General features: G+C 39.5%; 1 non-coding gene and 2 pseudogenes across 1 annotated transcript; all 3 read right to left on the bottom strand.

Annotated features, from left to right (window-relative positions):
• Nucleotides 1-38,679: 38,679 nt before the first annotated feature.
• LOC142450793 (glucose-6-phosphate isomerase pseudogene) lies at nucleotides 38,680-40,330 on the bottom strand (annotated as a pseudogene).
• Nucleotides 40,331-56,951: 16,621 nt separating this feature from the next.
• Nucleotides 56,952-57,190, bottom strand: LOC142451390 (reactive oxygen species modulator 1 pseudogene; annotated as a pseudogene).
• Nucleotides 57,191-68,593: 11,403 nt separating this feature from the next.
• LOC142452043 (U6 spliceosomal RNA) lies at nucleotides 68,594-68,700 on the bottom strand. Its single transcript, XR_012785108.1, has one exon. It is a non-coding gene; the product is annotated as a U6 spliceosomal RNA (small nuclear RNA).
• Nucleotides 68,701-72,089: the final 3,389 nt, after the last annotated feature.

The raw sequence follows: 72,089 nt of genomic DNA, 5'->3' as shown, positions 1-72,089 counted from the left end.
TTTGTGAATCTTCTGTTCAGGTGTTTTGCAGACCTCCTCAGTGGGCTATTCTTTTATTGTATTGTTGCAGGGTTCTGTAGATTTTAGAAATAAAACCTTTGTCTGATATATCATTAGTAAACACTTTTTCCCAGTGTATTAGCTCCTTCATTAATCTCTTGATGATGTCTTTTGATAGACACAGTGTTTTATCTTTAGTACATCCCACACATCTATATTCTCTTCCTTTGGATGAGCCTCCTTCATTATTGCCAATATTGATCGCCCATATATTCCCTGTGTTATGGTTCCTAGCTTTGTCCCTATGTTTTTGGTTGATAAGCCTGGTAGTTTGGGGGTTTTCCCTTGAGGTCTGTGATCCACCTTGAGTTTGTCCTTGTATATGGGGTGAGGTAAAGTTCTTGGCTCTTTCTTCTTCAGGTTGACATACAGTTTTCCAGCACCACTTGTTAAAAAGGGTATTTGCTTCCCATTTTATTTTGGAGGGCCCTTATCAAAGATTAGTTGTCTGTATTCTGCTGTCTTAATGTTTGATTTTCTTATCCATTGTTCTGAGAATTTATCATTATACAAGTACCATGCTGTTTTTACAACTGTGGCTTTTTAATAAGTTTTAAAGTCAGGGAATGCAAACCCTCATCCCCAACTTTTTTCCTGAGTTCTTTGCCAATGCTGAGTTTCTTCCCTTTACAGATGAAGTTGGTAGTCAGTTTCCCCAGTTCTTTGAAAAATGATACTGGCATTTGTATCAGGATTGCATTGAACCTACATAGTACCTGAGGTAGGGTGGACATCTTTACAATATGGAGTGCACCAATGTATGAGCATGGGATATTTTTTTCCATATGTGAAGTTAACTTTTGGTTCCTTGTACTAATGTTTTAGTTTTCCTCATACAGATATTTTGGATTTTGTTTAGGTATATCCTTAGATATTTTAATTTATGCTTAGCAATTGTGATGGCTACTACCATCTTGATCTCATTTCCTGTAATACCATCAGTTGTATATCGCAATCCAGTTGATTTCTGCTTGCTGATCTTGTATCCCGCCACTCTGCCATATTCCTCAATTGCTTCAAGCGCTCCTATTGTGGAGCCTTTGGGGTTCCCAATATATGAAATAATATCATCTACAAATAATGATAATTTTACTTCTTTCCCCCGACATATACCTTTTACATCCTTCCATTGCTTAATATTATTAGCTAGGGCCTCCAAGACTATGTTGAATAAGGTTAGGGACAAATTGCATCCTTGTCTCATTCTCCTTTTCAGTGGAATGTTTTCAACTTTTCTCCATTGTTTGTAATGATGGTGGTTGGATTTCCAGATATAGCATTAATTATATTGAGGTATTTCCTTCCAGTCCTATTTTCTTGAGTGTCTTAACTAGGGATGGGTGGTGAATGTTGTCAGATACGTTTTCTGCATCTGTTTATATTATCATGTGGCCCTTGTCCTTTTTCTTCTCAATGTGCTTGATAATGTTGAGGGATTTTTGAATGTTGCACCAAACCTGCATCCCTGGTATGAATCCCACTTGGTCATGATGAATTATTCTTAAGGATTTTTGCATCTATGTTCATTAGAGATATCGGTCTGTAGTTTTCTATTCTGGAGGACTCCTTGCCTGGTTTTGGTATCAGTGTTATACTAGCTTCATAGAAAGCGTGTGGAAGTTTACCGTCCTTTTTTTATGTTCTGGAAGAACTTGTGCAGCATTGATGCCAGATCTTCCCTGAATGCCTGGTAGAATTCTCCTCTGAAGCTATCTGGGTCAGGGCTGTTATCTATTTCTTCTTTTGCTAAGGGTCTTCTCAAGTCTTGCCATCTATGTGGAATAATCTGGGGATGGTTTGTTTTTCCAGGAATGTTCCCATGTCTTCTAAGTTGCTGTATTCCTTGGAGTACAGCCATTTGTAGTACTGTGAAATTAGTATTTTAGTTTCATTGCGTTCATTGTAATTTCCCATTTCATCCTTTAACATGGATATTGATGTAATACTTTTCAAAGAACCAACTTTTTATGGAGTTAATTTTCTCCATCGTTTTCCCAGGCTCCCCCCAACCCACCATTTGTCAGTCCTTTTTATGATTTATTTTGATTTGCTTTTAAGTTATTCTGTTGACTCTGTTCCAACTGCTGAAAGTTTTGTAAGAGGTTATCCCCTATAACTCTCTCTTCCCTCTTCATATGCACATTTATAACTATCAAGCATGCCTTTGCTATATTCCATAGATTTTAGTATGTTGTATTCTCATTCTCATTGGTTTCTAGAAACTTCCTGATTTCATCTCTTAATTGGTCCAATATCCACCCTTTTTTGCCAAGTAAGTTATTCATTCTCCACATATTTGCTCCTGTTTTTTTAAACTTTCTTTTGTTGACCTCCAGCTTTATGGCATAGTGGTTAGAGAAGCAAGTCTGAGTGACATCTATAGGTTTTCATTTGCTCAAACTTGACTTGTGTTCCAGCATGTGGTCTATTTTTGAATATGTCCCATATTAAATTGAAAAGAATGTGAATTTTTTTGCAGTTGGGTGGAGACCTCTGAATATGTATATTGGGTCGAGTTGACTAATGGTAGAGTTTAGTTCTGTAGTCTCCTCTTTCAGCTTCTTTCCTGATGATATATCCTTCTCAGAGAGCGGTCAATTGAAGTATTCTACTATGATTGTCAGTCTCATGATTTCATTTTTAATCTTTGGGGAGGATTTGATTGACTAATTTCATGGCTCTCTGATTGGGCACATATCTGCATATTATGCTCACTGGTTCTTGATCTTCTGATCCTTTAAGCATTATATAATATACATACTTTTGTCTTGTTATGCCCTGTACCTTGAAATCGATTTTGTCCAAAATCAGCATTGCAACTCCTGTATTTTTAGATTTCCATACACCAACCTTTGATCCTCTGCCTGTTTTCATCTGTCAGCTTGAGAAGTGTTTCTTAAAGACAACAGATTGTGGATTTTGTTTCCTAATCCAGTCTGCCAGTTTTTTTCTTTTCATGAGGGAATTCAAACCATTGATGTCCAGGGTTATTACATCCATCTGTGGATTGTTTATTGTCATCTTGTAGCTTTTGTAATAGACCCTTTCCTCCTTTTTTCCTTAGCAGTGTGTTATGTATGTGTAGTGGAATTATTTCTTGCCTTCTTTTTACCATTTGGTCAAATATGTCTTAAGCATTGCTTTCACTCTCTGATTTCTGGGTAGATTTACTCTATGTGGTGGTCCAAAGTTTGTGCTCTGTGGATCTTGGTCTTCTGACCAAAGTGAGTTGGAAAGTAATTTTTATAGCACTGAGTTTTGTTTGTTTTAATGTATGCTCTCGATTTTTCCTGAACTAGGAAAACCCTCACATCTCCATCAATTTTGATGGACAATTTGGTACGATATCGTATTCTTCGGTTAGTGTTAGTTTCCTTCAACTTGTGGAAGATTCTAATCCATTCTCTCCTTTTTGTCATACTTTCTACTGGCAACTCTGAGTATATGCTTCACTGATTACCTTCATATGTCACTGCTTTTTTTCTCTAGCTGCTCTTGTGATTTCCTCCTTTGCCTCAAACTCTCATAGTTTGACTACTATATGCCTTGGTGTGTTCTTCTTGGGGTTCAGTCTAACTGGTGTCCTCTCTTGTCTCCTGAATAATTGTCTTATTATCCTTCATTAATTTGGGGAAGTTTTCTTTCAGGAATTCCCTTGCTATAGGGCTGTTGATTTTTTTTTTTTTTGGTTATGTCTTCTCCGGCAACTGAATTGTTCTAACCCAATTATTCCTCTTCATGGCATCACTCGTTGTTCGCAATTTTTCTTCGGCTTCTTTGATTATCTAGTTTGATAATTTCACATTTAAAAAAAATTCTGCTTGACTATCTTCCTGGCTGCCTATATGATGCTTCAACTCGCACCATCTGGTGGTAAAGTCTTTGAGTTGCCTCCGCTTCTGCTGTGTTTTCCCATAGCTCTTGCATTTCCTTCAGTAACTGGATTCTATCCTCTCTATTTTTTCCTTTTTCTACATTGATTCCCTCATATCCTACATTACTCTTAGCAACATACTAAAGATTTCTTTCTGTTGTGGTGTAAAGTTTGCCTCTTTGATGCATGTTGCTAGGTCCAGGTCCTCCTCTGATATTGTACTTTGTTTCTATTGCTTTATTGTAGTGGATGTAGATATGAGTTGTCTACGTGGTGTTGTAGTGGAGCTTGGCATCATTTTCCTGGGAATCCAGGAGCACTATGAATTCTTTCCCTGAAGCTAGTAGGGATGATTCTAAGGTCTTCCTGGAGCCCACTGTACTGTGGGATCATGCTGTGCCTCCCTCTCACTGGGGTTTCGCTCTCTCCCTAGGCAGCCATGATGCTTTATTTGGCATGCAGTTACAGTTGCTCTGTCAGCAAACATGGGTGGGCTGGGCTTGGGCAGCGGAGGTGGCGCTGGGCAGGCTGTTTTCGCAGGTAGCATGAGTGCGGCACAGATGCCAGTGTGAGGAACACACAGAGTGCTATGGTGCAGGCAAGGGTAACCCATGTGGCACTAGGGTGCTAACCTCCAACAGTGAGGACAACTGGTGGTGGAGGAGCCATGAACTTCCAAATGGTGTTAGCAGGCAGGGGGATGCGACCACACATCTGCAGCAGTGGGTGGGGTCAGAGCCAAGGGCAGTGAAGAGGTGGTGGTGGACAGTTGGAAGGGATGAGCTGTGAGGCTGTGTCAGTATGGTAGGGACAGCGCTGTGAGGTGGCAGAGGAACATGGGGCCTGATCCACTGGCCAAGAAATGGTAAACAGGGGACAGGGGGTTGGGGTGGTGGGTAGGGCCATGTTTGGGGGCGAGACATCGAGACTGGAAGTGGTGCTGGTGGGTGGGTGGGGGGGTGAGTGAGATCTCAAATGGGTGCTGGGTGATAAGGGTAGCTAGCGTGGATCTGGGCAGGCAATGCAAGTGGATGGGGCCAGATGATTATGGGGTGGGAGTGGGAGTCAGATCAGGTCAGTTCCTCGGGGAAGTTCTGCCAAGGCGCTGGTACAAATCCCTGGGGTGTCTGAGGCCACACTGCTCTCTCTGGACACCCCCCCCCACCCCCCCCCCCGTGGAACTCCTGATGCAGTTACCTCTACCCTGCAGCCATCTTCTTGGTTTAAGATTGATTGGAAATATCCTTTTGGAGCATGAAGACAGTGCTATTCCTCTTGATCATGCCATTCCTGACATAATAAATGATAATATTTTCTGAGTCAGCATGGTCAATAGTTGTCCATTTCAGCTCACTAATGCCTACAGTATTGATCTTTATGCATTCCATTTTATTTGTGATAACTTCCAATTTTCTGAGATTCATACTGTTTACATTCTGAGTTTATATTATTAGGAGAATTTTGCAGCCGTTTGTTCTTACATAGAGCTGTGCCCCATCAGCTAATGAAGACCCATAAGCCCTACTCCATTCATGTCAACTCTACCTTGAGAGAGCAGCTCTTCCTCATTTACACTTTGCGTGCCTTCTGCCCCGAGAGGACCATTCTCCAGCACAAGCTCTGGCAGTGTCCTGCTTCTAGTCAGAAGGCCTTCCCTGTTTGACAAAGCTTTCAAGCTGTGCATTCGGTTTTCAGAGGCTCCTTCCTCTGAAGGGGCAGCAGATTCCTTCTTCTTTTTCTGTTCTTATTCTTGGAACTCCACTGAAACCGATTCAATTTGGGTGACTCTGCTGAAATTTGAAATACCAGTGATATAGCATCCAACAGCACAGCAACAAACAGATCGCAGTATGACAAACTGACAGAGGTATAAGTCCCCTCAATCACGAATAAAGTCTGTGGTGCCGTGTGGCCATTTCAAGGAATAATCGACACTCAATGGAGAGTGGCAATGGACAGTGGCATGATGGTTCTTGCTATTGTGAGATTCCTCCACCTCCTGCTTCTAGATAGATCATTTTGTAACCAGCAAATAGGGATCACAATGAGTCCGGTTAACAAGCACTCACAGGTAAGTCCTATCAGTGTCTTCCTCATCTTCTCTTTCCTAGACCTGTGAGGGAAAGGTTATTTAGTGGTAATTAGAGACCATGACTGGAACCACATAAAATAATTTACTGCCTTGAAGCCTCTCTGACTTCAAGAGCAAAAGCCAGATATTTTCCCTGATCTATTGTCTTAATTTTTCTTTCTTCATGTATGATGTATATGATGTCAATCTACAATTTACCTGGTCACTGGTGATTAGTGTTCAATGGGTTAAATCTATCACAGAAATAGTCCTTAAATTCAGGTATTATACGTTCAAGGTTGTAGTTGAGGTCTTGAGGACTTGTGTTAATTTTCTTTAGCTTTTATTTGAATTTGCATATGAACAATTGATGGTTCGTTATATGATTGCCCCTCAGGTCTTTAAATAAGTTAATTCTGTATGCTTATCCACATTCATAGATATATTCGTAGCAAAGGGAAATATGCATACACTGATATCATCTGTCAAACTGTGAGTATATTCCCGCCCACCCTCTTATACCTGTTCAGCCTGTCTGTCAATCCAAGTAACTACCCAGGGATCACTACTCTTGCAGGGTTGTGCATATTACAGTATTTCCCTCTTTTACCTTGTTTTTTTTCTGAGTGATATTGAGCTTCTTCATTATCTCTTTTCACTGATGTAGTCTATTTGATTCCCATGTATTCCATCCAGTACGGTTCATGCATCCATGCACATTTTCCAACTCCTGAGCCTTATCCCCCCAATTTTTATATTCCAACCATCAGTATTTATTAATGAATCTTGATTACATGCCTGATCAATTTCAGACTGTGGATATTGTGAAGTCTTTCATTTCTTTCTCATTAGTGGTTGGTACATAGATTTGAATAGTAGTCATATTAACATGTTGTTCATTGTTTGTAGTTGTTTCTTCTAAAATTTTGATGTGTCACGTCATCAAATGCAGGTCCCCAAAGCCTTTTCCAGCCACGTCATTAAGGTTGACTGTATGCAGAGAGGACACTCTTCCCCGTCATCTGCAATGTTTTCCAACCTGAGGGTCTTGTTTTTCGGCACAATATCAGAGAATTGACCTTGATCTTCATCAAGTTTTCAGTGCTATTTCCTCAAAAATGGGTCACTTCTTTCTACTCTGCCTTTGTCTGGAAGCTTTACTGAAACCTGTCCACCAATGTCAGTGGTGTGTTCTCTAGCATTACGGCAACATGTAAGTGATAGAAAAGTGGTCACCTAAAGGCATATATCTAATTTAAAATAATTATTTTTCTATATTTTAAGTGAAATGAGCTTTGTATATCTTAAATAGGATTGAAAGAGAAGAAAGCAGTTAGCATTTTATATATTAATGGCTTGATTGGTTGTTAGGTATTAATCCTACCGGGTCTGAAGCAAGAAGAGAACAGAGATACTTTTGAGCTAGTACTTGTGCGTGTCTTTGAATGCCATCTAAAATTATATAAATATTGCCCATTGAAGAATTCTGCAAAAGATGTAGAACTTTGGTACATGGAACCCAGGATAGAAGACCCTGGGAAACAATCGAGGAATTGAGGAAACAACAAGAATAAGAATTCCTGTCAGCTCGAGTAGGGGAGAGCTGGGGAGGGGAGCTGATAGCAAGGAGTTGAAGAAGGAAGAAAATGCTTTGAAAATGATTGTGGTAGCAATTGTACAGCACTGCTCAGTGTGATTGAACGTACTGCATGGAATGGTATGATGTCTGGATAATCGCCTGCTAAAATTGTTTGGGGGAAAATGATGTAGAACTTGATGTTTCAACTGATTATGTAGTATATGAGCATGGAAAATTATCCTTGAAAATCATGGCAAGGATTAAAATTTAATGATTATTATAACAAATATATATCTATATCAAAGTAATGAGGATCATTTATGAACACAAGTTTAATGTTTCAGAGTACAAAAACTGCCCTCACTCCCATCGCGTTTATTGCAGTGTAGAGCACCCCATCAACAACGCTGGGGAACAGAGAGGAGTGATGAGAAGAACTCAATCCAGCGACAGCGAAACAGCCTTGGTCAATAGTATCTAGTAGCTTTTCAAAATGATAGCTATCTTTCAGTGTTTGTTATCATAAGCCAACAGAAAACAGGAACTGAAGATAAAATAACTCACTTCCTTGAAATGTTTTCAATAAGTTCTTTGGTTATCTTTATCCAAGATATACTTGTGCAGTTTACATTCGGCAATGCAACCGGAATTATATATGCTTAAAATACCATCTTGTGTCACCAAAGACTTATTAGAAAGGCATATACAAACTGAAAAATTTCCTGGATGCAGAAAATCAAAGAAAACATTTCAGTGCATGAGTCATGTTGCCTGTGGGCCTAAGCTTGCCTGTCCTCCCTCTCTCTCTCCCACCCTGCTTACAGATGGCTCAGCTGCCTCCTTCTTCCGCAGCTCCTTTTGCTCCTAGGGGATCCTTAGTCATGTTTTTCTCCCTCCTTCTCTTCCTTCCTTCTGAACTCTTCCCTCCTCTCCCCCTGCCCTCGCCCTTCTTCCTCTCCTTTCACAATCCCTTCCTGCCGTTGTCAAATCAAGCAAGATCGGCAAATCTTGCTTTCCTTTTTGTCTTTATTCTAGTTTCTCAGCACAAATCCCGGGTCTTTCCCTCTTTGGTTGCTTCACGCTAATAAGCCAATCAGAGTTGACTGGTCTACGCACATTTCTCTGTTTAGGCAAACCTAAACAGAAGTTTCTTTTCTGTATTTTAGAGTCGTTGTAGGGTCAAGAGCCCAATTTAATAAATTGAGTTCCTCTCTGTACTTGTGTGATGTGCATATGTACATATATATACATCCACTAATTCATTACATACACAAACAAATGCGATTTTATTTGGTCTGTACTGGTCATGTCAGTAAAGCTTTCCCCTTCTTTTCTTTCTGCCGGACCTGATTGATTAAGTCAGTGAAAACACTGAAGTGGCTTACAAGGGGACGTCAAAAACTAGTGTTGCTTTGTTAGCAGTTTTAGTAATGTTAGTATTGTTCACAGTGATTATTTTAATTTAGTTTATGCATACACGGGTTTATAACAAACAAAACATTTAAAATACATTTCTGTGATAAGTGGATGTCTCCAGACAAATTCTCCTAGTATTACTTTAAGTAAGGTGCCTTCAAAAAATAGGTTCTGTCCAACAGTGGCTTCCTAAGGGAGCTACTGTGTGAATTGAATTCAAGGCAAAGAGAGTCACTCAGCAGGTTAGAATGGCGGTTCTTTGTGATTCCAAAGAAGTAATCTTGATAGATTTCCTCAGAGGACACCGAATAATCATGAGGGCTTTTTTAAAGTGAGTTTTAAGAAAACTGAAAGCAGCATCAATGGGGAAAAGTCATGAAATTGCACCAAGAGTTTTTTTTTGGCTTCTATCACAATGCACCTGCTTATTCTTTGAAGGTATCATGGTCTAGCCTACACAGATTTCCTTATCACACCCACCAGGTGGCTCTGATCTTGTCCCTTAAGATTTCTTTTTTTGGCTCCAAAAAAACGCAAAGAACAACGTTGGAATGTAATTTCAAGTGCCTGAAAAATGTTCAAAGTGCCCCCTGTCACATGGTGTAAATGGAAGATTAGAACCATCTTTGGGGAAAGGTTTTATAAAGATGAAAACACCTCTTTCAGAAGTGTAGAACCCCAGATAGAGGATATGGAGAGAAATAATAGCTATGTGTTGGTATTTTATTTAATAAACAAAAAACGTTTGAATGTTTTTGTAGTAACTTTTTGATTTATCCTCCAGCAGTTCAGTGAACCCTTGGTTAGGCTCTTTTTGCCCCATCCTTTACAATTCCCACCAAATGACTTTTTTCCTGATGGGTCGGAATGATAGAAGGTGGGAGACGATACTGATAGAATGTTGTGCTTCAGTTGTTACTAGAGTTAATTGTGATTATAAAAATTTGGAGCATTAACCCGGAGCTGGTTGATTTTGTCATCCTGCTGAGGATAAAATGAGCCTTCTTAGCAGCAGAAGCAGAATTTCTCTACTATCAAGGATGGAAATATCAGGACCCCTGTAGTACTGGCCGAGCTGCTTAAAAATGAAGGGACAGTAGAGTCTTTAGGCATGTCACTGACTGAGGAACATATTTTTCTGACTCATAAAGATAGAGCTGAGTGCCTTTGAGCTGAAGCTTATGGCAGGTGGCATCCTTCTAGGAATGTATGGCCACACTAAAAGAGCTCTGTAACCTGAGCAAGACAGAAGCCAGGAAAGCCTGTGGGTGAGAGGCCAAGGGCAAGAGGGAGGTGTACTTGTTAGCACAGCTGAGAAGCTGCCCTGACTGAAGAAGTGTAACCTGTGCATTTCTGATCCTGAATTGTAACGTGTTACCTTCCCTCATGAGGTCCACAGTCATGAATACGGTGTGTGAGTTCTGTATGACGATCGCAATCAGTGATTAAACTCAGCTGAGAAACAGCGTCATAGGAAGGACAGTTGGCACCAGAATTGTAAAGGAGAAAAGAGAGAGGAGACTTGTTTGACCGCTGACTCAAGAATCAGCCTTGCTATGGTGTGAAGGTTTATTTTCCTTCTCTGAGAAGTAAGAGGAGATGCCTCTTCTTGTTAATAGTGCGACTCCTCCACTCAATTACAAGCTTCTTAAATATTGTTTTTCCTCTTTGTGCCTTTTATATAATGCTTTATTTAGTAAGTGCCTTGGTACATATTTATTAATGGATGAGTTCTTACAATCTAGATTTTAAAAATAAAATTTTGAGTTAATTATATATAAAACTGGATTATAAATGGCCATAACAAAGCATGATAACTGAGTTCAGATAAAAAACACTCTACTCTTTGTTCTTAAATTAGATCATGCTGATCAAAAATTGAAAATAGTTCACCTTTGCTATTCTCCTTGATAACTATGAATTTACATAAATATGGTAGAATTCTTGGGCATATAAATTTTTAAGAAATTAAAACAAATTCAATTACAGTCAATGAGAACTCTGCATATGCTGGCTGGCTTTGAAGCCTTTACTTAGATTTAAGTTTATATAACTTTTAATTGGTAACATGTGCCATGAGGATGTCTATGTATATGCATGTTTACATAGTATACCGATAGATACAGATATAAAGAAATGATGCAAATCCTTCTTATTTGTAAATAAGCTTCCACTTTACAGCTTCTAAAATTTACTAAGTCCACCAAAGTGTTCTAGTAGTACTTTTCCAAATAAAAATCATCAAGCAACAATATTTATATATCTGCCTTTCTATGTATCTCACATATAACTTAGCAGAACTAGAACAAAGAGGAAGATGAGAAAGGCATGCCTGTGCGTGAACACGTTGGTGGGCTTTGACCATGACTCCGCGAAGGGGGCACATATGAGCAGCCATAGGTTCTCAACTTCCTAATGCCACGACCTGTAGTACAGTTCCTTATGTCCTGGTGACCCCCCAACCACAAAATTATTTTCATTGCTACTTTTTAACCATAATTTTGCTACTGTTATGAATGGGGCGACTCCTGTAAAAGGGTTGTTTGACCCCCCAAAATGGTCGTGACCCACAGGTTGAGAACCGCTGCTCTAGATATTCACAACTATGTCATTTGCTTATTAACATTTCTTTCATTTTTTCTGGTTTCATAAGCATGCATTTTTCCTTACCAATACATGCATTATTATAAAAATTACAGTGCTAAAAATTCTACTGAAAATTATGTAGATAATATAAGTTTTGGCTTTATCTTATAAGCACATTCCCCAAATGTAAAATACAAGGAGCTTTTTGCCATTGTTAGTGAATTTTGAAAGTCACAATGACTTTACTGTTTAAAACAAAATGATGTTTCAAAATGATATAATCATTTGATAATGTGAGCAACCAGGTTTTAATTCTTGGGACACATCATACAATTTTTCTGAATTGAATGGATAGCTAATGTGTTTTTTTTTATAGGGAATATTTATACAGTGAGATTATTAATCTTTCACTTACCTGCTTTCATATAACATGAAAAAATTTCTTGTATATAATTTGCCAAGCAAAAATATTCAAACACTTTTCTTAACTAGTATACATGAAATTTTAAAAATAATACCGATTATAGGAAAATAACCTATTCAAGAAGAGGTCTTTTTTCTTCTTAATTTTCAATTAAAGAATTAAATTAATTCAGGACAAGTCTTTTCCTCTTGCTCACGAAGAACTTCACTTACATCTCATCTCTAATGTCATCCGGCTAAATTAATGAATTGTGATCCAGAATACATAGGCACATTTTATATTTATGTATAATGAAACAATAAAATGTTTGTTCTGTGCTTACAGAAGTACAATGATTCATTGATAATCTGAATATAGACATTTAATTTTCAGTAAATTAACTGGAAGCTGTCAACCTTGAGTGTAGCATAAGGAAAGCCCTTGTTAACAAGCACGTAGAAGAAAGCATGTTTATCAATACTGGAATATTTGCCATTAGCCTGAAACAGATATAGTTTTTTTTTCTGATAGAATGTAAATTATTCAAAATAACAGATGTCATGAAAATACATAGTCACATATTTGTTTCTGGAATTTTTACTTCAAGACCCAGAAGAAAATATTAGCTTTAGCTTCAAACTGGTGAGGGCATTCTTTTACGTCTTCTTCAGAAACAAAATGAAAGAAAAAGATTTCAAAAAAGCTTAAGAAAGTAGACTCTTTGATAACAACCAGGAAATAAACAGAATTATTAATGAATTTTGACCAAATTGAATAAGTTTCAAAACATGTTGTGTTTCAGAATAGCTTTGGGACTATATTTAATGACACTAAATATCATCCACAAACTATGCCTTGCAACATTTGTGGATTAACCAATTTTCAGCTGTCTTTGATTATTGCCTGTAGGTTGTTTCTTCTCTCTCATGTGGATAGACACAGATGTACTCACTCTTCCATGTATTGGGTAGATCAGGGAGGGGAGTTTCAAATAATTATTTCAACTTTTTAGTGTTTTGATAAGATAAAGTCACTGAAGAGGACAATGAATCTATTTGTGTACTAAAAATGATTCCTGGGGATATTTTCTTAATTTATTTTCTTTAAAACTACACTTAAATCCCCCCCCCCCCAATTTAGAATGAAGGCCATTATGGATGCATAAATACACAGTTTTTATCTTCATTCTAATGCTTAATTACTGTGGTGATCAGGAGTACGTTGCTTCTCATTAGGTTTCTTCCCTTTACAGCTTCTTTTCTGTCCACCTGCACACCCCCTGCCCAGAGAAGAAGACTGGCTAAAAATAATTAGATAAAATAGATGTGGATAGAGAAAGTGATAAGTGGAAGAAACAACTGGAGAGAGATTTAGCTTAGGATACCAGGTGACAAGGCAGGTGTGCAGGTCAAGATATTATTTACATATTTCTTTTCCCCTGTCATCTTTTTCCTTGCTTAAAATCAGTGGAAAAATTTTGACATGAAGAAGGGGAAGAAATATGATTGTTTCAACGCATGCTCTTGGTTCAGAAATGTATCCATAATACAGAAATCTGTATTTGGAAGATCTGAAAACAAAAATCTCACTGCAGAAGAAGGGGAGAATGGCAATTCAACTATTTAATTCATTCTAATTTTCAGATGTTTAGTCAATTGGGTCCTTCTAGATGTACTTGGTGTGAATATGGTGTGTATCTTAAATTGCCAGTGTTGGTACATTGGTTGCGTTTAGTTCAGGGTTTTCCACTTTATAGGAATACTTTCGAATCTTCAACTGCATTGTGTTCCTAAGTTACTTGCTCGGTCAAATTTTAATTCAGCTTCTTTTAACACCCATTAGGAGATAATTTTTAAAGAGTATTCAGGTCTCATGGAAATAACCTAGAAAGGTTCATTAACTAAACTCTGTACCCTGGGTTGCCTCTGAACACGTATGAGACATTCCATAAGAAAGATATATGTGCCTAACTATACAATGCTCCCAGCTACAGGTCAATTCTGCTTGTTTCTAGAAGGCATTTCCCTTCCCATGAAGATATATATGTCAGAATGTGTCTACCCTATGTACCAGTGTAGACAAGAACTTAGTCTACAAATAAAAGATTTGATTTCATGATAGGAATGTACAGTTTTCCTTGGAATCATATTGTCTGCTAGTCATCATTGTTCGTGCTCTGGCAGATATAGAAGCATACCCATCTTATCCAGCTACACAGGCTGGGGTGTTTCTTACATGCTCATTCAATGTGCTGCTTGATGGCTGAGGAATATACTCGAGCCTACAGCAGCTCCTCATGACTTCTCACACTAATGGAGAACTCAATAGTAAGTGGCCTTCTTAGATTTTTTTTTATAGAACCACAAACATTTCCATCCTTTCCTGATGTATTTTATGGATTTTATGGGGGAATGATGCTCTGCTTCATGTCTCTCAATTTTACTCGATTGCATCCTCAATTTAGCTTTGGATACAGTCTGTGTGCATTAAATATCACATCTCTAGATCTGGTCAAGGTTTCCCTTTAAACTTAAAGGAAATAGTTGAAAGTAAAACCCAGAATATAATATCGTAGGAAGACTCAGACTTGGTCTGGCTATGTTTAGATTTCTTCCAAAGTTTGGCTCAGGTTTAAGCTTTATTGGCAGACTCATTCAGAACTGTGGCTTTATTCTCTCTCTCTCTCTCTCTCTTTTTCATTTGGCTAATATGATTTGTTAAAACATTCTCTGTTTATTTCTTCTTGCTTAACATTTTTCCACACAGCAGGCATAATGAATTTTTGTTTATGATGGGCCGTGCTGCCTGAATTATGGTATGGAATCTGGGTTTGGTTTCTCTGGAAAGCTATTTTATTGCTCTTTTAGGGGATTTATGTTGCTTCTGGTGTTCTATCTCAGACATGCATTTTGCTGAAGTTGGTTGGTTAGCAGGAGTTATTTTAGAAAGAAACTGGGAAGCATCTTGTAATAAACAACTACCCAAATTCTTTTAAAATAGCTCTGATTTCTCAGATTACTAGGTTTAAACATTATCATATTTTCTACCTATCTTTTTATTTGAACTTTACATACAAACTGAAAAATTCATATGTACCTTTTAACTGAAGCTTGTCGGAGTTCTGAGATGTCATATGCATAGAATTTGTTGGTGCTGATTGGCTACAGAACACTGTTGGTTTCAGAGAACACATATTAAAATATGACTTCCTCAAAAACAGTGTAAGAGATTATGTTTCTTTTTACAAGGAATATTGACATCGGCTATATTTTGAAATGGAAAGTACCTGGTTTTTAACTGAAGAAATGATTATACCTCTTTGAGGTGCCTCCCTGTCAATTCAAATTGCACAAAATAAACTTCTAAAGAAACCAAACTAAACCACAATTTCCTGGTTAATGTGTAAAATTATCACCATGCCATCCATGTAAACTGATTTGATTAGCTAGAGCTTTGCAAGAGATGATGCCTGGATTCATTCATTTTTGAAACACACACTGCATTTTAACCAAATAACTTTGTAACACACATTCTCATATCAATCATTTAACCCCCCACCCCAAATTCATTATGTGGAAATTTTTTTCTAGCATGTTCACATGTGCAATAGTATTCTAGGGATTCTGGTGGCAGAGTGCATTATGCACTGAGCTACTAACCACAAGATTAGTGGTTCCAACTTACCAGCTGCCCCTCGGGAGAAAGACGAGGCTATCCACTCCTATAAAGAATTGAAGTCTCTTTAAGAACCCAGACACTATATCTCTTGGTAGCCAAGCACCGTCAGTTTTATTCACCACATTTGCTAATGTACACGTTTGTCTTCAGTAATCTTATCAGGAAGGTGGGCAACCACTGATATGAATTTTAGTTCTTTGATGTCTGATAACTGGTCCCTTCTACAGCTTGTGATCAGAAAGGCTGGTGTGCATCTTCCATGTGGGCTTTGATGCTTCTCAGCTAGATGGCTGCTTGTTTATCTTCAAGCCTTTAAGACCCCAGATGCTATATCTCTTGATAGCCAGGCACCATCATCTTTCTTCACTACTCTTGCTTATGCACACATTTTTCTTCAGCAGTCGTGTTGGGAAGGTGTGCATCCTGGAATGCCAATTTAATAGAACAACATTCTTCCCTTGAGTAAGTGCTTGAGTGGAGACCCAATGTCTATCTGCTGCCTTAATACTAAACCTATAAATATATGCACATAGATCCGTTTCCCCACACTCTTACATAAATATATTTACATATGTACATTCCAGTTTTTAGACCTCTATAAATACTTTTCTGTCACCTAGTTCTTTCCACTATATCCTTTTATTTTCCTCTTGTCCTACTATCATGCTCAGTCTTCGTTTGGGTTTCAGTAATTTCTCTTAGTTACCTTGCTCTTGCTGAATCCCTACCAGACCTTTCACACCCTTCTTGCCACTGATTTTGGATCACTTGTTGCTCCTGTGTCCCTGGGTGGGTCAGCACCACCTCCTTACCCCCCAACTCCCGTGTCCTCCCGGAATCATTGGTCCTGTTGTTTTCTCCTCCAGACTATTCATCCAGTCTATCTTATCTAGATAGATCTGTAGAGATGATAATATGCACCAAAAATCAAGCCATAGCAAGATAAGCGATGAGTGAGAACACAGTGATGACAACAAAAAAGGAAATCAATTACCCATAGAAGATTAAATTAATTAAAAGTAAAAAAAATTAAAAGAAAGAAAAACCTGTAAATAGATCAAGGTCTGATTTTGATCTCTAGGCATGTCCTTCAGTCATGTCTGATAGGGTACCATGCTCTGGCCCCAGAGTCTGTCCTTTGTACTCCCTCAGGGGTTCCCTGCTCTGCTCCCATGGTTGTTCTGCCAAATGTTTTTAGTGGTTTACCTCAGTGTCACAGGGTCAGTCTGGGCCAGTCCCGACACTGAGTCTCCAGTGTTGTCCCCCTTAGTGCCCTGGGCCATCAAGATAAACAATTGACCATCTAGTTCAGAAGCAACAAAGCCCACATGGAAGAAACACCCCAGCCTATGTGACCACGAGCTGTGGAAGGGATCAGGTATCAAGCATCAGAGAACAAAAAATCATATCATTGTAAATGTGGGTGAGTGCAGAGTGGCGATTCAAAGCCCATTGGTAGCCAACAGGACACCCTCTTACTGAAGGGTTGTATGGAGGAGATGAGCCCGTCAGGGTTCAGGGTAGCAATGATGAAACATATAACTTTCCTCTAATTTTTAAATGCTTCCTGCCCCCAAATATCATGATTCCAATTCTACCTTACAAATCTGGCTAGACCATAGGATGTACATTGCTACAGATAGAAACTGGAAACAAAGGGAATCCAGGGCAAATGACTCCTTCAGGACCAGTTGTGAAAGTGGTGATGCCTGCAGGGTGGAGGGAATGTGGGGTAGAAGTGGGGAAGTGATTACAAGAATCTATGTATAGCATTCTCCCTGTGGGAAGGACAGAAGACAAGGGGATGGGGTGAGACGTCGGAGAGAGTAACATATGACAAAATAATAATAATTTATGAATGATGGAAGGTTCCTGAGGTAGGGGGAGTGGGGAGGGAGAGGGAAAATGAGCAGCAGATATTAAGGGCTCGAGTAGAAGGCAAATGTTTTCAGCATGATGACGGCAACAAATGTACATTTGTGATCGACGCAATGGACGCATGTATGGATTGTGATAAGAATTTTACAAGCCCCCAATAAAGTGATTAAAAAAAAAAGATTTGAACTCTCCAAAACGTAAAGAGGAAGTGTTTCTTTGTTCTATATTATATGTCTAAGCTGGAATTACCTTGGTGGCAGCAGATCCTGGTGATGGCCATCTAAATATCCCACAGAGGAAAAAGCACACACTTCAAAGTTGAGTTGATCTTTTCTGTCATCCCTGTTATATGTGTTTGTCTTTAAAATTAGACAATTTTTTGAGAGCCTTCTCTCCAGGCCTAGAACCCAAGGCCCCAGGGAGATGACAAGGGGCAGCAGAGCATTGTATAACTCAATGGTACTCTAAAGATTGCTGAAATGTCTTTGAAAATAGCCAGGAGGCTCACTTCTTTACCCACTGCTTTCTATCATGTCATCTTCTGAGGCTCCTTCTACCCATCATTCTCCTTCGGGACCCAGCACTCTTGCAGAAAGTTCCTCTTCAGACACAGAGCCACCAGTCAGCTCCTTTTGCTGTCCTGGATGTCAGTGCCACCCCGTCCCATTGGGGTCAACTAAAAGTTGAGGTAACTCTCCAGAATCTGTAAGACCTCTTCCGTTTTCAGCAGGAGCTCCCTAGAAATAGCATGCTCCTCCCTACATACACATTACAACAACTACAAGGAAGTATCAAGAGTAGAAAGCTGTCTTGTACTTGACAATGATTTTGCACTTCTTTCCAGTGAACCTGCCAAGATTCACATGGCCCCAGGGGGCAGTGCTGAGGTCCAAGGGCTGTCTGATTTCAGTCTGACAGGAACGCTGCAAGAAGAGTTCCATCAGGTTCCGAGAATCGGGCTGCTGCCAGCACTAGAGCTTCAGCAAGCAGTAGATACAGCCTTTCAGCAGCATGGCATCATCGGTGGCATCTAAACCTATATCTGGAGTCCATTCTGTTGTCCAATACCAGGAGGACAGCTTGGCATGACTCCACATACCAGTCCATGACCAGGGCCAACTGTGGACTAGGAGCCTCCTGCGCCCTTGGCTCTAACCGGTTCCTGGAACACAGCGAGTCAGCATCAGTAAACCTCAGTTGCACTTTCCATTGGACTTCAGGACCTTCTTAAGCCAAGCACTTGTATCTTCTGTCTCTGAGGGTTATATAATACTTCTTGTAGTTACTAGGACACGTTCTGAACTCAGCTTTCCTATGAATGACCCACTTACTCGTTCTGTGATTTAACACAAGTTACTTTCTTTTGGTTTTTATTCTACTATCCTAATATCATGTATTATCCTAATAATAATACTCCACAGAGTAATGTTTATGCTCCTATATCATAGTATATGAGAAGTGTTTAAAATAGTGATTGGGCGTAGTGAGTCCTCAGCAGTTTTAACTAATTTAATTTTATATAGAGGAAAAAGACATCTTTAATTAAATGAGAGGGCTTCAAAAGCTTTGAGTTTTTAGTTTTTCTTGAAAATTACAAATAGAATTCAAAATTAGATTGTAGACTTTATCTCCTGTATAGGACAGGTCCACAATTAAATAGAAATCAAATGTGGTTTTATCTGCATTGCTTTACAGTGATGCTCTGCATGAAAACAAACCAGTTAAGAATATTAGTGAATGCACACCAGTTTGCTTTTCTTACTTTTTACATAGGTAATTTTAATAGAGCAATGAAAGCTATTAGACAATCTCATGCTCTGTGTTCCAAGAACATTTTTACTTTCCTCTTTTTAAAAATTATTTAACATCCACCGTTTTCTGCAATACTATCTGCTCTACATAAGATTGATATTGACTCACCTTGTCTTTTATTATTTCCAATTACAACTTTGAAAATTGAAATTATTTAGTAAGCAATTATTTAACTAGAAATTCTGATGTGATCCAGAGATTTTGATATAAAAAATAGCCCGAAGTGACATAACTAGCTTTGAATTTTCAGTTGGAATAATTAACATCAATCAGAATTGGTAACATTATTATGTCACAATAAAACATCTCCAAATCTGTTGGTTAAAATAACATGTAAGCTATGATTTGCTATCTTCACACAGGGAGTGAGCATTAAAAGGACATGCATCATTTCAAATGCTTCAGGTTATCATGCAAAAGTGTGTGAGAGTCTCCAACATTTTGCACTGTTAAAATTGAAGATTCAAGGTGATACACATCACTTCCCTTCACAACCACAACTAATCACATGGCTCCTGCCCAAAACAAAAGAAGCACAATCTTACTGTGATCCTGGTATGAGAAAGAATGGAAAATACTGAGTACACAAGGATTGCCACACTATGCTTCACGGCAGCAATCTTACTATTGTGATAGAAGGGTACAGTCCTAAATGCTTGCTTCAGGCCTGGCCCATTATACTATGTATCCTATATTGTTTTTATAATATCCAAAGAAATTTTGAATTCTAAAAGGGACAAAAGGGTTTAGATACGCTATTAAGAATTTTGCATTGTTGAGCTCTAGAGATCTGAAGAAAGATAAGACATGGTATCTCTCTTCCTAGCACTCACAATTCAATGAGGGTGAAAGACATATCGCCAACAAGTTTCCAGGCAAAGAATAACTTATTACATTAGAAATCTGATGCCTGTAGGACATAGGAAGGAGTGAATAGCTATGTGAAATCCAATTGGAATGGCTTTCAGATAGAGGTGGCATTTAAGATGGGGTCTTAAGCACAGCCAAGAGGTGATAAGCATTTTTATAGTTGTTTATTATTATTATTATTAATATTATTGCCAGGTTCTCTGCTTTTTTTCCCCTGCCATGTACCATTGTGCAGAATGTGATTGTAGATGTAACATTTAGGGTATGTCATTAAAAAATTGGTTGATTCAGACAGAATAGACAGAGATAAGTCTGAAGTAAAAATCCAAGCCCAGTCAGGAAGAGTTTTGAATGCTGTAATAAAGCATTTTTAAGCATTATTTCATGATTCCCAATGAGAGTCAAAGTAGATTTTCTTAAAAACAGATTGTGAAGTGTTTAGCATTTAGGGAAGATCATCTTGAAGGAATGTCAACCATTGGAATCAGTGATTGATGGGCAAAGAAGTAAATTCCATGTATATATCTTAGTTTGTTTTATGGTTTCTTTTCAATAAAGAGATTGTGTTCAATATTAAATCTAGCTGGAAATTAAAATCTTAAGCATCTTTATCCATTTGAGCAAACACTCATATAAAAATACCTGTCAATTTTAGTTAATCTTTGTCTATTTCAATCTTTCCTTATGTAGCATTTCTGGAGTTGATCTGGTGTCAAGTGCGTGTCACCACTGTCATTCTATATTGTAATTCCTGAAAACTGTGATAGAACGTGATGGACCAACTGCACGAGGAGTGGTGTAAACACCTCCTTAAAGCCGCAGCTGCACTTGCATCAGTACTTGAATTGCGAGAAAAACTTTGAAAATGATGAAAACATGAAAAATGGAACAGTTTACGTTTATGGCAGAAACACTTCATTTGGAACAAAATGTGGAATACTGGAGGAAAATCAATATTATAATTTATTATTATATTTTGCACATTTCCTTGCATTTGTAAAACATATGGCCCAGTAACATCACAAATTGCAAACTTCTTGAGAATATTTCAGTATGCATATTATACATTTAAAAATAATATACAAATATTAAAATATCCTATTATATATTAAGTTCAATCATGCAATCCAAGAATCATGGTGGTGGTAAAAGCGAAAATTATTTTTGGTTAATTTTCATCTATTACATTATTAAAGACCTTTGCATTTCATTTAGACCTGCTGATCACATTCTTTCCTGCTTTTCCCATAAAGAATTACAGTCTGGGAAACCCACAGGGGCAGTTCTACCCTGTCCTGCCCGGTCACTCAGCATCAGAGCCAATTAAATTACAGTGGATTTTTGTTTATGATCTTGAATTCAGGAGGCCCATGCATTGCACACAGGAAGAAGTGTTCAACTTATTTCAGAAGGGTTGGCAACTCAAACCCACTGAGAAGCACTTGGGAAGACAAGCCTTGTTGGTGTGCTTAGGAGAGGATAAAGATCCCTTGATCTTCTTACAAAGGGATAGAACCTTGAAGGCTCCACTTTGAATATGTGGATTGCCATGATTCAGAACGAACTCCACAACAACCACTAACAACAAGGATATTGACTGTAGAAAACAAAACCTTGATTTGATGATGTTGCATTCCCCTGATTCTCTTCACCTATTCTTGTTTGCTCTCCTAAGTAATTTTCCTCTGCTCACCTTTTATGTTTTACAATTCTCATCCTATGTGTTCTCACACTTTGGGGTGATTGCACATACTCTCGTGGTTTTAACTGACACCCACTTACATGTTTATTGAAGGAAAATGATAATTCAGACCTTCACTGGTTTCCTTTTTACTGTGGTAACAGCCACAGACTTGGTGAATCAAAACAACATACTTATAAATTCGTTATTCTCTTCCATTTCCAAAATCAGCTTCACTGGGTTAACGTCTAGGAGTTGGCAAGGTTGGTTTCTTCAATCGGCTTTATAGGAGAATTGGCTTTCTTGCTTCTTTCCAGGCCTGGAGACAGCCTGCATTCCATTCCTAGCTCCCGATCCTCTATTTCCAAAGCAAGTAGTGGAACGTTTTCTCTCTCTTCTGACCTCTCCTTTCATCCTTATATTGACTGTGATTACCCGGCCTTCTGTTAATGCTTTGTGATGACATTGAGTCTACAACGGTCATCCAGGAAACGTCCACTCTCAAAACCCTTAATTTAGTCACACTTGCAAACTCCACTTTTTGCTATGCAAGCTAACAGATTTCAGGTCCCAGAGAATAGAGCATGAATATTTTGTGAAGATGTATTCCAGCCTAAAACCCACGCACAAGAACACAGTGTAGATTCCAAGTCATCGTCACCTTTTAGGACTGAGTAGAATTGTTTCATAGCATTGGAAATGGGATGAATCTTTAGTAAGCAGACTACTTCATCTTTCTCCCTCTGAGCAGACGGTGATTTCAAATCACCATTCTTTGATTAGCAGGCCGCTGCTGACCACACTGCCCCAGTAGGGTCCCTTGACCTATCAGGTGGTTGCTCCAGCTCATCGCTACCCTCCTGTGACAGAGCACAGCACCGGGTGGTTTTACTTAATGCCATCCTTTCCAAAAGTCATATTGTAAGCAAGTCATTTGCACAGGCATAGTGTTTGTGGTGTTTTTAAAAGCACCTTTATTTAAATTTATTTAATATCATAAAAAACTGACATTGAGACATTTTACTAATCTGTGTATTGGGATTTTACATTTGCTCACTTTTTAGTCTTTCTACCTATACATTTCTTGTGCCAGTAACATTGTTTCCTTTTCCCTTGGACTTAGTTACCAATCTTCAATTGGCTAACTCATACTCACCTTTCAAGACTCAACTTGGTTGCTTCTGCCTTTGTTATTCCACAGCGCTGGTTGGTGGGTGTCATTGAGTGAGTTCTGTGTCATCGCAACCCCGTGCGCCACACAATGGAACAATACTCAGTGCTCCTCCATCTTCCCCTTTGTTTGTAGGTTTGAGCCCCTGATTGCAGCTTTGGTGTTCGTCCATCTTGTTAAGAGGCTTCCCCTTTTTCACAAAGAATGATGTCTTTCTCCAGGGCCTGATCTCCTAACCACAAGTCTAAAGTACGTGATTCAGTGTTTCACCATCCGTGTGTCTAGAGAACTTTCTGGCTGTAATTCTTCCAAGACAGATGCATTCATACTTTTGGCAGTCCATGGTACGTTCAATATTCTTTGCCAGAAGCATAATTCAAATGCACGGATTCCTTTTTTTTGGTCTTCCTTTTAAAATGTCCAACTTTCACATGCATATGAGGTGATCGAAAATACCATGGCTTAGGTCAGGTTCACCTTAGTCCTCAAAGTAACATCCTTGCTTTTCAATACTTTAAAGACATTTAAGAACAAGATTTACCCATTTCTTGTTTTTATTTATTTCTTGACTACTGCTTCCATGAGCATTTATTGTAAATCCAAGCAAGACAAATTTCTTGACAATTTCAACCTTGTCTCCATATTTCATAATGTCATCTATTGATCCAGCAAGAGGATTTTGATTTTCTTTATATTGGGTTGTAGTCCATCCTAAAGGCTGCAGTCCTTGATCTTCATCAGAGAGTGTTTCAAGTCCTCCTCGCTTTCCTCAAGTAAGGTTATCTTATCTACACATCGCAGGTTTTTATATGCTTTCCTCTAATAATACTATCTTCTTCATCGTATGATCCAACTTCTCTGATTATTTGCACATGATATAGATTAAGTATAGTGAGAGTGTACAACACGGATAAAAAAAACCTTCTTGACTTTAAACCATGCAGTATGCCCTTGTTCTGTTTGCACAAGTACCTCTTGACCCATTCAAAGGTTCTGCATGAGCACAGTGAAGTGTGGAATCCCCATTACTCTCTAAGCAATCCACAGCTTTTATGGGTCATGCTGTTGAATGCCTTGGCATTGTGAACAAAACACAGGTAAACATCCTTCTGGCAGTCTCTGCTTTGAGCCAAGATCCGTCTGACATCTTCTAACTTGACCTGAAGCTCTGGCAGTTCCCTCCAAATGTTGTTCTGCAACCATTGTTGGATTATCTTCAGCAAAATTTTATGTGCATGTGATGTAATTGACATTATTCTACCACAATATCCCAAATTCTGAAGGACACCACCAAGTAGACAATCCAGATGTATTTCAAATTTAACTTGGCAACAACTCATCCTATCATCCCATCTCCTGACCAAATCCTCCTTTTTCTCTCAGTTGATGGGAAATCCAGCCCCTCAATGCATTCCATTAGAAACTCACGAGTTTTCTACAACTCTTTCTACATCCTGCAATTATCTTAAATTATGGCCTACTTTTATTTTTTTTCTATTCCATGAATACTTCCCTACTTTATGTTCAATTTTCTCCGGTTTTTCTTTAGTTTTTCATTCATTGACAAGTAATTGCTGACTCCTAGTGACCCTATAGGATAAGATAGAACCACAACTGTGAGTTTCTGAGACGAACATGAAAAAAGTAGAAAGGCTGGTCTTTCCCTCAAGTAGCAGCTAGTGGTTTCAAGCTGCTGACCTTGAAGTTAGCAGCCCAGCTCCGAATTACTGTGCCACTGTCAAATGTACCAGGTTTGCTGTCAACTGAGTAAGCATGCCAGATCATGGCAAGCCCTAACGCCAAGGCCCCTTCATCTGCTATGTCTCCTCTAACTACAAGATACAAATCAAAGCTTCTCTTGTTGATTTATTTTCAGATTCTCCCAATGACACATAACAAACATAGCAGCAGCTTCTTCAGAGAAATGGGAGTTTATCTATGCCTGCATAAATGTACAGTCTTGGAAACTTGGCAGAGAGTTGCTATTAGCATCAAGTTGAAGGCAGTGGGTTTGGTTTAGGTTTGACCTTGAGAGTAAATCTTTGGAGTTATTTTTTGCCTCCTAGCACTTGACATAATGCCTGATTGTACACTGTAAAAGTTTATTGCTTTGACAGAAATTCTTTATCATGGAATGAAAGGCTATCTATGGTGGTGATCTGCTTTCTCTCTCAGTGAACTTCAGCCCACAAAAAGAACTGTATTTATACAAAGAGACCACTTTATATTCATAGAAATAATTTCTTTTCTTGCTTTGCATAAATTAGTATATATTTACCAGACTTCTCTTGAAGATAGGTGTGGCCATGTGTCTGTTTTAGGCAAATATGAATGAGGTAAATTATGACCAGCCCTGACATATACTAACCTCCCACAGGTGCTGTGTTAGGCAGGGTTCTCTAGAGAAGCAAAACCAGGACACATATGATTATATAACAAGGGGGTACCCCCCAAAATTAATGTTCATTTTTTTAATGTGAAAGGGATGGTGCAACTGGAAATCATTCCACCAGGTTAGACTGTTAATCAAGTTTTCTACTTAGAGGTTCTGAAAAGATTACATAACTGTGTTTGACCAAAAAAGGGCCTGATTTATGGCAGATGGGGGTCTGGTTTTGCCACCACAACAATGCACTTGAACATGCAGCCATCTCAGTGAACCAGTTTTTAGCAACAAAAACAAACAAACAAAAAAAAAACAGCATGCTTCTATGCCGCCCACACCTGAATCATCTGACCTCACTCCCTGTGACTTCTTTTTGTTTCCATGAATGAAGAGGAGCAGGAAAGACAGTGATTTGAGGATGTAGAAGAGATGAAGAAAAAAACAAGGGAGGTGCTGTCAGCCATCCAAACAGATGAGTTTGAAAAATGTTTTCAAGAATGGAATTGCAGATTTGAAAAATGTATTAAGTGTAATGGAGAGTATTTTTAAGGTGATACAGTTGTTTTGTTTAAAAAAAAGAATTGAGCACATAGCTTTGGAAAAAATTTCGGTTTATAATAGTAAAATAATTCACAAGCAGTACAACGAGGTCATTCCGACTCATTTTCTTGGGACAGTTAATATCCCGAAGGTCCTTCCAATTTTTGTGGCCACTAGCCAAGGAAGGATGAAAGTAGTAGGAGGGTGAAGTGGTGCGGTGTAGCCGAGGCCAGGAGTGGAGGTGGAGCCTCACAGTGTAGCGATGCAAGGTGGCTGGTGGAGGCACAACGTGTGGAGTGTTGGCAAGACGAATTGAGTCAGCCCGCGGGCAGCACCAATGCGTAGAATGGCACTACACAGCAACACGGTCCAAGGGTTGGTTTGGCCCACAGGTAGCCCAGCACACAGGTTGAGGCAGGGCAACTAAATCAGGCAGCTCGCAGCTCTGACCACCAGGAAGAGAGAGTAGCCTGCCTCCCAGTGGCACTTTCATAGGTCATCAAGCTGAGACCTGATTGACAGTCTAAGCTTCACCCCCATCTGCTTACAGGTGCCATGTTGGCACTGAAAAATTAACTATCAGAGATGTCAGGCCACATTCTTTTAGCAAGCTGAAGCTGAAAAGATTTAAGATCTTTGAAATCACAAAGAAGATGATGGAGACAAAATCATGGGAAAATTTAGGTCACTGAATCTTCCCTATAAGAAATGTCCCTGATATTAAGAGCAGACATGTTGAAACTATAAGCATAAGAAAATTTCACTTCTATCAGGATAAGCCGTTTTGTATTTTCAGGGTTGTATGTTATTCCGGTTTTATCTTAACTTACACATTTGTTATATGCTACAAGAAGTCGATGGTTTGGTTCTGAGTGGCGTCTCTGAAAAGCCAGTCACCATTGTCGTCCCGTGAGGCTCAGCACAGCATTACCTTCTCTAGAAATGCTTCTATGAGACCCTTACTTTTCAGTAAAGGTTCCTCTTGTTCCCACACAAAATAAGTTTCGTTTTATCAGTGTGATTTGGTTTTATCAGTGTGATTCAAATAAATTGAAATTATGCTCACTTGTCTTGTCACTAAGGTGCTGTTGAATTGGTGCCAGTTCATCTCGTTACTATCCTACGAAACCTTAGTCCCTACCTGTTGACTCAATTTAGACTTTTAATGATCCTGTAGGGCAGAATAGAGACTGTCCCATAGGTTTCCAAAGTTGTACTATGTATCAAAGTATCCTGCCTATTTTTCTTCCCTTGCGGGGCTAGGGAGTATAAATGCTTCTGTTAGCAGCTGAAGGCTTAGTGAGCCGCAAGGGCTCCTGTTACTCCCCTACGCAAACATTATTGCAATTTCACAAGGACAGCATCATTTTAGACCTTCAGTCAAGAGCACAGTGCCACGTTCATACCAAGGTTGTAATTTTATTTTCTTTTTGGACTGCCTTCAACACAATTTCCTCACCTATAAAAATAGCATAATAATTCAATTCCCTTCATATTGCTAAGATAATGGTTAAGCGAGGCAACATGTGAACAGCACCTGGCAAAATGCAGCTATTAGTATTTTTTCTTTCCTTAAATACTTTGGTTCATAATTTTAGTCTTTTTTCTTAACTTCTCTGATGTCAGCATCATGATTTGAATAATCATTATTTTGCTAATTATTTTATGGCTGCATAAATTTTCTCTCCTCATTACACTGCTTGGATTTCTAGTTAATCTCCTTAGACCTTGGATAGAGGAGGTGTTCAATATACAATCTTAAGTTAGTGAAGATCTCTCTATGTGTGTCTGATTATGTTGCATTAAAAATTGCTCAAAAGCCAAGTCTCCATGGCAGCAAACACTTCTTTGGCCAAGAAATAAGCCAGTGTATAAACCATGCTGTCACCTTGATTATATTAACTTATGCAGGTGTGTGTTAGGAAGTAAAATATCATGGAATATCTGAGCCATTTTACGTGGGAATTGTGTACGTTGTGTTTGTAAGAGATGATTAGCATAACACAAATTTCTAGAGTTCTTGGAAACAATTATTGGATTTACTAGTTGTTTGTGTATCCTTAACATATACATATATGTACCAATTCTAGAATGATTTGGAAGTTGTCATGACATATGGAAAAATCATATATCTTTATTCGATATTCCATGTAAAGTTGTCATCAGCTAATCCAAAAGCCCATGGTCACACCCACCATCCACTTCATATAGAAAGCCATGGTCGTGTGTTCATTATTTACAGTCTTGGACGCCCTAGAGGCCAGATCTACTCTATGCTGTGAGGGCACTATAAGGTGGAAGCCAACTGATGGCAGTGAGTTTGGGGTGGTTAAATCTCTGTAGTATCCAAGGGACTTCAAAAAGTGCCAGGAAAAAAAATCACATTACTTTCAATCCAAGTTCTTATATACCCTTGAAGCCCCTCTGTATATTTAGCATGGGACAAATTGAAATTACTAGATGCTCTACATTCTCAGACAATTTCTGTGTACTTTCTACCAACATTATTCTTCATAACCAATATAAAAAGATCAAAATCAATATATTAAAGTTGATACATTATATATTATTATCACTTAATTTTCATGTTCCATTCAATTTTTATGGGCTCAAGCATAAGAACAATTGTGAGCACAGTATAGAGCCAGGCAGTATTTTGATCTATTGTGCACAGGGTCGCTGTGAGCTGCAACAAAACTGATGGCACCTCGCAACAACAACACTGACTTTCCTAGTGGCCCTGTTGGCTACAGACTCCAACTCTCGATCATGTTTTTCTTTTCTTGTCCCTTGAAAAACCCGTTGCCATCATGTTGAGTTTCCTTCAATATGTAACAATTCCTTCCCTTGTATGATTTTGATACTTTTGAACAAGTCAGCCATTTGTTTTTTATCATTTCATTAGAGGCTCATACAAATCATATCACAGTCCATACAGGCATCCATTGTGTCAAGCACATTTTTACCTTCATTGCCCTCATCATTCTCAAAACATTTGCTCTCCACTTAAGCCCCTTGCATCAGCTCCTCATTTCCCCTCTCCCTCTTTACTCCCTGCTCCCTCATGAACTCTTGATAATTTATAAATTATTATTTTGTCATCTCTTGCCCTGTCCGACGTCTCCCTTCACCCATTTTTCTGTTGTCTGCCCCCCAGGGAGGAGGTTATTGGATTCGGGTTCTGCGCCATTCACAAGGAGGTTGCCACGCGACGCGCTGCTCGGAACAAGCATTTCCAACGAGTCCCCTTCCCATGATGGTCATTTTAGTCACTTCTTTAAAATAATGCCCCCTCCCCAAATTTAGTTCTGTTCTTTATAATGAATAAGTATTTTGACAAAACTATGTCATTATCCTACACTTCTACAAATTTCTATTTCAGTCTTTCAAATTTTTTAAATAACATTATGGACTTTGGCTTTCCTGTTTGATACAACGAGTCATAATCTTTACTGTCAATTATTTCTATGCCTAAATTATCATAGATTTAGGCAATGTAAGGCCATTTGAGGATATTTTTGTATCATTTTGATGTGCTCTTTTCATTCACAGAGCACATCGCCTTTCTTCTATGGGAAAATGGTCCAGGCTTATTTGAACTTTCCCCCCAGTCCTAAAATTAGTCATTTCTCTAAAGCCCCCAGGATCAAGCTGCTTTCTTTGGAATGTGGCATTGATAAGGCAATATTTGGGGGCTAAGTATACTCACTGCTACTGGGGTGCTGCTGTTCCTAGTTCCTTTCCATGAATAGAACTCAAACACAGATGTTTGTAAAAGGAATTTCCACTCGCCCTGTGCGCTAGCTTGTATGTGTATCTATAGACACACACATTTACTTAGACTATTTTCTATATCTGCGCATCTATATTAAAAAACCATGACTTCCATGTGGCTCATTCTAGTACTCTTATTTTCCTTATTACTTTCTCTAAGAATCAGAAACTAATCTCCCATTATTCTTATTATATAGTTTAATTATTTGCTCAGTACCCTTTAATGTAATTGATCATCTATCCCCACCTATGTAGATGTCTACCCACTTCCCTCAGCTTAAGCTCTAACATGAGCTTTGACCTATTATGACCGCTCCCTCCCAGATTACAGGAGGGGATAGCTACTTTGCTCAACCCTACTTTGCAGGAAGACTGAATTGCCAATGAAGAAAAAAAAAATGGAAGAGAAGCTGTGAAGTAGCAAGTGATTTTTTTTCTTCTTTTTTTCTTTAGGATCTTATATAACCCTTATCACAATCCATACATACATCAATTGTGTAGAGCACATTTGTACATTCATTGCCCTCATTTAAAACATCCACTCTTCCCCCAAGCCCCTGGCATCAGCTCCTCATTTTCCCCCTTCTTCCCCGCTCCTCACTCCCTCATGAACCCTTGATAATTTATAAATTATTATTTTGTCATATCTTGCCCTGTCCAATGTCTCCTCTCACCCACTCTTCTGCTGTCCGTCCCCCAGGGAGGAGGTCACATTTAGATACTTGTAATCAGTTCCCCCTTTCTAACCCACCCTCACACCACCCTCCCTGTATCATCTCTCACACCACTGGCCTTGAGGAGATCATCCACCCTGGATTTCCTGTGTTTCTAGTCCCTATCCATACCAGTGTACAGCCTCTGGTCTACCCAGATTTGTAAGGTAGAACTGGGAACATGATAGTGGGGGAGGAGGAAGCATTTAGGAACTAGAGGAAAGTTGTATGTTTCATCTTTGCTACATCACACCCTGAGTGTCTCGTCTCCTCCCTGAGACTCTTCTGTTAGGAGATGTCCAGTGGCCTACAAATGGGCTTTGCGTCTCCACTCCGGAGGTGATTTTTAAAGGTAAGCCATCAAGGTAAGGGAGAACCCCAGTACTCGCCCGCATCAGTACTTGACATGATCAGATTTCAACGCGAAATGTCAAAAACATTTTGCAATCGGAGCCCAAACAAAACATTGGAATCCAACTTGACACATGTGATCTTTAAACAATCGTGGTCGATCACTCAGGGTTAGTTGGCATGGCGAGTACGAGTTGTTGAAAGCTTTTGCGACTGTGCTCCAAGCACTTTGCTATAATTTTCTTAGTTTTTGTGACTCTTTGTACTGTTTGTCAATTAAAAAAAACCTTGGGTCCTAAGAAAGATTTTTTGGAAAAGAATCAACATGATAACTAACTGGTTAACTGTGTTATTGATATTGCTGATGATAATTTACATCAACAGATAATTTTCTAAACTCTTAGAAAACAATTAAGGAAATGCCAACAGCAGATCACATCAGACAGATTTTTTGTAAAAAAGCGAAAGCCAGACAGGTACTAGTGAAAAAGGCAAAGAAGGGAAAAAACTCCTGAAGGGAAGTAACCAGTTGATTTTTTGGAAGAGGATTCCCCTTCTAAACAATGCCTCTCTCCACACCTCCCTCCACATCCTTGTCCACAGATCCAGATCCCGATCAGTCTCGAGGTATGGGTCATACTGTAGTTGTTAAAAATACTTTTTAATTATGCATTTCTTATTTAAATTATATTATTTAACTCTGAACTTGTTTATTTTGAAATTTCTGTGTAATATTTTGTATGGAAGACAAGGTTAGGGTAAAAACTTGGTGGTTAAGAATGGGTTAAACCATTTTCAGTTATTTCTCATGGGAAAAATTGATTCGGGAGCCTGACTGCATCGCATCTTGCTCGATGCTCCATCTAGTACGGATTAACAGTGAGGTCCGGGGTTCTACTGTACTATGTTATTTTCTAAAAACTTTGTTACTATAGATTTAGTTGCAATCATTTTTCTCTGAATTTGATGAGTTCAAGCTTCTGGCAAACAATAGGCACAGAATAAATCTACGAAGATGCTTCTATAGTTCACAATTTGCTTTGCATGATATCATGTGTACCTAAATATAGAAGCATATCATTTTAAGTTTGAAAGCATCTCAGCCATTGCTGTTGTAAGGTGTCTTGGAACGGAGTCCGACTCATATCAACCACATGTACAACAGAATGAAACATTGCCACATTCTGTGCTATCCTCCCCATTGTTACGTTTGAACCCATTTCTGAAGCAACTCTGTCAAACTCTCTTGTGCCCTCTCATTTATAACACGTATCATGTCTCTTTCCTGGGACTTGTCTCTCCTGAGAACAGATCCAAAGTAAGAGAAATGCATTCTCGCCATCCTTGCTCCCAGGGCGCCATCCCACTGTACTTCTTCCGAACATATTTGCTCATTATTTTCATGTCCATGGTATAGTCAACATTGTACACCCAAAGTACAATTTGCATGAACTCTTTCACAGTCTTTTTGATCCATTGTCCAGCTTCATATGCATATTAGGTGACTGAAAATGACATGGGTTGGGCCAGGAATACCCTAGTCCTCAAAGCGACATTTTTGCTTTAATTCTAAGGGGGTTCTTGTGCAGCTGATTTCCCAGTGCAAAATGCCTTTTCACGTAGGGTCTGCTGGCTCCCTGAGTGCTTGTTATGGAGCCAAGTAAAGCAAAATAAAATGACAACTTCAAGTTTTGCTTTAGTTATAAAGATGTTTGTTGGTCCCATGGTAAAGACGTTTGCTTTCTTTGCTAATCCATATTAAAGCGTTTAGTAGTTGAACCTCATCTGTCAGTGTTTTAAGTCCTCTTCACGTTTAGCAAGCAGGGTAATGGCACCTCCATAGCATGAGTTATTAATAAGCCATCTTCCAGTCCTTAAAAACCTTCTTTTTATGTTCATGGAAATATGCCATGACCTTTTGATTTTAAATTTCTAAGAATTTTTGAAGTCCCCTGATATAATCCAATTTCTCAGATTATTTGTTCATATATAAAGAATTTTGAACAGTGTACAGGCTGTATCATAAAAATCTTCCCCCAGTGCAGAAAGCATTGTATGTATTATTGATTTGCTATCACCAGACATTTATTTGAAGTCTCAAGACAAATTTCATTTTCTTTAGATTATTCTTGTTAGATACTTCCAATGTTTAGAATTGAATCAAAATGTCTCTGTATGACTTTTAGGCATCAGTATTAATTTTGCATAATGGTGGAAAACAGGTTGTACAAATGACAGTCATTCAAATATGGAAAAAAAGGTTTTATACCTGGATTGGATTGTTGCTCTTTGAGTCTTCGTTGTCAGTTGCTGTGAGTTTGGTCTGAGTATAAAAGAACCAAATGCCATTGGGTCCCAAACTAGGCTTACGGTTTGCACCATCACATGGGTACTTGATTCTGTTGTCGCGGCTACTGTGTTTATCTCACAGAGGGTTTTCCTGACTTTGGTTGATGGAACCCTGGTGACTTAGTGGTTGCAATTTGGGTTGCAATCCACAAGGTCAGCAGTTCAAAAGCATCCGCTGTTCTGCGAGAGAAAGATGAGTTTTCTATTTCCATCAACACAACCTTGATAACTCACAGGGGCAGTTGAACACTCTGTATGGAGTCACTATAAGCCGGCATCAACTCGACTGCAATAAATTATGCCTTTTTCTAACAATTTGTCTTTTCTGACAGCATGTCCAAAGTAAGTAAGCCAGAGTCCTGCCCTTCTCTCTTCTAAGGTGCTTTCTGTTCATATTTATATTTTGTCTAAGACTGATTTATTCTTATGATGATATGGAACCGAAACAGCATCACATGCTAGAGTTGATTCGTAAGGTGACCACACCTACCGCTTTTGGCAGGACAGTCCTGATTTGTCCCGCGGCGTTTTAAAAAAGTCCTGATTTTTGGAAAGAATGCACAAGCTAGAGTATATGGTATACCTATAGGGTGTACGTATAGGTGTACGGCTGCCACATGGTTATTTTGCCAGGATATGAGTTTTATCAATGGTGTCCCGCTTTCCCAATGCTAAAATCTGGTCACACAGTGTAATGGATCCTAGGACAGATTAGAGTGCTCTATCAGGCTTGGAAGTAACCTGTCTCAGCTTTCTTCCATGAAGTGGCTGGTGAGTTTGCACTTTGAACTTCTTCTTTAGTAATTCAACAGTTAAACCACTGTACAACCAGCACTCCATGCTACGATATATTTCATAGTATATTCAATAAATTTTTCCAACATGACATTTCAAATCAACCAGTCCTTCAATGATCCTCCTCCACTGTCAGCTTTTACATGCTTATAAGGTTATTGAAATAGCCACTGTTTGGGTCAAGCAGCACTTTAATAATCAATTATGCTTTTGATATTTAAAACTTTAAAGAAGCATTTTAAAATCAAATTTTTAATTAAAAGATCATTTTATTGGGGCTCTTACAACAATCCACATGTCAATTTTATCAAGCATATTGATACATATGTTGCCATCATTCTTTTCTAGACATTTACTTTCTATTGTAACCTTATTATCAACTCCTCTTTTGTCACCTCCCTCCCCAACCCTACCCTCGTGACCCCTTGATGAATTATAAATTATTATTACTTTCATATCTTGCACCGACCGCTGTCTCCCTTCCCCTGTGGTTTCTGTTGTTCCTCCCCTCAGGGGTGTGTGTGTGGTTATCTGTCAATCGTTGCAATCAGTTACCCCTTCCTCTCTCCTCCGCCCTCCTTCTCCCTATTCTCCTGGTATGGTTACTCCCATTCCTGTTTCTGTATTCCAAATGTTGTGAATGCCTATCTCATTTCTGTGCCTGTGTACATGCTCTGGTCTAGCCAACAGTGTAAGGCAGCACAGGGTCATGATAGTGGGGGCTAAGGAAGCTTCAAGAAACCAGAGGAATATTGTGTGTTTCATTGGTGCTTTGCTGCACCCTAGTTGACTCATCACTTCCCTGTGAACCCTCTGTGAGTGGATGGATGTCCCTTTGTCTACAGATGGGCCTTGGGTCTATGCTCAGACCCAACCTCTTTCTGAACAAAATGGTTTTGTTTGTTTGTTTGTTACGGGTCTTCTGATACCTGTTACCCAGTCCTGATGACACTCATGATTACACAGGCTGGTGTGCTACTTCCATGTGGGCTTGTTGCTTCCCTCCTAGATGGATGCTTGTTTAACTTCAAGTCTTTAAGACCCTAGTTGCTATATTTTTTCATCACCGGGCACCATCTGCTTTCTTCACTACATTTTGCTTATACACCCATTTTGTGTTCAGCACTTGTCCTGGGAGGAAGGGTGAGTATCACAGAATGCCAGTTTGTAAGAGCAAAGTGTTCTTTCATTGAGGGAGGGTATGAACTGAAACCCAAAGTCTATCCACTACCTCAGTGTATTGCCATATAAATATATGTACATAGACCAATACCTCTATTTTTATGAATTAAAGTATTTACATATGTCCACACCTAAGCTTATACCTCGATCCTAGCTTTGCTTCCTAGATTGTTCCTCTGTTTCCTTTACCTTCCTCGTGCCCCACCATCATGTTTGCCCTACTTCTGCCTCCTAGTAATTCCTCTCAGCTGGTTGCTGTTGCTCGAGCATCCCCAGGATCTCTATGTCCTCCCCGTTGCTTTCTCCTTAAGTTTGCTTCCCATGCCTATCTTATATAAGTAGGCAAACCAACAATAACATCGACCAAAAAAGAGAAAACAAGAGATTGAAAAAAATAATAGAAAAACATACATAATTCCAGGTCTGTCCACTGACCTTTATGACTATCTCCCCAGTGATCCCGGGGGAATTCTGGGAGCTGCCTCTCCTAGACTGAAGTCTCCCTTTGGGACTCTTCAGGGGATTTTTGAGTTTGCTTTGCTCCCATTGCTGATCTGTTATGGTTCCTTCTTGGTTTTCACCATTGCGGGAGTGGAGGCTGGGGGGTCCAGTCCAGATTAACTCACTGCTATGTGTCCCCAGCATTGTCCTCTGTCGCGATATGTCCCAGTAAGAGCAAGGGGACAACATGACTTGAGCTGTTGTCAGCCCAACAGTCTTAGCAGCTCTGCACAGGGAGATCAGTGGGAATTTAGGTGGTTTCCAATTCTTTGCAATTGTGAATTGCACCACAATAAACATTGGAATGCAAACGATTGGCCGTGGTCTATTTCTTACCTCTTCTCCCCGTAGAGGGAGAGCTGGGTCATAAGGTAGCCCAATGTCCATTTGCTTTAAATATTGCCCGATCGCTTTCCACAGAGGCTATAACCAGCAATGGAGGAGAGTTCCTGTCTCACAACATCCCCTCCAACATTTGTTGCGCTCTGATTTTCTGGATTAGGCTAACCTCAAGGGTGTGAGAGGGTATCCCATGGTTGTTTTAGTTTGCATTTCTCTGATGGCTAATGATTGGTGACAACAATAATTTGTTTTTAGTTTCTAGATTTTTGGTATAAAACTTCCAATTTACAATGCTCAAATTACTCACGTTTCTGATTGCTCATTCCATAAAAGTATATTAATATACTAAGAAGATAGAAATACTCCAAAGCTACTATCTTGTATTTGAATTTAGTAACATAAAATACTTATTTCAGATATGCAATAGCTAAAATAAAACAAAACCAAAACAAACAAACAAAACCCCAAGTATCCCTAGTTTATTTTGATGGAAGGTAAGCTCAAGTTGCAGTGAAACCTAATAACTACTTTTAACTTTTTGCATTTCCCATTTACATATACATAAAACATTTACTTTTCAAATGCAATGAAGAATATTAGGCATTTTCTTAAAAGATGCCTCTTAATTTTGAGCTGATTCCTAAGTGTAAGGGGAAAGAACACAAAACTTGTCCTGCCACTAAAGGAAGGTTAGTTGCGTCCCAGAGCCCGTGGGCTTCTTTAGAGAAGAGCTTCATGGGGTGATCATTGAAGACGTGGGCGCCAGAGCAAAGCGCAGGAAAGAAATCAAACATAAACCCAAAAGGCAGCCATAGCAACAATAAAGCAGCAGCAAGACTGACTATACAAATGGAGAAGTATTTTGTTCTTTGCCTTAGAAACTAGATTCAAAACCCGAAATCTGTCATAAAATTCTGTTGTGCGATCCAATTCTAGTGGTCCCTTCTCATTATGACTTATCGATATGACTATGTGCTAATTTGTAAATCAAAATTCCATGAGGTAAAAGTTTTGGAATTTAAAATTTTACCAATTCATATATTTTCAAATTTCTATGTCCACCAGAATTGGAAAGCTTTTCAGCATAAAGAAAGTCAAGGATCTTAATAAATGTAACACTGTATGAAATATCAGGTAAGACACAAACTTTAAAACTCCAAAATATATTTAAGGGAGTAATTGTAAAAATGAAAGAGGTTTGTTGAAATAACCTTTGTCTTATCAAGATGCAGCTATCATTGTTTACAGCTTGGGATTGTAAATTCCAAAATCAATCAGAAATTTCCAAGTCATGCCAAGTTATGATAAGCTTTCAGATACTGTAATGCTTATTATAAACAATTTGAAAAAATAAAAGTTACTCTTAAAATTTTATGAATTACAAATTTAATGTGCTAATAAAAAAGCCACGTTCTGCAACACACATCTTGGCATTTGTGTGCTGGAAGGATGCTGCCTTCCTCCCCTAGTAAAGCACATTAGGCAAGAGTTCCGGGATCCCTGACAAGGCTCCGTAAGGGCTTCTAGCCTGACAGGAGGCAGACAGAAGAAATACCTGACAATTCACACGTAAAGTAATCCCTGAACATTGCCTGCCACTTATGAGGAAATAACAGTTTGACTCCCCTGTGAAAAAGACTAGGAGAAAGGTGTTTCAAGTAGAGTTGTGGAACACTAACTATACTTTCTGAATTAAAAGTGCTTTTCTACTAAGGTCAGTCAATGGGGAATACATTCTCATGAATAGAATCAATCTATCATGCTATTCAAGCAGCTGCCGCTTAAGACTGTTGATAGAAGCCTCAATTAGCCAATGGATTAGCTATAATTGACTAACATCCTTAATAGAATTTTAACACATCTCGCATGGAAAAACAGTTCAGTAAAGGCCCAAAGATAATAAGAGTTGTAATCAGAAATACAAAATGGTCGTTTTCTTCAAAAATTATGGTGGAAAAATCAATGATACATTTTTATATGTTGGTTTTTAGCTTCTAGCATGCTATTTTATCTAAAATGTGCATTTTGACACACAAAAGCTTTTTATTATTATTTTGTTTAACATCCCATTGTCCACGTAACAGCAAAAAGTGCTTTGCAAACTGACCTTCAAACACAATAGATATGATCAATATACACATGCATGGCTTTATCCTCAAAAGAATACATTTAAACAAGCCTCTATGATTGGTGGCTGTTTTCAGACATGCTCTTTCAGTAATACACTTGTTTTGGTCTCTTTAGGGCACCTTCAACTGAAGATCCAACCAAATGCATGGCTTTAGGAGAATCTATGGGTTCAATTCAATTCAAGGCAGAGAGGGAGTTGAGGTCATGGTGACTTTTTAATTCCAAGGGTGTCAGCTTGGTAGTTTTTTTGTTTTTGTCCTTTGTGACATTTTGATTTTTCTACCTGGGGTGTGGTGACCACGGGTCTGAAAAGTCAGCTGCACTGAAACACTCCAACCAATTGCAAAATAAGAGTGCTGTGGACACAGGGAGAGAGAGGAGTCGTGGCAACTTCAGATTGGCTGCCCCTGAGGGACTCGCGGTCCAAGCCCACACTCCAGGTGCTCTGGGCAGGACATAGCAGGACGATGCAGTGCAGACTTTGGCTGTAGGGGGCAAGAGGGACCAAGCATAACAGGGGTTGCTGCTGAGTTGAGTTTATTGGCTGATGGCCTCATGCTGTTTCTTGATGAAGCTGATCAGCCCGTTGGTGGAAGAATCATGAGAGGTCATTGGGGTGTTGCACTCAAGCTCAGGTTCAATTTTCTTAGCCAACTGTTTCCCCAGTTCCACTCCCCACTGCTCAAGGCTGTTGATGTCCCAGATGATGCCCTGAATGAAGGTCTTGTGCTCATACGTGGCGATCAGGCTCCGAGCATGAATGGGGTGAGCCTGGTGAACACAATGGTATTGGTTGGCGATTTCCTTCAAAGTCCTTTTGTGACAGCAGCTTCGCCAGTTCCTCGGGACTCTTTCCCGGAGCCTGGAGCTCCTTCCGGGTCCCTTCTGGTGTCTTGCCATTTATCAGAGCCTCCGTCTGGGCTAAGGAGTTGGCCAGAAGGATCTTGTGATGCAACCCCTTCCGGATAGGGTGCTGGGTCTGGACGAGGAGGAGGAAGGCACAGAGTATCATCCTGGTGCCTCGGTAGATAAGCTGGTGGAAGGCATGCTAGCCACTGGTCCCTGATTTACCCTACAAGATAGAGCCCGTCTGATAGTCCATGCGGGTACCAGTCTTGGTGATATACTTCCCATCGGACTCCATGTCACCCTGTTGGAAGTAGGCAGCAAAGTGGTGCAGGTACTGGTCACAGGGCAGCAGGCCCTGGGTCTAACATCCAAAGATGTTAATGTACCAGATGCCCAGAAGAGCCAGCAAGACGGGGGCATTCTTCTCCAGGGGTGCAGTATGGAAGTGCTGGTCCACCGAATGAGACCCTGAGAGCAGTTGCTCAAAGCCGAAGTGCAGGGCAATAGAGAGTCCGATGGCTGACCACAGCGAGTACCGTCCTGCCACCCAATCCCAGAACTCAAACATGCTTTGAGGGTCAATTCCAAACTCCTTCACTTTGGTCGTGTTGGCAGACAGGGCAACAAAGTGCTTCGCAACTGCAGAGGGGTCCTTAGCTGCCAGGAGGAGCCACTCCGTGGCTGTCTCGGCATTCATGATGGTCTCCTGGGTGCTGAAGGTCTTGGGGGCAATGATGAGCAAGGAGGTCTCAGTTCAGGGAGGTCAGTGTTTTGGTAATATGGGTCCCATCAATGTTAGAGGCAAACCAGACACGGGGGCCACCTGCAGAGTAAGACTTGAGGGCTTCTGTCACCATGAGGGGTCCCAGGTCAGAGCCACCAATGCCTATGTTGACAATGTCTGCAATGGGCTTGCCGGTGTAGCCCATCCACACGCACACAGAAAGACTTCATCTTGTCCAGGACCTTGTTGACCTCCACCATCACATCCTTGCCATCCACCAGAATGGGGGCGTAGGACCGATTTCGCAGGGCCACATGTAGTACTGCCCGGTCCTCAGTGAAGTTGATCTTCTTATCACTGAGCATGTTATCCCGGGCAGCCTCCACACCCCTGGAATTTGCCAGGTCTACCAGCATCTGCCTAATCTTATCTGCCACCAGGTTCTTAGAGGAATCCAGCAGAATCTGCCCATGGTTGGTGTCAAGGGTCAAGCTGAGGTGGCTGAAGCAGTCCTGCTCAACTTGGAAGAGTTCGTGCAGGTTGAACTCAAGCCTTGCCAGCGACGACGGCATTCTGCAGCTTCTGGAACTGCGGATCCCGGGTGAGCGCTGCCATAGCAGAACCAGGGGGAGAGACGGAGCAAAACCGGAAGAGGAAGACAGAAGCGTGGGGACTTGGTAAGTTTTTTTTGAAGGACACAGGGTGATCATGGGAATTTATAATAAAGAATTTTTAAGAAAATAAAAAATTACATTACTGAGAAAATGCCAGGAAATCTGCACAATGAGGTAGTTTTCTTTGTTTCCCCCAACACAATGTACCTGCTCGTCCTTTGATGGCACCTGTGGGCATCTTATGAGAACATCACTGGGAACCCATCCCTGTCTGCCGTGACACTCTCGCTGCTCATCTGGTCTCTTCACACATCCTTTTGTCCCCAAACTCAGAGCGCATTTACAAGGAATATTATTTGTGTCCTCCAAGGATGCCCAGACTGTTTGATAAGGTATAAATCAATGACCACCAAATTCTTCAGGGATGAAAATACTGCCTTCAGAAGTGTGCAGACCTAGGTGAAGGATATGTTGAGAAATAATAGCTAGGCAGAAATATATTTATTTAATGAAGGCTTCTATGGTTTTTTAGCAATATTTTAATTACCTTTGTATTATATATGCAATGAAATAACACTTGAATGCACATATTTTAACAAATATGGACATTTTAACCGCACTGGTAACTTGTATGTTTTAATAAATATGGATATTTTAATCTCACTGGTAACTTATACCCTGTCCAGCACCCAAATAGTAAAAGTTTCTTTTTACTATTTCTCTTGCAATTATGACTGAAATTCAGTCCATACCAAATTGGGAAAACTCAAAGTAAAATTGTTTTTCTTTAGAAAACCACTGTTTCCTATCTAACTTTGAATTTTGCATCATGAGCAATATCATCAAGCAATGTTTTGAGTTAGGACTTCCAAATTAGAAACCGTTTTGTGTTCTGAGTCTCCACCTAATAAGAGTAATTTTCCTGTTAATGAACATGGTGTTCGATGAATGTGTCTTTTTAAAACTTTTACACTTCCAGAAGTTGGGCATGCAGTAAAAAATGTTTTGTTGTTGCTTTTTAATTAGGGCATTCTCTTCATTTTGACCCTTTCGACCATATTTGAAAACATCTTTCTGTCACAATTTGGGTGAAGTTTTAATGATAAATTATTTTCTATTTAGCGATTCCTATACATTTTGTTTTATGTGATTGATTGTAATTCCCACCCGCCTCCTTTCCTTCCCACGTTTTACATGTCCATTCTTTTTCTTTCCTAGCCTTTCCTGCCTTCTGAACTTTGTTTGAGAGCAAATGATGCCCTTTTTATCTCAAATGGTTGCTTGCTCGAGGGAGAGTGTCTTATGGTTCATCTTATAGCCTTGTCTACTGAATGGCTAAAAATTGGGTCACTGGGGTGAATTAAGTTCTGGGACTGAGGGGGGCTAAGGGTAATAATCACCAGAATTCCACCAATCTCTATCCAAACATAGAGTGCGATCTCTTTTATAATTTGATTCTTGGTTCACATTTTCTCACTCTCTCTAGAATCTTCTATTGTGATCCTTTTTAGAGCAGTTGGTAGTAGTAGCCAGTCATTACCTGGCTGTTTCTTCAGGCTTTTGGAGGATGAAATTTACCTGCTACATCAGTTTTGGGGGCTAATTATTTCAATACATCTATTTCCTTCACTCCTCTCTGCTCTGGGTGGGAAGAGACCATTAATTTAACTTTAGTTGGCCACTCACAAGCTTTTAGGACCCCAGTTCCTACTCAAAGATGTACAATATGCCTTTGTGAAATGTTTTGTGTTCATTGATCTTGATGTTCCCCACAACTGTGGTCCTGAACCTCCCAACTCAGTGACTCAGTTCCTCAAGTTGTTTGGTTATGGTGATGAAATTTTCAAAACGTTATCTCTTGTATGCTGCACTTTATTCTTGAGTATGTGGATATATTTACAGCATATGTAAATTGTAGACATGTATTTTGAACACGTATGGGTAGGAAAATGGTACTACAACCAGAATCAATATAGGATTGACAGAGGATATTTATTAGTCACAATTTAAACTGAATATACAATGCCTGTTCTACTTATTTTGGTGATTTGAAGATGGCTAAAGAGAGAAGGCAAATATATATTCTCAAATATCACTGGTGAGAGAACCCTCGATTCCTTTTAACAATACTATACTTTGGGATCTTTTAACTACATGCGTGTATGGGAGAATTCTGGCCCCTGTGGGGGTGAGGTAGGAAGAATCGCTATGCAGCAGCTGTGGGACTGCACACTAAGCTGAAGGGCCTCAAGGTCTCCTCTGGCATGTGTATTAAAAATCACTTATTTAGACCACGTGTCACTTAGGTAAGTGAACTAACTACTTGTTAGATGATCAAATTCAGAGTTGTTATCTCTGATTTAATGTTACTCAAGGGGATGGCAATTCCTTGCTAAATTTAGTATTCCCATTGCCTTATATTAAATTTATTTTCTAGTAGAAAATGTTAGCATGAAGGGCCTGTTCTTCATTTACCTGATTTTTCCTCCTGAGACCAATTGAGAATATTAGACCTATGGGGACAGAGAGGGAAACATGCTAAATATATTTTTCCAGTTATCACAAATCACCTAAAATAATTATTGATAGTTTGTTCATTTTTGCTTTTCTTAAAGAACTGACGTCATTCCCATGTTTGGCGAGACTCTCAGCAGTCACTGCACTAGGCGGGCTAAGAGTCCTTCAGGTGACAGAGGAAAGCTCCCACCCTGAGATTAACCACTACTGGGTTAATTCTTTCAAGGCTTACTTATAGGTAAATTCCTCATAGGTAAATTGTGATTAACATTTCAGAACTGGAAAACTGGAAAAGTTAAATGAGCACTATATTTTGTACATGGAAAATATTGCAATCTTTTAAGTTATGATTAAACTATCGGTTTTCTTTTATCTACCTGCTTATTGCTTATATATGTAACATAATTGAAATATGGTTTCCCACGTCATATATATTTTTTCTTCACAAAAGCTAAATAATACCGTTTAAGGAATGTTTTCTATGATCCTGAAAAAAGACCATCGTGAGAAGTTATTTTGATTTATGTGCTGTAATTCTCTCACACTCATTTCTTCTATTATTGTAGATGTGATGGGGAATATTAGAGAAAGAATATGGATTTTCCCCCTATTTAAAAGTTTATCATGGCTTTCTGTGAACTTATTGTGAGAATAGCTTTTAGGTGATAATAGAATAAAAAAAGAAAATTTTGGAAATTTGGAGTTGTGTTTAATTCAAAAGCAAATTGAATGCCTTATATATTTTTAATCTGCCATTTCATGGCCTTTTATTTATTTTCTAACCTCCTTTCAAAATTTTATGCAGATAGTAATTGCTTTACTTTTTCATCAGTAAAACTCAAAACTTCCTTTCATGGTATTGACCCAACTCATTGGGAAGAGAGAGCAGACCTGTCTCTGTGGGTTTCTGAGATGGTAACTCTTTCCGGGAGTAGAAAGACTGATCTTCCTCTTATGAAGAAACACTGATCTTTCTCTTGTGAAGTAGCTGGCGGTTTAGAACTGCTGACTTTGTGGTTATCAGCCAAATGTGTAACCCATTATACTACTTCAATTAAAAATTATAAACTTTAAGTTTCAGTTTTAGTGAATAAGTTATTTTCCTGTTAGTCAAAATCTAGAGGTTCAAATTGGAACATTAATTGCAACATGCAATTAGCACCTTAGGGAGGAGAATGTGTTCTTTAAGCTGATTGTTGCTATATTTTCATTGAGTTGAATCCTGTCAATGCTCCCCCTTGCCAATTATTTAGCTTTTGAAGACCTTATGGCATTAAATATAATAAATCATAATCTTAAACCAAACCCATTGTCAACAAGTCAATTTTACTTATAACAATCCCGGGATGCATAGAACTGCACCATGGGGTTTCCAGCCTTGTAAATCTGTACAGAGAGAAGGAGACTGCCACATCTTTCTCCTTTGGACCTTGAATTCTTTTGGTTGCCTAGAACTGCTGAACTTTCATGGTGTCTGATTGCTTAGCCACTGTATTGCCTAGACTTCTCTAATAAAATCATTATTCTTATATGTAAGATTAAAACTAACATGACACACTTTAGCTCTTAAAGGAAGCTCAAGTTGATACTGAGGTTCAAAATTAGATGGTATGTATCACCAACCTACTTCCTAAAAACTTCCTACTTGTTCAAAGTGTACAGATTCAAATATTAATTTATTTTGTGGAAAAGTGGACACAAAGAACACAGTATTCCTCATGAAATGAACTCTCCAGAATAGAGAGCACGCTCGCCCTGGGATATGCTGTAGTATCTTGTGCAATACCAGGGAGGGACTAGAGAATTCCTAGAAGATTATGATGGATGAGTTACATGGTCTAAAACCTGCTATCTCTCCCTGGGTTCATATGTTTTTGTTTTACTCAGGTAATAATCTTTTAACTCTGACTAGAGGTTATACGGGAGCCTTGGTGGTTTAGAGGTAGAATTCTTGCCTGCTGTGCTTCAGGAGAGATCCAGTGTCCATTCTCAGCCGATATAATTTATGCATAGTCACCATTAATCTGTCAGTGACAAATGGCAAGTTTCTCTGATGCTAAACAGGTTCCAGGGGAGCTTTTAGACTAAGTGAAAGTAGAAAGAATAACCTAGTGATATGTTTCTGAAATAAAGCCAAGAAAAACCTTATGGATTGCAATGATCTGATTGGTAACTGATGATATGGATGGTGTAGGGTCAAGCAGCATTTCGTTCTATTGTATGGAGGAGTTGGCATGAGTTAGGGTTCAATTTACTGGCAGCTAATTACGGCAACAGAAGTTATGTATTTTCTAGCTTGATTTCAGGGAATGTTTATATCATTTAATGGAATGCCCAACTCCTCAAAACATCAAACACAAACAAACAAATCCACTGCCATGGAGAGTCAATTCCAGTTCATAGTTATTTTACAGGGCAGAGTATTACTGCTCTCTGGGGTTTCCAAGAATATAAATCAAAAGACTCATTATTCTCCTGTGAAGTGACTGCTGGGTTTGAAACACTGACCTATGGTTCCAGCCCAGTGCATAACCCACACTACTACCAGGTCTTCTCAAAGTACCATAGACTTGAGCATACAAAAATATAATACACAGCTGAAGCATGACCAACTTGATAACATTGGCTGCCAGTTTTTTCGAGATATACTTATAGACGAATTCCCTGTGTGATCTATATATGGAATAAAGTACATAGCAATATTTGTCTGGCAGATGTAAGAAGAAGGGAAACCATACATTTATATAGTAGATTTGCAGTAAATTTTGAAAAGTAAGTATATAAGGAAAAGTGTATTTCATAAGCTCTTGTATGAAGTGGTGTATTCTGGTATCATTTCATCAGAGACAATGTTCAATAAAAGAGCATATTCTTCCCCAGAAGAATCCACTTCAGAGAACAGTACTGAAGCTGCAGCTCAGGGAGAGGGACATGTCTGATCACAGAACACAGGAGAATATGAAGGGGGAGGAAGAGGGAATGGAGCACATCCTGGCTTACCAAACCTTGAAGTCGATATTCCTGCTCAGAGCAGCCAAGCCACAGAGAAGACCATATGGCCGGCCCCACTATGAGTCATGGCATCCCTCACTGACCCACAGCCCTACAGGAACTAACCCTGGAGAAACAGTGTGGGAAACGCACCCCATCTGATCTCACCACACGGAGGCAAAACACTAAGGGAATATAACAGAAGAGCAAGGGGAACAGAGCAACGAAGTCCCCAGGGAATACCAAAAATAGACGTTGGGGCCAGGGCGTGGTACCCTATCAGACTGTACCGGAATACATTCCTAAAGGCTAACAAACAGTCCTTGGACTAACGACAGGTTTTTCTTTGTTGTTGGTGGTGATGGTTATTTTTTCACCATTGGCTTGTTGTTGTTTTGCTTTCTTTTATTGCTTTATTTTGCTCTGTCTTGTTATTATGCATGTTTCTATCTCTGCAGATCTATCTATATAAGATAGGGTGGATGAACAATAAGGAAGAGAAAGTAACCGGAACAACGGTTCCAGGGGGACATAGGAGAGGGTGAGGTGGGGGAAAGGAAGTGGTTGTTAACAAACCCAGGGACAAGGGAACAGCAAGTGATCCAAATCAGTGGTTAGGAGGATGTAGGAGGCATGGTAGGGTGTGATCATGGGTAATGTAACCGAGAGGAATTACTGAAACCCAAATGAAGGCTGAGCATGATAGTGGGACAAGACTAAAGGAAAAGGAAATAGAGGAAAGAAATAGGAGGCAAAGGGAATTTATAGAGGTCTAAATAGAGGCACATACATATGTAAATATAGTTATATATGAGGATGGGGAAATATATCTATGTGCATATATTTATAGGTTTAGTATTAAAGTAGCAGATGGACACTGGGCCTCCACTCAAGTACTCCCTCAATGCAAGAATACTTTGCTCTATTAAATTGGCATTCCATGATGCTTACCTTCCTGACAAGATCACCGAAGACAAATGGGTACACAAGCTCATGGTGCCCAGCTATCAAAAGCGATAGCATCTGGGTCTTAAAGGCTTGAAGGTAAACAAGCAGCCATCTAGCTGAGAAGCAACAAAGCCCACATGGATGAAGCACACCAGCCTGTGTGATCATGAGGTGTCAATGAGATCAGACATCAAAGAACAAAAAATTGTACCATTGTGTGCGCACCTTCCCAATACAATCACTGAAGACAAATGGGTGCAATAGCAAACGTGGTGCAGAAAGCTGATGGTGCCTGGCTACCAAAAGATATAGCCTCTGGAGTCTTAACAGTTTGAAAGTAAACAAGTAGCCATGTAGCCCAGAAGCAACAAAGCCCACATGGAAGAAACACATCAGCCTGTGTGATCATGAGGTGTCAAAGTGATTGTGTATCAGGCATCAAAGAACAAAAATCAAATCATTGTAAATGAGGAGGAGTGCAGATTGGGGGCCTAAAACCCATCTGGACATCCCCTTACAGAAGAAGAGGAGATGAACCAGTCAGGGTGCAGGGTAGCAATGATGAAACATACAACTTTCCTGTAGTTCTTAAATGCTTCCTCTACCATGATACCAATTTTACCTTACAAATCTGGCTAGACCATAGGATGTACACTGGTACAGATAGGAACTGGGAACACAGGGAATCCAGGACAGATGATTCCTTCAGGACCAGTGCTGAGAGTGGCGATATTGGGAAGGTGGTGGGAAGGTGGAAAGGGGGAACCGATTACAAGGATCTACATATAACCTCCTCACGGGGGGATGGACAACAGAAAAGAGGATAAAGGGAGATGTCGGACAATGTAAGACATGACAAAATAATAATAATTTATACATTATTAAGGGTTCATGAGTGGAGGGGCGAAGGGAGAGAGGGGGAAAATGAAGAGCTGATACCAAGGGCTCAAGTAGAAAACAAATGTTTTGAGAATGATGATGGAAACAAATGTACAAATGTGCTTCACACAATGGATGTATGTATGGATTGTGATAAGAGTTGTACCAGCCCCAAATAAAATGATTTAAAAAAATAAAGAGCATATTCTTAAAGGTGTTCTGATGCTCTTATTTCTCCAAATTTAACATTTCTTATGTCAGAATTCTCAGAATAAAGAATCAAATTAAAAGATATTTTTAGTATAAGGTGTAACATGAGTAGAGCTTAGTTTGTAATTATGGGCTATAGTTCTAAATTTCACATAATTTGAGGTGGTTTGAACATGGATACAATGGGGGAAATCTTGGCAATGAGACTACAAATAAAGCTTAGGGAGATTTTGTGAAAGGCCTTTTAATTCAGGCTCAGGAATTTCAGTTGTATCCTACAACCAGTGAGAGGACAAATTTTCATGGAGGGAGTCGTACTTTTTGTTCGTTTGCTTGCTTGCCTGCTTATTTCTAAATTCGTGGTAAGATGCAGGAGTGACTAAAATTAGAGAGCAGAAAGAGCTATTGCAGTCATTTAATTAATGTCAAGGACCCACACTGAAGGAGAGCCATCAGTGTGCAAGAAAGTGCATAAATAACTAAAAGGTGCATTTTTAGTTTAAAAAAATGGAGCCAGTTTTTAGTGAAACCAAGAGAAGAAGTGCAACTCAGGCAGAAAGGAATGAAAGCTAGAGAAATAGAAGAATGAACTGAGGTGTCATGGAGTCTGAGGAAGGATTTTCACATTTCTCTGACACATTCAAAACACTCACTGTATGTTAAACAAATTACTGAACGCTCTCCTTAGGAGTATCAAATGTCTCAGAGAGGTCACACTGGTTAAAGACTTACAATAACTAAAGTTAATTATGAGGTCACTGACTGGCCTCTCTGAAAGTAAATACAACAGACTTGTGGGGTAGAAGTTGTATTGCAGGATAATGAAGAGTGAATTTGTGCTTAGGAAGTTTAGATGGTGATTATAACTGGCACTTAAACAAATTTGGCTGGAAAAAGTAATTCAATTCAAAATATCTATTGATTTTCTGCTTTATAAAATACTGTATTAAGAACTACAGTAGTTTTGAGACCATTAGGGTAAACAGATACATAATAGATTAACTATTAAGATGGAAGTATAAGATGCTGTAGCTTATTATGAAAACGTAGTTGACATTAGAAGTACAGCCAGAATGCTCCTTAGAATCAAGGGATGCTGGACTGAGTCTCACATATATTGGACATGTCAGGAGATACCAGTCCCTTGAGAAGGACATCATGCTTGGCAAAGTAGAAGAGTTACACAAAAGAGGAAAGGCCTCGGAATGTGGATTGAAATAGTGGCTGCAACCATGGGCTTTGTGTTAGGCAGGGTTCTCTAGAGAAACAAAACCAGGGCGCTTATGATTATATGTATGAGAGGATAGGTTTATACAACAAGAAGGAATATAACAGCTAATTAGTCAACATAGCAGTACTGAGGGCTCAGTTCAACTCACTTTCGTGGAGCAGTTAATATACTGGAAGCCCTTCAACTCACATGGGCTGCCTGGGCCAAAAGCCAGGAAGCAGATAGCAGAGTCTTCCTTCAGGCAAGACAGAGAGTCTGCCCACAGGCAGCAGGCAGCAGACAGCAGAGTGGATCAGCAGCAGTCAGTAGCTCTGGAGCTTATCAAAGCAGGCCCAGCTGGGCTTTCAGACTCAAATATAGCAAGAGGATCTACCAGCCTCAATCTCAAGCAATGTACACACCAGCGACATGCATCAGCAGCTTGGTGAAACATCTTAGAATCCATGGGTTGGCTTAGCCCACAAGTAGTGTAGCACACAGGCTGAGGCAGAGAACTAGCTAAAGCAGCAGTATGTTGGTCGCTGGTCTGATCACCATCAATTTATTTCAGTCATCCTCCAATCAAGCTGCAACCTCATTAAACTCCACCCACATGTTCCTATTGGCCTAGTTGGCACAATAAACATAACTATCATATGCTTAGACATAAGAAAATTTGTGAATATGATGAAGGACTGAGTGGTGTTTTGTTCTGTTGTAAATACGGTTACTATGACTCAGAACTGCCTCAGTGGCACCTAACAACAACAAGGAAGAAACAACTAAGTTATGTCTTCAAAGTTGAGTGGGAATCACCTACTTTAAGATTGGTATCAGTCATGAGTAAAAGAAAAGAGTATTATTAGCAGTAAAATGTGTAAATAGATACTTAAAAAAGAAACACGATAAAAAATGTGCCTGTGTAAATAACTTGCTTTCTATATAACTTTGGGACATGAAGAAATTAAGTACAACCACTTTACATGTGTTTCCATATGTCTGATGATATTTCCATAAATAGAAATGTCTGATAATATAATATATGTCTGGTTCATTTCTAGAAGTGATATTTGTCCTGATTCACCTGTCCTTCCATATTATAAGTAAACCATGCCATTTTGTTTATCTAATATTTTTACTTTACTTCCTTTTATCTTCTTATTTTGGATATAAAAATAATTTCCCATCTTACTTTTTATCATATATTGTATACCAAAGGAATAAACTATGATATAGGGATCAAGGATTCAAAATTTATTATTACCAGATATAATAAAGTATAATAATAAGAAAAATAATAGATTAATTGGACCTACTAAAAATGAAGCATCAAAATACTTACTCAGAAGGGCAAAACAGAGCCCATGGACTGTGAAATATATTAAAATATATTTAATATGGTGGACATAAAATGTGTATTCATGACACAATGAATAAGAGACTGATTACTAAAATCTATAAAATTCTACATGTCATTAAGAAAAAAAATCCAATTAAAAAGTGGGCAAAACACATAAATAGTTCACCAAATGAGATAGCACTTATAGTCACAATGATAGCCCAGCTAAACTAACAAACAAACAAACAAACGAACAAATAAAACAGAAAACAAAAAATTCTGGAGAGTACGTTGAGATTGCAACTTATACACAGATGGTGTTATTGTTGTTGTTAGGCGTCATCAAGTGGAGTCTGGTCCAGAGTGCGCTATGCACAACAGAATGAAATGTAAAATGTGGCACACTCACAATTGTTCCTGTGCTTGAGCCCGTTGATTTAGCCACTGTGTCAATCCGTCTCATCAAGGGCCTTCCTCGTTTTTGCGACCCGTCCACTTTACCAAACATGATGTCTTTTCCAGGAACCGTCTCTTCTGGCAACATGTCCAAAATATGTAAGGTGAAGTCTGGCCAACCTTGCCTCTAGGGAGACCTTTGGCCATACTTTGTCAAAGAAACTGGTCTGTCTGGTTTTAGCAGTCGTCCACTGTACTTTCAATATTTTCCCATTAGCATGATTCAAATGCATCTAGTTTTTCTGTGGTCTTCCTTTTTTAGTGTTCAACTTTCACTTGCATATGAGGCATTAGAGAGTGTCATGGCTGGGTCAGGAACACCTTAGTCCTCACAGAAACATCCTTGATCCCCAATATTCTAAAGAGGTCTTGTGCAGCAGTTTCACCTAATGTAATGCACCTTTTGATCTCGTGACTGCTCCTCCCTGAGCATTGATTGTGGATCTAAGTAAGACAAAACCCATGACAACTTCAACCTTTTCTTCATTTATCATAATATTACCTATGAGTCCAGTTGTGAGAAATTTGGACTTCCTTATATTGAGCTGTAATGTATACTGAAGAATATAATATTTGGTCTTCATCAGCAAGTGCTTCAATTCCTCCTGACCTTCGGCTAGCAAAATTGTGTGATCTCCATACTGCAGATAGTTAATATGCCTTCCTCCAATCTGATGTCACACTCTTCATATAATTCATGCTCTCTGTGGATTTGCTCAGCATACAGATTGAACAAGTAAGGTGAAAGGACACAATCCTGAGACACACCTTTCCTGATTGCAAATCATGCAGTCAGAAGTTCTGCATGAGCTCTATAAAGTGCTCTGGAATCCCCATTCCTCTCAAGGTTATACACAGTTTATTAAGGTCCACACAGTCAAATGCCTTCACACAGTCAAGGAAATACAAGTAATTATCTTTCCAGTATTCTCGTGGAGCCAATATCCATATAACATCAACAATGACACCCCTTGTTCCGAGTCCTCTTCTGAATCTGGCCTGAAACTTTGGCAGATTCCTGTCAATGTGCTGCTGTAACTGATGTTGGATGATCTTAGGTACAAGTTTACTTGTGTGTGCTATTGTTCAGTTGTTCAATATCAATGATATTGTTCTATTGTTTCAGCATTCTATCGGGTCACCTTTCTTTGGAATGGACACAAATATGAATCTCTTCCAGTCATTTGGCCAAATAACTGTCTTCCAAATTTCATGTCATAGATGGGTTAATCTTTCAGTGCTTCTTCAGTTTCTGAAACATTTTAATGAGTATTTCAATCCTGTATCCTACTGATGGCAGGCTTGTATATATGTATAATCATTGTGGAAAATGGTATGGCACTAAGACAACTGGAAATGAAACACCAAAGAACCCAGCTTTGCTGGATATTAACTTAAAGAAGTAAGAGACACCGTACAACAGATTAATGTCCCCCAATGTTCATCACGATGCAGCTCATAATGGAAAGAAACTGAAAACCACTTAAATTATGAGCAGTAGAAGAATGGAGAAAATACTACACACAATGGAGTTCTATGCATCCCCCAAAATAGTGATGAAACTAAGAAACCCTTCCTGACATGGATGGGCCTAGAAATCACTATGCTGAACAATATCAAGACCAAAAGGATAAATATTGTACTACTACCATAAAGACAAACACCAAGATAAAGGCAGGCATCTGTTTTCAGTTCATGCAATCTTCTCATCCAGTCTCCCAAGCAACTAAGTGGTGTACCTGCCTAATAATTATGATCCATTTTTAGGAGCCATCAAGTCAATTCCGACTCAGCAACCCTTGAACCACAGAACGGAACACTGCCGAACCTTGGGCCATCCTCGCCATTGTTCTTCTGTTTGATCCCATTGTTGCAGCCAATTGCCACTCGTCTTGTTGATGGCTTTAGTATGCTAGCCATCCTCTTTACCAAGCATGGTGCTCTTCTCCAGCGACTGGTCTCTCCTGATAACATGTCCGGAGTACGCAAGACAAAGTCTCACCATCCTTGCCTCTAATGAGCATTCTGGCAACATTTCTTACAGGATGTATCAGTTTGTTCTTTTGGGAGTCTCTGGTACTTTCACTATTCTTCGCCAGCACCATATTCGTTTTCAGTATTCTTTATTTAAAGTCCAATTTTCACATGTATATGAGTCGACTGGAAATACCATGGCTTAAGTCAGACGTACCTTAGTCCTCAAAGTAACATCCTTGTATTTCAACACTTTAAAGAGATCTTGGGTCAGCAGATTTACCTAATGCAACTTGTCTTTGGATCTCTTCACTGCTGCATAAACGAGCATTGATTATGGATACAAGCAAGATGAAATCCTTGACAACTTAAATCTTTTTTTTAACATTTATCATGAAGTTACTTATTGGCCCAATTGTGAGGATTTGGGCTTTCCTTGCACTGAGCTGTAAGCCATACTGAAGGCTGCAATCTTTGATCTTCATCAAGTACTTCATGTCTCCCTCACTTTCAGCAAGCATGACGTGTGTCCTGTATATTTAGGTTGTTAATAAGCCTTTCTGCAATCTTGATGTAACATTCCTTATCATAAAAATAAATCTGGTCAGCGGATTCAACCCTGACACACATCTTTTCTGACTTTGAACCATGCAGTATGCTCTTGTTCTTTTCCCCAAATGGCCTCTTGATTAATGTACAGGTTCCACAAGAGCACAATGGAATTCCTATTTTTCTCAAGGCTATCCATAGTTTGTTGTGGTCCACATAGTCAAATGCATTTGCATAGTCAATGAAACACACGTTAGCATCTTTCTGGTATTCTCTGCTTTTAGCCACGGTCCTTCTGACATCAACAATGATATCACTTGTCCACGTCCTCTTCTGAATCGAGCCTGACCCTCTGGAAACACCCTACTAAGGTACTCCTGTAACTTTTGTTGAATGATCTTCAGCAAAATTTTACTTGCATGTTATCTCAACAATTGTGTTCTATAATCTGTGTATTGTGTGGGATCGCCTTTCTTTGGAATGAATACAAATATGGATATCTTCCAGTCAGTTTGGTCAAGTAGCTGGTTTTCACATTTCTTGGCATAGACAGGGAAGTATTCCAGTATTTCATCAGCTTGTTGAAACATTTCAATTGATGTTCCATCAATTGGGAAGCCTTGTCTTTGGCTGATATTTTCAGTGCAGTTTGGACTTCTTCCTTCAGTACCATTGATTCATGATCACATGTTACCTCTTGAAATAGTTGAATGTTGACTAGGGTACACTGACTCTGTACACTCTACTCTGTACTGACTATTTTTTCCCGTGTTTTGATGCTTCCTGCAGCAGTCAATAGTTTGTCTTGCAAGGCTTGTTTGTTTGTTTTTTAAGTTCTTTCAGTTTCAGATATACTTCCATTTTTTTCTAACTCCAAATATTTGCAAATTTCATTGTAATGTGATTCATATACCATCCCCTTATTTGCACATCTGAATAACCACTCTGACAAGGAGGTTTCACTTCAGCTAGTCAGTTTCTCATGTTTCAGCGAGAAGAAGTCCACTCAGTGTCTGCTATATAACATTGTTCTATAGTCAGTCCAAATCAATAAACACTCCTTCAAGATGTTTCAGTGACCCTTCATGGAAGTTCAAGCCCATAAGTGGGGTGTGGCAGATCTGTCTTTGAGAAAGTGGTTTTACATCTTTTGGTGGATAAACCAGGTGGGGCAATCTACCATTGGATAACATGCTTAAAATTACTTATGTAGACTCCAAAAAAGAGACGATACCTGGTATGTTCCAAGGTGGGCATTTCTTACCTAGTTTCTATTCAGCCCTTGGTGTCACAGGCTGCGTGCATAGACAACTCTATCCTTTCAGGCTGCACAACATACTTCATAGACCACACCAGAAGGCTCTGATTTGGAAATTCCAAGTGAATTGGAATTTAAATGAAACTCACCTGTAGCAGATTAAAATATCTGAAATACCCCCTGGGACTTAAATGTGAAAATCCCTAGTATGAGAAGAATCAGATGACTACTCTCCAAGATTATAGATTTGGAGGTCATTGGACTTTGGTTTCAATCTATTGTTTTGAGGGTGACCAATGAATGGTTGCTCAAATCTACTGTTTGCATGCTCCTTTTTAATGGCATGTATTAGTCTAATAAGCATTGTTCCGTCTTTGTGAATGAGATGTTGCCTTATCTCCAATGTTAATTGTTTGTATAACTACTGTCCAGTCACTTGAGTTTTTGATCCATGTATTTTGGTCTAAAAACTGTCCCATAACACACACTTTTGCTTTCTGAACAGTATTTTAAATTCTTTAACATTGACTATGTGAAAAACAGACATTGACAAAATTAATGATGTCAACAATGGAATCAGATGGTACTTGGCTATCAGAAAGAATAGCATCTGGGCCCTTCAAAGCTTCTCTACAAACAAGAAGCCGATCAAGTGAAGAAGCACGGCAGTCTGTAAATGGCCCAAGCTTTGTACAGAATAAAATTCATGACCCGGGGAAAGAATGGTATTAAAGCTAAAATTCTGAGTCCCACACACCTGGCTTTTAGGGTTCCCACATGGCCTTCTGATGAATCGCCTCTGACCATTGACCAGGGATTGTAAGCCTTGTTATCGGACAGAGTGCATTGGAAAGTGGGCTAATGTAGATGTATTTACGTTAAAATTCAACACCTGCTCATTTATTCTTCCCCTTTAAATTTGTTCTAATTTTCTTAAATCTTCTCAACTGAGTTTTTTCTGTTTTATTCTTTTTTTATCATTTCATTGGGGGTTCGTACAATTCTTATCACAATCCACACATCCATCTATTGTGTCAAGCACATTTGTACATTTGTTGCCCTCATCATTCTCAAAACATTTTCTTTCTACTTGAGCCCTTGGTATCAGCTATTCATTTTCCCCCTCCCTTCCTTCCCCCCTCTGCTCATGAACCCTTAATAATTTATAAGTTATTATAATTTTGTGATGTCTTACACTGTCTGATGTCTCCCTTTTATTGAGGTTGTTTATTTGTTTTATTTTTGTGTTTTTCTCTATATGAAGTCCAGTACAGGTAAATCTATAGATATAGTTAATTAATTAGTAATTTTGTGGTGTTATGACAGGGGAGGTTGAGGTGAAATGGAGAGCTAACAATAATGAGCAAAAGGATGGAGAAAATTTCAAAACTGTATACAGGTGTACATATACCCATGGGAAGGAGAACAGTGGGCTTTGACATTGTTGGTAATGTTTTATTTCTAAAGTGAAATGGGCAGTCTTGAAGGTTATACCTTCACCTTTTGGTGTATGATCTACTTTGAAATATTAACTTTTCTTTAAACTCTATGTACTCCTTTGAGGAGTTCAAACTGTCTGTGGGAAAATGAAAGATAGAGACACTTTCCATCAATTTTTGAGACCCTGTTTTATATAACTACCATTTGGGATAAATACTTGCTTGGCTTTATATTGAAGCTACCCATTACCTATCAGCATCAAGTCAGTGCTGAAGGATGATCCCTTACAGTAAAGTAAGATTTCCAAGGCTGTAATCTTTGTGGAGGCAAACTGCTACATCTTCACCTTGGTAAGTCACTGGTGGATTTGAACCACTGCCCTTTTGCTTAGAATTTGAACAGTTAGCCAGCGAATGATCCGATTATTAATACCTATATACTCGAGTATAAGCCAACCCTAATATCAGCTGAGGCACCTAATTTTACCACAAAATTGCATTAAATATGTGCTGAAAAACGTGGCTTATATTTAGGGCTAGGGTTAGGGTTAGGCCTAGGGCTAGGGCTAAGGTTAGGGTTAGGGGAAAAAACTTGGTTTATACATGAGTATATATGGTATATGTGCAAATATATAAAATATCTGTTATATTTTATTTGGTTTAAAAAATACATGTATTATTTTATTATTTACTTCTAAAATTCAACATGATGCTTTGAGTCATTCATATTGATTCATTTGGTTGAAATAATCTTTTTTTTAATTTTCTGATTACTCAAAGACTTTGTTTTACTATAGTACATGGGTTATAATTGGTGGGAGAGGGTAGACATACTAAGCAACCACACACTGGTTAGCCTCGGATGCCCATCCCAAATGCCACGAGTGTGCCACAAGTTCCACCACTCGACATCATGGCTTTTCCAATGACACCCATCCACTAGGACCCCGCATTCCAATCCTCAGACAGGAAAAGTTGCTGAACAGTGCGCTGGCGGCCACGCCCACGGCACAACCCACCACAAAGCCCATCTTCACGCGGTCGAAGCAGCTGGGTTGGGACTGCCCGTAAGGTCCCACGGCCACTGGCATCTCCCTTGTGGCTGCAGTTGTTCAACTATTGGTTGAAATCATCTTATTTCCATTATTTTTCGCTGAATGGGATACAAAATACCAAAATTTAATTTTCTACCTTTAAGAAATGTGGTTACAGTTTAGAACTTTTCTTTGCCAACAATGTAGAGTTAAATATGCTCCATCTATCACTTTTTTCATCGATGTGAATTTTCTTTTCTGGAGTTTTTACCTAGAATTAGATTTCTCAATCATTGAATATAGAGATGCTTTGCACTGTCGTGCAATGTACAATTTTTTTTTTGTTTTTTTAGAACACAGATTTTTTGAGGACCTAAAAGAATGACTGTTGACATATTTAAGGATGGAATGATGGCTTATATGGAGCTATGATCTTGGGAAAGTGTGTTAGTGTGATTTTGTATGTGTATATGTTGTATCATTTGAGTATTTTTATGTGACACATGGGAGGAAGCCAATGAGAAGGTGCTTAAGATAAAACACCTATAATTAATGATACATGTTTTTGAAGAAAAGGTGGGTGGAGACTAAGGGCATAGGTAAGTAGGGAGAAAAATTAAGCTGAGACTTCAAGTGAATGGGGATAGCAAAGCTAAAGTCGGAGAATTGAACCTACAAACAAGAGCTTGTAATTGTACTGTCTGGTGTTCCTTTCCATTCGTTAAAACTAATAAAAATCGAGAGCCAGTGGAGAGGCCTGCGGGTTCAACCCACATGCCAGCTATGTGGATAACCGCCCCTTACCCCAGAAGAACGTACTTGAGATGACAGCACTGAAGCTGCAGCTAGGGGAGAGGGGCATGTCTGATTAGACCAAATGGGAGCAAATGAAGGGGGAGGCAGAGAGAGTGGAACACATCCTGGCCCATCAGGCTGTAGGATGATATCCCCACTCTGAACAGCCAAAGGACAGAGTGGACAATAGGGCTGATCCCACTATGAGACATGCCATCCCTCGATGGCCCAGCACCCTAAGAGGGACACTCAGGGCCAGGACTGGCCCAGACTGACCCTGTGACACTGAGGCAAACCACTAAAAGCATGTGGCAGAGCAACCATGGGATCAGAGCAGGGAGCCCCCGAGGGAGTACAAAGGACAGACTCTGGGGCCAGAGCATGGTACCCTATCAGACATGACTGAAGGACATGCCTAGAGATCAAAATCAGACCTTGATCTATTTACAGGTTTTTCTTTATTTCTGATTTTTTTCTTTTAATTAATTTATTCTTCAATGTGTAAATGACTTCCTTTTTTGTTGTCATCACTGTGTTCTCACTCATTGCCCATCTTGATATGGCTTGGTTTTTGGTGCATTTTATTATCTTTACAGATCTATCAAGATAAGATAGCCTGGATGAATAGTCTGGAGGAGAAAACAATGGGACCAATGGTTCCAGGGGGACATGAGAGAGGGGAAGGAGGGTGCAGAGAGGTAGTGCTGACCAACCCAGGAACTGGGGAGCAGCAAGTGATCCAAAATCAGTGGCAAGGAGGGTGTGAGAGGCCTGGTAGGGATTCAGCAAGGGCAACAGAGATAAATTAATGAACCCCAAATGAAGGCTGAGCATGATAGTGGGACAAGAGGAAAGTGTAAGGAAATAGATGAAAGAACTGGGTGACAAAAAGTATTTACAGCGGTCTAAAGACTAGAATGTACATATGTAAATATATTTATATAAGACGGTGGGGAAACAGATCTATGTGCATATATTTATAGGTTCAGTATATTAAGGCAGCAAATGGACATTTGGCCTCCACTCAAGTACTAACTCAAAGCAAGAACACATTGTTCTATTAAATTGGTATTCCAGGATGCACACCTTCCCAACACAATTGCTGAAGAAAAATGTGTGCATAAGCAAATGTGGTGAAAAAAATTGACCGTGCCCAGCTATCAAAAGATATAGCTTCTGGGGTATTAAAGGCTTGAAGATAAACAAGTAGCCATGTAGCTGAGAAGCATCAAAGCCCACAAGGAAGAAGCACACCAGCCTGTCTGACCACAAGGTGTAGAAGGGACCAGTTATCAGACATCAAAGAACTAAAAATCATATCGATGTGTGCCTACTTCCCTGATAGGCTCACTGAAGATAAACGTGTGCATAGCAAATATGATGAAGAAAGCTAATGGTGCCTGGTTATCAAAAGATACAGTGTCTGAGGTCTTAAAGATTCAAAGATAAACAATTGACCATCTAGTTCATAAGTGACAAAGTCCACATAGAAGAAACACCAGCCTGTGTGACCACGAGCTGTCAAAGGGATCAGGTATCAAGCATCAAAGAACAAAAAGTCATATCATTGAAAATGTGGGTGAGTGCAGACTGGAGACTTAAAGCCCAATGGTAGTCAACTGAAAACCCCCTTACTGAAGGGTTGTATGGAGGAGATGAGCAAATCAGGGTGCAGGGTAGCAATGATGAAACATATAACTTTCCTGTAGTTTTTAAATGCTACCTCCCCACCACTATCATGATCCCAATTCTACCTTACAAATCTGGCTAGACCAGAGGATGTATATAGGCACACATAGCAACTGGAAACACAGGCAATCCAGGACAGATGACTCCTCCAGAAGCAGTGTTAAGAGTGGTGATGCCTGGAGGGTGGGGAGAATGTGGGGTAAAAAGGGGGAACTGATTACAAGAATCTATTTATAGCCTCCTCCCTGGGGGAAGGACAGCAGAGAAGAAGATGAGGGGAGATGTCAGACATTGTAACATATGAAAAATAATAATAATTTAGGAATGATGAAGAATTCATGAGGTAGGGGGTAGTGGGGAGGGAGAGGGAAAATGAGTAGCAGATATTAAAGGCTCAAGTAGAATGCAAATGTTTTGAGAATAAAGATGGCAACAAATGTACATATGTGTGTGACACAATGGATGTATGTATGTATGGATTGTGATAAGAATTGTATGCACACCGAATAAAATGATTAAAAAAAGAGTGTGGGGAAACAGATCTATGTGCCTATATTTATAGGTTTAGTATTAAGGCAGCAGATGGATATTGGGCCTCCACTCAAGCACTTACTCAATGCAAGAACACATTGTTCTATTAAATTGGCATTCCAGGATGCACACCTTCCCAACATGATTGCTGAAGAAAAATGTGCGCATAAACAAATGTGGTGAAGAAAACTGATGGTGCCCGGCTATCAAAAGATATAGCGCCCGGGGTCTTAAAGGCTTGAAGATAAACAAGCAGCCATCTAGCTGAGAATCATTAAAGCCCACGTGGAAGAAACACACCAGCCTGTCTGACCATTAGGTGTAGGGGGGACCAGTTAGCAGATATCAAAGGACTACAAATCATATCAGTGGGTGGCCACCTTCCTGATACGCTCACTGAAGACAAACGTGTGTATAAGTAAATGTGAAGAAAGCTGATGGTTCCTGGCTATCAAAAGATATAGCATCTGGGATCTTAAAGGCTCTAAGATAAACAAGTGTCCATCTAGTTCAGAAGCAACAAAGCCCACAAGGAAGAAACACACCAGCCTGTGTGACCATGAGCTGTCAAAGGGACCAGGTATCAAGCATCAAAGAATAAAACATTTTTTCATTATAAATGTGTGAGTGCAGAGCAGAGACTCAAAGCCCATCGGTAATGGGTGCGTGCAGCATGGAGACTCAAAGCCCATTGGCAGCCAACTGGACACCCCCTTACTGAAGGGTTGTGGGGAGGAGATGAGCCAGTCAGGGTGCAGGATTGCAACGAAGACATATATAATGTTCATCTAGTTCTTAAATACTTCCTCCCCGCTGCTATCATGATCCCAATTCTACCGTATACCCTCTGGCTAGACCAGAGGATGTACATAGGTACAGATAGCAACTGGAAATACAGGGTATCCAGGACAGATGACTCTTCCAGGAACAGTGGTGAGAGTGACGATGCCTGGAGGGTGGAGGGAATGTGGGACAGAAAGGGGGAACTGATTTCAAGAATCTTGGAATAGTCTCCTCCCTGGGGGATGGACAGCATAGAATTGGGCAGGGGGAGACTACAGATAGTGTAACATATGACAAAATAATAACAATTTATGAATTATGAAGGGTTCATGAGGTAGGGGGATTGGGGATGGAGGGGAAAATGAGAAGCTGATATTAAGGGCTTAAGTGAAAGGCAGATGTTTGAGAATGATGATGGCCACAAATGTACATATGTTCTTGACACAATGGATGTATATATGGATAGTGATAAGAATTGTATGAGCCCCTAATAAAATGTTTTTAAAAAACTAATAAAAATGAACAATAAACAAACAATAACAGAAATAGTAAAATATATAAAAGTAAGAATTTTATTTCTTGATTTAAAATAAATGATGTCTAAAATAAAAGAGAGTATATATTTTGCAATTTTTGCTGTGCTCTAGTTCAAGTTAGTAGGGTATATAACTGTAGAATAACTCTGTAGTTATACAATGCAAATACTTCAAAGCCGTTTTCTAAGAGGTACCCATGAAAAAAATCTCTTAAAAATTATGCGAGTCTTCATTGGCTGTACTCATTAACATAGTGCCATTATATAACTGCCATTATAAGGATAATACCATTAAGATAACTGTCATTTGTATTACTAGAATTAAATTCTTTAATTAAACAGGTACTTGCATATTGTTTTAACATTTAAAATTAGATAAATAATAAATGGAGCTATACCTTATCATTAAACTGAGTGTAAGCAGCACAAGGATCAATGTAGTAAGATTCAAACATTTAGGATATGTTCATTAACAAGGTACTCAAATCAGATGGAATGACTGTGTCAATAAATGCCTAAGAGGAAATGTATATTATTGCTTTTCTTTTTATTTATTTTTTTGCAAAAACCCAAGTGTTTCTTTGTGTATATCTACAAAGTTTTGGAGCCTACATCCATCCATCCATCCATCCATCCATCCATCCATCCATCCATCCATCCATCTATCTATCTATCTATCTATCTATCTATCTATCTATCTATCTATCTATCTATTCATGAGGAGCCCTGGTGGCTTAGTGGCCAAGTGTTGGGTTGGTAATCACAAGGTCAGCAGTTCAAAGCACCTGTCTGCTTCCTGGGAGATAGAGGAGTAGAAAACCTACTCCCATGAAGAGTTACAGCCTTGGAATCCCATAGAGACCATTCTAACCTGTCCTATAGGGTCTTCTGGAGTCAGAACCATCGTAATGTAGTGAGGTGTAGCATCTGCATATAGAGTTAGCTATCTTTGCTATCTCTCAATATAAACAACATCTATATATATAGAGAGATCGTCTATGTATAGATAGCGCACACACATATATTGCTATTTTCTCTAATAAATGTTTAATGATGTAAGAAAAGAATAGATTTGGGGGAAATCCAATTTTTCTGAAACAGAAGTATGCTTTGCCAGATCTTAGTTTTTGCCTCCTATAATGGCTTCAAAACAGTCATTTTGAAAATGTGATGATAGATACAAATTAATTGGAGGATGGATAAAAAACTTGTAGACAATTTTGCTGCTATTAATATCTAGACTAGACAAGCCTATCTCAACTTATTGTTATTCCAGTCTAAGAACTATTTTCATATATATATGCACATAGTTTAAATATATATATTTCTTCTATACCATTTAATATCTTTGAGGAAAAATTCACAGGAAAATCCATTCTGTTTCTTACCATTGCTCCTCCCAGAAAACTCAATATTCATCTGCTTGGCTTTGTTTGTATTCAAAACAAAATCAGCAGAAATTCTACGGCCATACTGGTTTTAGGTATAGTTAAAATAGGCAGCTATACATTTGGCAAACCATGTATAATTTATGTGGTGTGGGCAATAGCTTTCTCACTCTTAATGAAAACAATTTCAAATAAAAGCTTGCTGTTCTTTCACTATAATGTAACACCTTTTTATCTCATCTATGAGGTCACAAGAATCACACAGGTATTTATTCCTTTGGATGATGTGAGCAATGCATTAAAGCTCAACAGGAAGTTTCCATTGCTGCCAGCAATAAGGTTCAAGTAACTCTCACCTCAGCCGGAAAGACACCCTTTGTTTCTCAAGGTCCTTTAAGAGTAAAAGGTTCAAAATTTTTTATAACCTAAGTCTTATCAGAAAAGATCTGTGATTGCTATTTATAAGAAATTGACTTAGGTTCTGGTCAAAGCTTCAGGTATTTATATAGGTTTGCTTTCCACATCTGTTTTACCCTTCTTTTCCCAATGGAATAAATAGCCACACTATGATATTAAATGCTACTTTAACCTCATTTCCCAGTTCCTTATATGTGTTTGAGAGTAGGAGTTACATGGAAAAAATAAAAGCAATGCAAAGCCCATATGTCTAGACTTAAAGAGAAATTTGGAAAAGTTCTGTTTTAATGTGAAAAAGTATAAGCTGCCTTGTAAAACTGCTGATAGTCTATTTCATCTGTCTTTTGTCTGAGAGCTAAACTTAACTCAGCGATGGGGAAAACTTTCTGAGTTAGAAGTCAACAAGAGAAGAAAGTATGGTGTGTCTAGAACATGATTTATATACTTTTAGATTCCCCTTACCTCCCCAATCATTCACAAAAATAGTTCAGTGACCTTTGTGCCCTATTTATGTCCAGAATATGTTCACATTTTCTGTGCAATAGATTAGGAACTAACTATACTGACTGGAGAACTAATTCAATGACCTTATAATAATGCATATAATTTTCAAATTATGTACCTAATGAAGATTTCATTTAGCTACATTAGATAATTATGAATTAAATCAATCAAATACAAGGACTTCATTTTCTGCAAATCAACTAGAACAACAAAAGAAATGAGGCTGAAGGTATTTAAAATAGCCTCTTTAAGGTCACATGTTTAGAATTCCTTGCAGATTGGAATTCTGGATTCCTGACTCTTGTTCCAGCATTCTCATTACTATATATCCTCTGTTCTATTGAAGTATGAATTATCTCAACTCACAATAGATTGCTTACTCTGACATTTATTGTTTAGTGCCTTGTCTAGGTTGGAATTTTGCTTAGAAACACCTGCTTTAACCGGTTCTTGGAAGACAAAAGACTCTATCCGTGTTGGTATAAATCAGTTAGCTTCCTTTACTTTCTGCTGGGCGTTCCGAACTCCAAAGGAGTTGCCCTTAATTTTGACTGTGTGCCCAGAGTACGAACAACAATAATAACAAACATTTATATGATGTGCTGTGAGAATCAAACCAACTTTCCTATGTTGTCCCTTAAAGAGGTTCATGAGGAGACAGTCCTGAAATAATAGATAACTGCAAGGTTTTGCTGGCACAAAGATTATTAATCTTAACTATTTATAAGAACGGGCTAAGATCCCTTCAAATTGTTTTTTAACTAATCCCCTTAGAATTGTCAGGTGCCTTGGATCATATAGACAGCTTCAAACATTTTAGCACTCTGTGTACTAATAAAGTACATATTCAAGTACACAATGGGATAATAAGCCAATGATGCTCTTTACATACAAATTACAAGTCATTTCTGGAGCTTCTTAGATAGTGGCAGTTGTTTTTTTCCTATGATATAAAGGTATGGCTAAATTTACTAAAGAGCATTTTTTTTTATCATGTTACTCGGGGCTCTTAAAATTCTTACCACAATCGATACATACATCCATTGTGTCAAGCACATTTGTGCATTTGTTGCCATCATCAGTCTCAAAACATTTGTTTTCTACTTGAGCCTTTGGTATCAGCCCCTCATTTTCCCCCTCCCTCCCCGCTCCCCCCTCCCTCATGCCTTCAGTGATTGTGTCGGGAAGGTGTGCATCATGGAATGCCCATTTAATAGAACAAAAAGTTCTTGCATTGAGTAAGTACTTGAGTGGAGGCCCAATGTCCATCTGCTGCCTTAATACTAAACCTATAAATATATGTCCGTAGATCTATTTCCCCATCATCCTTTATGAATATGTTTACATATGTACATGCCTGTATTTGGACCTCTATAAAAACCCTTTGTCACCTCGTTCTTTACTCTATTTCCTTTTACTTTCCTCTTGTCCCACTATCATGCTCACTCTTCATTTGGGTTTCAGTAATTTCTCTCGGTTATATTGTCCTTGTTGAATCCCTACCAGGTCTTTCACACCTCCTTGCCACTAATTTTGGATCACTCATTGCTCCCTTGCCCCTGGGTTGGCCAACACCACCTCCTTTTCCCCGCCTCCCCCTCTTCCATGTCCCCCCAGACCCATTTGTCCTGTTGTTTTTGCCTCCTGACAGTTCATCCAGCCTATCTTATCTAGATAAATCTGCAGAAATAATAATATGCACCAAAAAACAAGGTATAGCAAGACAAAGCAACAAAAGATAACACAACGATAACAATAAGAAAGAAAACTGATGACCCATAAAAGAATAAATAAATTTTTTTAGAAAGAAAACCCTGTAAATAGATCAAGTTCTGATTTTTTACCTCTAGGTGTGTCCTCCAGTCAAGTCTGATGTGGTGCTATGCTCTGGCTCCAGAGTCTATCCTTTGCACTCCCTCAAGATCTCTCTGCCCTGATCCCCTCTACACCACCCACCCCATTGCTCTGCTGCAGACCTTTAGTGTTTTGTCTCAGGTTGTTGGGTCAGACCAGGCCAATCCCTACACTGAGTCTCCATTGTTGTCCCTCGTAGGGCCATGGGTCAGCAAGGGACCTTGTGTCTCATAGTGGGATCAGCCACATGGTCCATTCTGTGTATGGGCTGTTTGGAGCGGGAGTGGAGATGTCCTCCAGGCCTGATGGTCCAAGATGTGCTCCACTCTCTTCTTCACCCTTCTTTTACTCCCATGTGTTCTCATCAGACATGTCCCTCTCCCCTAGCTGCAGCTTCAGTGCTGTCTTCTAAAGTAAATTCTTCTGTGGGGAGGGGCAGTTGTCCACATAGCTGGTATGGGGGCTGAGCCCTCGGGCCCCTCCACTGGCACCCAGCTCCTTGCCGGCACACTGCATTTGTCTGGCACTGGCTTTATATCTGCTCCCTCTTTCCCTGTGGAGACACATACAATACCCTCCCCTTGGGTGGGTCAGTGCCCTATCCCCCCATCACACATCTTTTTTTTCTTTCCCCTTTTCCCCTTCCATCCCCTTTTTAGTTGGCTACCATATATACCCCTGGATTTGGTCTGGACCCTGCCATATTACCTGGACTCACCCCTGGAGTGTTTATATACAGCAGCTTTTTCCCTGTGCCCCTTTTACATTTTTCTTTTATTTTTTTTTTTAATAAACTTACCTCAGCAGACTCATGTTGTACTTGTCCTTTCGTGCTTGGCTTACTTCACTGAGCATAATTTCCTCCAGTTCTTCCCATGCGGCGATGTGCTTCATGTGTTCATCACTGCTTTTTAGTGATGCATAGTACTCCAGTCTATGTATGTACTACAGTTTTTTTTAATCCATTCATCTGTTGATGGAAATTTGGGTTGTTTCAAATTCCTTGCGATTGTGACCTATGCCACAATGAGCATTGGAGCCCAGATGTATGGTCTTGGTTTGTGTCTTGTCTCTTCTGGGTATATGCCCAGCAGGGGGATTGCTGTGTCATATGGTAGCTCAATTTCCATCTGTTTTAGAAATCACCAAATTGATTTCCATAGTGGTTGTACATACCTACAGGTTCACAAACAGTAGATGAGAGTTCCTATCTCACCACAGCCCCTCCAACACTTGTTGCTTTCTGATTTTTTGAATCGGGCTACCTTTGAGGATATTAGGTGGTATCTCATAGTTGTTTTAATTTGCATTTCTCTTCTGGCTAATAATTGGGAACATTTTTTCATATGTTTATTGGCCATTCAGATTTCAGGCTCTGTGAAACTTGTGCTCTGGTCCTTTGCCCAGTTCCTCAGTGTTCAGTTAGATTTTCTCTTGTTGCAAGCTTGCAAAATATTGTAGGTTTTCATAAGGCCTTTGTACAGATCATGTTCTACAAAGTAACAAGTTTTATCCACTTTGTGGTTACAGTTGTAACCTGGTCCTACTGCCTACACCTGGTCCACATATCCCACCACACATCACTCAGCAGGATTCAGCATGTCAATTCTGCAACATACAGATTGCATCAATGAAACAAGCTTAGGGACCACTTGCTAAAATGCCATGGTAATAAAAGCCCTGTTTACTCTTACCTTCTGAGCTCTGAAAGCAGCATGAAGCCACCATTATTTCTTCCTGGGTTACCCTGCTAACCTCAAGATCTGCAGTTTGTGATCACCAGCTGCTCGGACGGAGAAAGATGAGCCTCAGATACCAGACAGGCAGTGTTATGACTCAGTATCAGCTCAATGGCAGTGAGTTTTTGAGTTTTGTATAAGGAGCCCTAGTATCTCAGTGGTTAAGAGCTCCTGTGCTAACCAAATGGTGAGCAGAACCCAATAGCCATCCTGCTGGGGTGACCTGCTTCTGCAAAGACGCACGCCCCTTGAAACTCTTCAGGGTAGTCCTCCTCTCTGAGCTGACTCTCCTCAGTGACACATAACAGCGATTTTACGTGGATGCCTTGACACTTCTACACAGTAGAGGGCCTTTTGGCAGATATACATTGAGCAATCCCTTGCTTAAAATGCGCTATGGGCTTCTTACGGCAATCCCTGATAGTCATGCTCTGCTTGGCTGACATAAGGACCCCGTGTTAGTCTGGGTAGACTAGAGAAACAAATCCATAGAGACACATGTGTGCATAAGAGAGAGTTTTATATGAAGGCTACATTAAGAAAGCATCCAAAACCAGTCCAGTCTAATATTAGCCCATCTATCTGATACCAATTTATAAGTCCTCCTCACACTCATGAAACACATGCAATGACGCCAAATGCAGGACGAGCACAGGCCAGTGGGCGGAAAGTCTTTGGGTCCAGTGGCATTTAAGCATCTGGGTGCTGGCTGGGTCTCCACGTGGCTTCTCCAGTCCCAGGGCTCTCCTTGCCGTCAGCACAGATCCATGTGTCTTGTCAGTAGAGAGGCTCTCAGAGGGTGAGCTGAGCGAAAAGTGTCTCCCGTCTCTATGGAGGGAAAACAGGGGTTCCCAGAATCCTCAGGAGAAGGCCATGCCCACACAGAGGCCTCGTTGGCATGTCCTGTTGGACAGACAAGACCCCACCCCTGCACTCTTAATTCTCTCAAATCCCAATTTGACACCAGATCATGTAACTACCACAAACCCTAGATGAACCAGTTCTGGTCATTTCCACTTAATTTCTTGGTTTTCTCGGTTGTTCATTAGGAACCACTCACTGCTTTGGTTTGTTTCCTTCTGGGCTTCCTACATTCTCTTGCTGCTTTCAGGAATGCCCTTCCTTTGGGAAAACCTCATCTTCCACATTAGAGATTGATACATTTATTTAAAGGGGCTTTGTAAACTTTAAATTCATAAGGTCTTTTCTTTTTTTTTTCTTCTAAAAACATATGGACCGCTTCACGAATTTGCATGTCATCCTTGCGCAGGGGCCATGCTAATCTTCTCTGTATCGTTCCAATTTTGGTCTATGTGCTGCCGAAGGGAGCCCCATATGGAACCTTCTCAACAACGCAACAGTCATTGTAGCACAGAAGCAACCATAGAAAGTACATAACGGAATGCGTATGACTGTGTTCCTATAAGCCTTTGGTTATGGGGACTGAGAGTTGAGTTTCATATATTTCCCAGGTATCACAATGTATTTTCCTTCTTTCCTTCCCATCCCGCCCTCCAAACACTGGAAAGTACAAAAGCCATCCTTAAGTCAGGGACCAGTCAACATAGGAAGGTGCTCTTCAGACTCTCGGCATGATCTTAGTTTTAGTTGGAAGGTTTCCAGAGGCCTTCTTAACTAATTAACAGACTGCTATTTTAATTTATGTTACCTTTTCTTTTGGTAATTGCTTATCTTCTAATTGCTATTTGTTTTGTCTTTGTACTCCATTAAACCTTCTGCAGATCTTGACTACTGTACTAATCTCTGTATATTCACAGGCACAACAATATTGAATATATGGTAGGTGCTCAGTAATGTTTGTTCACCTAATTAATTACTTCTGGTCACTCTTTTCACTATAATTCTAAATGCTTTAAAAAGTTAACTATGCAAACTTGCTCAGGAGATATAAGACTATGTAAGAACTGAACTTTTTTAACCCAAATATCCTAATAACTTTCTCATTCAGTCCTGTTTTCAAGCTGCATTTCAGATTGCATTTATTATTATGTGGTCGTTTTACTATAGGCACTCACACATGTGCACACACGCACACACGCACATGCACACACTCATAGTGGGGGCCCCCTATAACTGTTCATGGGAATAGCAAGTCCCATCTTCCTCCTGCAGGGCCGCTGGTGGTTTCCAATTGCCATGTGGATTGCAGCCCGCTGCTTAACCACTACGCCACCAGGGGCTGCCACTCCAGGCACAAGTATTGCAAAAAGCCCCACACATTGCAATTGTATACAAATTGTGTTTATAAGGAGAAATAATGCCTTATTAGAGTCTTAAGAAAAAACTGTATTTGACATTTAAATTACAGTTATTATACCCAGATGGATCCCTGTGGTGTTGTTGCAGGGCTTTGTTGGATAAGGACCCAGAAGTGGTAGCCGTGTTGTGGCTGAGTGCCCGGTTGGTGCTAGTAGCATTCTCACTCTTTCTACCTTGTCCCCAGTAGCACAGTTCCAACAGAATCTTGTGCCCAGGGAAGCCGATCCCACCTCAGCTCCTGGGTGATTGTTGTTAGTCTCTGTTGTCATTTCACCCCCATCCTTGCTGGTAGAACCATCTGGTCTCAAACCAAAACCAAGCTCACCGTCATATAGTTGATTCCAACTCATAACAGCCCTTTGGAGAAAGATGAGTCTTTCTTCTCCCATAAGGAGTGACAGTCTCAGAAACCCACAGGAGCAGTTCTACCCTGTCCTACAGGATCGCTGGAAGTAAGAATCACCTCATTGGCAACGAGTTCATAGCAATCCTATAGGACAGAGGGAACTGCCCCTGTGGATTTCTGAAGCTCTAAATCTTCAGGAGGGCAGACTGCCTATCTTTTCCCCCTGGAATATCTGCTGGGTTTGAATCATTGGCCATGTGACCTTGTGCTGAATCTGACCTGGTGCTCAGATTACTGACACCAGATGCTCAAAACCACACTCACTGCCACTGAGCAGATTCTGAGACAGTGTGACCCTAGAGGACAGAGTAGAACTGTCCTTGTGTGTTTCTGAGACAGTAACTCTTTATGGGAGTTGGGAGCTTAACCTGTTTCCTGAGGTCTGGCTGGTGGTTTTGAACCACTTACTTTGAGATTAGTAACCCAATGTAGAACCCACTACACCACCAGAGACCTTGAATCATCTGATAAAATCTTAAATCCAAGCTCACTGCCCTCAAGTCAATTTTGAGTCATGGCGATGCTATGGGATAGGGCAGACAGGCTGCTTCCGTGGGTTTCTAAGATTGCAACAACTCTTTATGGGAGAGACAGCCTCACCTTCCTCCCAATGATGGGCTGGTGGTTTTGAACAGTCAGTCCTGATGTGAGAAACACAAAGTCAGTCTTGAGGTGAGAAACACAATGCGTAACCCATGACACCACCCTGTCAGGAAGAGAGGAGAGAGAGAGAAAGAGAGAGAGAGAGAGAGAGAGAGAGAGAGAAACTCCATCTGTATTTCTGTACGAGGCGATGGAGACGCGTGATGTGCCGTTGAGTCACACCTTTCTTGGGAGCATGAGTACGGCACTAAGAGAACTGCCGAGACGCTGCAGGGAAACAGGCCGTCTCGATTTCTGAGACAATAAAATACTTCCTTGATCAAGGAGAGCCTATTAAACTCCAGATAATAATTCTAAATCGATATGCTTCCAGATGAGATTGGTGATAATGCTCCAAATAAACACATTAAGTATCAAAGGTTAAGCCCCCTTTTAGCCTCTGTATAGCTAGAGCTGAAAACACCTTAACTGATACATTACACAAAACAAATCTGCATCAGGAATGAGAATTATTCATTTCTTTCTCTCATACCAGCCTAGTTTTGAAAGGTCTTCTGAATCAACCAAACTGGGCCAAGAATATGACTCTAGAGTACTGTTATAGATTATGTAATGTCTTCATTTTGTATTAATCGAAAAAAAAATTCTTATTGTTCTATATTGCCAGGGTTTTGACATAGGCTTTTCCCGGAGTAGTTAACCCCTAAAGGCTTCTCTGATACCATCAAGAGCTATAGGAACAGTCACTTTTGTTGAACTATAGTTTGTGTTCTAGTTGATAGTGGTGTAATTTGTTCTGTATACGTTTTCAAATGTTGAAGACAGATTATTGTGGATCCACACCTACTATTTTATATGTTCTTTTGGAAACTCAATGAATTAAAAGCAAAGTTTGCATAACTAAAGCTACTCTTTGGGTAGGTGCATAGCTCAGCATGTTTATTTACTATTGTTTGCATTACCTTTTTATAAATATTTTAGAGCTATATCAGCAATGCCTGAAGTGCTCAAAAGCAGTGACCAAAAAATAAAATTGAGAAAGTCAAAAATGTGAACGATGCAACTCAGAAAATTCAGGAGTTAAATTCTACCTTTTGATTGAAAATGTTCCTGTTGGTACGTTGCAGGTATTAGCTGTCTGGGACGATGCAAAGGTCATAAGGACACTGTAAAATGAGTACAAACACAATTATATCAGAACAAAAGTTGATCAAGGATTATGTAAATCATGCCTTCAGGATGAATGTTGTTTGAATCTTATGGTAAATAAATGCTGGCCTCATTGGGTGGTTTCTTGTTCCTGGAAGGAAATGGATATTCTTTGACTTTGTTCTGATACTGCTGTCAGCCCGGTATCATGATCTACTGTACTGAAATGTGGTTTGGATAATGAAAATAATGGTTACAGGGAAAGGTTGCTTCCTCATGCTCC

The sequence above is a fragment of the Tenrec ecaudatus genome, chromosome 6, assembly GCF_050624435.1.
Source record: "Tenrec ecaudatus isolate mTenEca1 chromosome 6, mTenEca1.hap1, whole genome shotgun sequence".
In the NCBI taxonomy this organism is placed as follows: domain Eukaryota; kingdom Metazoa; phylum Chordata; class Mammalia; order Afrosoricida; family Tenrecidae; genus Tenrec; species Tenrec ecaudatus.
This window is presented reverse-complemented; position numbering and strand designations above follow the sequence as displayed.